Source organism: Oncorhynchus tshawytscha, linkage group LG01 (genome assembly GCF_018296145.1).
Source record: "Oncorhynchus tshawytscha isolate Ot180627B linkage group LG01, Otsh_v2.0, whole genome shotgun sequence".
NCBI lineage: Eukaryota > Metazoa > Chordata > Actinopteri > Salmoniformes > Salmonidae > Oncorhynchus > Oncorhynchus tshawytscha.
The window spans coordinates 81328606-81400694 of record NC_056429.1 but is presented as its reverse complement, the minus strand read 5'-3'; the positions used below and the strand labels follow the sequence as shown (position 1 = coordinate 81400694).

At 42.0% G+C, this 72089-nt stretch overlaps 2 protein-coding genes across 5 annotated transcripts in view; one reads left to right on the top strand and one right to left on the bottom strand.

Moving 5' to 3' along the window:
• vclb (vinculin b) overlaps positions 1-22825 on the bottom strand; it is a 71845-nt gene extending 49020 nt beyond the window's left edge. For both annotated transcript variants that reach the window (XM_024431937.2, XM_024431943.2), the window contains exon 1: positions 22429-22825. In XM_024431937.2, the coding sequence (XP_024287705.1) occupies positions 22429-22596 (168 nt within the window). In that variant the 5' untranslated portion in view covers positions 22597-22825. The remainder of the gene's footprint in view (positions 1-22428) is intronic.
• Positions 22826-35102: 12277 nt separating this feature from the next.
• On the top strand, positions 35103-65883 carry LOC112257948 (protein HID1). Of its 3 annotated transcripts, none has more exons than XM_024431906.2 (20): positions 35103-35194; positions 37591-37740; positions 38544-38705; positions 50497-50613; positions 54213-54319; positions 54893-55009; positions 55095-55332; positions 55681-55737; positions 55875-56015; positions 57219-57309; positions 60945-61096; positions 61331-61409; positions 61535-61699; positions 62076-62167; positions 62343-62478; positions 62796-63022; positions 63216-63311; positions 63462-63553; positions 63873-64031; positions 64567-65883. In XM_024431906.2, the coding sequence occupies exons 1-20, from the start codon at positions 35129-35131 to the stop codon at positions 64628-64630; spliced, it is 2508 nt and encodes an 835-aa protein (XP_024287674.1). In that variant the 5' UTR covers positions 35103-35128; the 3' UTR covers positions 64631-65883. The 3 variants fall into 3 exon arrangements, with proteins under 3 accessions (XP_024287674.1, XP_024287684.1, XP_024287694.1); XM_024431916.2 differs by having other exon boundaries at positions 50500-50613; positions 64567-65882; XM_024431926.2 differs by lacking the exon at positions 64567-65883 and having other exon boundaries at positions 63421-63553; positions 63873-64002.
• The last annotated feature ends 6206 nt before the right edge of the window (positions 65884-72089 follow it).

The window sequence follows — 72089 nt, the reverse complement described above, 5'->3', positions numbered from 1 at the left end:
AAATCGCTTGTTCACAGCCTGTGTCCTCAGTTTTGTTGAGCAGGCGTTTCAATTACATGACAGAGGGTATCACGTCTGCTGCAGGCGCAGTTGATGAGCTCATTTCTCGAGTCTGTTCTTCGATTGGAGATAGCTAGTGTGACCATGTTTCCACGTTTCAAATGTGTTCTCTAATGCCATTGAAATGGCAGCAGCGGTATGACAACGAGCGCATACATGTGCATGACTTTCCTCAGTACGAAATCCTTGACAACCCACTGTGCTGTCAGACTCAGCATGCTTATGGGGCTGGTCCAAATGTCAGTTGTGAAGCTAATAGCAGTGACGCTATTACTGTGTAACTCGGGTAGAGCAAAATCCGAAAAATAGCTCACTTGGTAGTGTGTACTGGCGCTCGACCAGTCGGTGTAAGCCAACATAACCCACGACAGAGAACGGTTGATTGTCAAGGGCAATGAATTCTATTATCTTGCCGTTAATGGATTTCACCTTTGAGTTGTCTCGCAGAAATGTTCTTACTCTTTCAAATGACTGGTCGACTTGTTGACTGCTCGATCCACACAGCAGACATTGTGGGCTAGCTTAGGAATGCTTTGTTACACGTGTAGTGCTAAATTTAACGTGGCGTCATTACGTCATGTACCTACGTTATGTACAGTTGAAGTCGGAAGTTTACATACACCTTAGACAAATTCATTAAAACTCTGTTTTTCACAATTCCTGACATTTAATCCTAGTAAAAATTCCCTGTTTTAGGTCAGTTAGGATCACCACTTTATTTTAAGAATGTGAAATGTCAGAATAATATTAGAGAGAATGATTTATTTCAGCTTTAAATTCTTTCATCACATTCCCAGTCGGTCAGAAGTTTACATACACTCAATTAGTATTTGGTAGCATTGCCTTTAAATGGTTTAACTTGGTTAAAACGTTTCGGGTAGCCTTCCACAAGCTTCCTACAATAAGTTGGATGAATTTTGGCCCATTCCTCCTGACAGAGCTGGTGTAACTGAGTCAGGTTTGCAGGCGTCCTTGCTCGCACACGCTTTTTCAGTTCTGCCCACAAATATTCTTTTGGATTGAGGTCAGGGCTTTGTGATGGCCACTCCAATACCTTGACTTTGTTGTCCTTAAGCCATTTTGCCACAACTTTGGAAGTATGCTTGGGGTCATTGTCCATTTGGAAGACCCATTTGCGACCAAGCTTTAACTTCCTGACTGATTGATGTCTTGAGATGTTGCTTCAATATATCCACATAATTTTCTTCCCTCATGATACCATCTATTTTGTGAAGTGCACCAGTCCCTCCTGCAGCAAAGCACCCCCACAACATGATGCTGCCACCCATGTGCTTCACGGTTGGGATGGTGTTCTTCGGCTTGAAAGCCTCCCCCTTTTTCCTCCAAACATAACGATGGTCATTATGGCCAAACCGTTCTGTTTTTGTTACATCAGACCAGAGGACAATTCTCCAAAAAGTTCGATCTTTGTCCCCATTTGCAGTTGCAAACCGTAGTCTGGCTTTTTTATGGTGGTTTTGGAGCTGTGGCTTCTTCCTTCCTGAGCAGCCTAACAAGTTATGTCGATATTGGACTCGTTTTACTGTAGATATATATACTTTTGTACCTGTTTCCTCCAGCATCTTCACAAGGTCCTTGTTCTGGGATTGATTTGCACCAAAGTACGTTCATCTCTAGGCGACAGAACGCGTCTCCTTCCTGAGCGGTATGAAGGCTGTGTGGTCTCATGGTGTTTATACTTGTGTACTGTTGTTTGTACAGATGAACATGGTACCTTCAGGTGTTTGGAAATTGCTCCCAAGAATGAACCAGACCTGTGGAGGTCTTTGCTGATTTCTTTTGATTTTCCCATGATGTCAAGCAAAGAGGCACTGAGTTTGAAAATAGACCTTGAAATACATCCACATGTGCCCCTCCAATAGACTAAAATTATGTCAATTAGCCTATCAGAAGCTTCTAAAGCCGTGACATAATTTTCTGGAATTTTCCAAGCTGTTTAAAGGCACAGTCAACTTAGCGTATGTAAATTTATGCCCACTGGAATTGTGATACAGTGAATTATAAGTGAAATAATCTGTCTGTAAACAATTGTTGGAAAAATGACTTATTTAACCAGGTAGGCTAGTTGAGAACAAGTTCTCATTGACAACTGTGACCTGGCCAAGATAAAGCAAAGCAGTGTGACACAGACAACAACACAAAGTTACACATGGAATAACATGGAATAAACAATATGTAAGCCAATTACACAATAAACAAGTCAATGACACAGCAGAAAAAAAGAAAGTCTATATACAGTGTGTGCAAAAGGCATGAGGAAGTAGGCAATAAATAGGCTATAGTAGCGAAGAATTACAATTTAGCAGATTAACACTTGAGTGATAAATGAGCAGATGATGATGAGCAAGTAGAGATACCGGTGTGCAAAAGAGCAGAAAAGTAAATAAAAACAGTATGGAGATGAGGTAGGTAGATTGGGTGGGCTATTTACAGATGGATTATGTACGGCTGTGTCATGCACAAAGTAGATGCCCAACCGACTTGCCAAAACTACAGTTAACAAGACATTTGTGGAGTGGTTGAAAAACAAGTTTTAATGACTCCAATGTAAACTTCCGACTTCAACTTTACAGTGAGGGAAAAAAGTATTTGATCCCCTGCTGATTTTGTACGTTTGCCCACGGACAAAGAAATGATCAGGCTATAATTTTAATGGTAGGTTTATTTGAACAGTGAGAGATAGAATAACAACAAAATCCAGAAAAACGCATGTCAAAAATGTTATAAATTGATTTGCATTTTAATGAGGGAAATAAGTATTTGACCCCTCTGCAAAACATGACTTAGTACTTGGTGGCAAAACCCTTGTTGGCAATCACAGAGGTCAGACGTTTCTTGTAGTTGGCCACCAGGTTTGCACACATGGATTTTGTCCCACTCCTCTTTGCAGATCTTCTCCAAGTCATTAAGGGTTTGAGGCTGACGTTTGGCAACTCGAACCTTCAGCTCCCTCCACAGATTTTCTATGGGATTAAGGTCTGGAGACTGGCTAGGCCACTCCAGGATCTTAATGTGCTTCTTCTTGAGCCACTCCTTTGTCGCCTTGGCCCGTGTGTTTTGACTCATTGTCATGTTGGGATACCCATCCACGACCCATTTTCAATGCACTGGCTGAGGGAAGGAGGTTCTCACCCAAGATTTGACGGTACATGGCCCCGTCCATCGTCCCTTTGATGCGGTAAAGTTGTCCTGTCCCCTTAGCAGAAAAACACCCCCAAAGCATAATGTCTCCACCTCCATGTTTGACGGTGGGAATGGTGTTCTTGGGGTCATATGCAGCATGCCTCCTCCTCCAAACACGGCGAGTTGAGTTGATTCCAAAGAGCTCCATTTTGGTCTCATCTGACCACAACACTTTCACCCAGTTGTCCTCTGAATCATTCAGATGTTCATTGGCAAACGTTAGGCGGGCATGTATGTGCTTTCTTGAGCAGGAGGACCTTGCGGGCGCTGCAGGATTTCAGTCCTTCACAGCGTAGTGTGTTACCAATTGTTTTCTTGGCGACTATGGTCCCAGCTGCCTTGAGATCATTGACAAGATCCTCCCGTGTAGTTCTGGGCTGATTCCTCACCGTTCTCATCATCATTGCAACTCCACGAGGTGAGATCTTGCATGGACCCCCAGGCCGAGGGAGATTGACAGTTCTTTTGTGTTTCTTCCATTTGTTTCTTCCAACTGTTATCACCTTCTCACCAAGCTGCTTGGCGATGGTCTTGTAGCCCATTCCAGCCGTGTGTAGGTCTACAATCTTGTCCCTGACATCCTTGGAGAGCTCTTTGGTCTTGGCCATGGTGGAGAGTTTGGAATCTGATTGATTGATTGCTTCTGTGGACAGGTGTCTGTTATACATGTAACAAACTGAGATTAGGAGCACTCCCTTTAAGAGTGTGCTCCTAATCTCAGTTCATTACCTGCATAAAAGACACCTGGTAACCAGAAATCTTTCTGATTGAGAGGGAGTCAAATACTTATTTCCCTCATTAAAATGCAAATCAATTTCTAACATTTTTGACATGCGTTTTTCTGGATTTTTGTTGTTGTTATTCTGTCTCTCACGGTTCAAATAAACCTACCATTAAAATTATAGACGGATCATTTCTTTGTCAGTGGGCAAATGTACAAAACCAGTAGGGTATCAAATACTTTCCCCCCTCACTGTAGATACGCACGTCAGCTTTGACATTGGTGTTAAACTAGACATCGGGCCGATGCCGATGTTGGCATTTTTAGCTAATATCGGACGATTCTGATATGTTTACCGATATATTGTGCATCCCTACTCCAATCACCCAGAAAAGACTACTGTCCTTGATGTTATTCTTACAAATCATCCTGATAGGTATCAGTATTGTGTTTTCTATAATGACCTTAGTGATCATTGTTTTACAGGCCTGTGTTCGTAACAGCTGCTCAGTGAAACAACTGTTTTAGTATGTTGGATGAAGCAATAAGGACAGACACCAATGTCAAGTTCAATAGCCTTGTTCTTGCATTGTACAAATCCCTACACGCGGAGTCCGGGGAACAGTCCGGCTAGTCGATTACCTGTCAACTAGACTCCGTAACAACAACCTGTCCTGACTTGTCATAGACGCTTGCAAAAACACTTTAATGAGCAAGCGTTCCTTCCTTATCTGGCCTCTGTAAATTGGTATAGAATCAGCTTGATCCCCCTCTGTTGAAAACGCTTGGACCTTCTTTTTAAAATATTTTTAGTAGTATCGTTAACAGATAAAGAAAGAAAATGAGAATTAAAAAACAGGTTCAGACCTTGGTTCGACCGTGATCTGGCAGAGTTACTCCACCTCAAGAATTCCATTTGGCAAATCGCTTGGCACACGCACACTCAGGCTGACTGGCTCTTGTTCAGGCAAATTAGAAATACGTGCACTCAGGCTATCCGGAAGACCAAAGTTAGTTACTTTGATTTTTTAAGGCTAGGGGGCAGTATTCGGAAGTTTGGATGACTGAGGTGCCCAAAGTAAACTGCCTGTTACTCAGGCCCAGAAGCTAGCATATGTATATGCATAGTAGTATTGGATAGAAAACACTAAAACGTTTCTGAAACTGTTACAATAATGTCTGTGAGTATAACAGAGGTCATTGGACTTTTCAATGTTTTTCTATGGGAAAATCTAATAATTAGGACCCAGATTGCAGTTCCTATGGCTTCCACAAGATGTCAACAGTCTTTAGAAATTGTTTCACGCTTGTTTTTGAAAAATGAAGAAGTATTCGTATTCTTTTGAAGTATCCCTCAGAAGGACTCTAGTCTTTTGGCGCGCATAAATGAGTGTACACTCCTTGTTCTTTTTCTCCGGTATTGAACACAGTTTACTCCATCTTAAATGTTTTCAATTATTTACATATTAGGATACCTGAGGTTGGATTAGAAACATTGTTTGAACAGTTTGGACGAAGTTTACAGGTAACGATTTAGATTCCTTTGTAAGCATGTTGGGCGAGTTGGAGCGTGTATTTCTGAATCAAACGCGCCAAATAAACTGACATTTTTGGGATATAAAGAAGAACTTTATCGAACAAAACAACCATTCCTTGTGTAACTGGGACCCTTTGGATTGCAAAAAGATGAATATCTTCTAAGGTAAGTGATTTATTTTTTCGCTATTTCTGACTTTCGTTATGCCTCTGCTTGGTTGGAAAATGTTTGTGGCATGCTCCGGTGAGGGCACGCACTTTGTTATTTATCTCCGGGAATGAACAGACTATTTCCATCTTACATTTGATCATTTATTTACATATTAGGGTACCTGAGGATTGATTAGGAATGTTGTTTGACTTGTTTGGATGAAGTATATTGGTAATGTTTGGGATTCATTTTGTATGCATTTTCAACGAGGGGAAACTGGTGGATTATTGAATGAAGCGAGCCAACTAAACTGACCTTTTGGGGATATAAAGAAGGACTTTATCGAACAAAACTTTATCAAACAAAACGACCATTCATTGTGTAACTGGGACCCTCTGGATTGCAAAAAGATGAAGATCTTCAAAGGTAATGGATTTATTTTATCGCTATTTTTGAGTTTTGTGACACCTGTGCAGGTTATGAATTCATGGTATGTTAATGCAGGTAGTGGGTGAGGCGCTGTCCTCAGACGATCAAATGTTATGCTTTCGCCGTAAAGCCTATTGTAAATCAGACAAAGTGGTTCAATTACCAAGATTCTAAGCTAAAGAACAGTGTATAACACTTGTATTTTTATGAATGTTTATTATTACTACTTTTATTTTTTGAATTTCACGCTCTACAATTTTCACTGGATGTTGTTGAGGTGGGACACTAGCGTCCCAAAGATCCGAAATAAGTTAAGGAGCAGTTCTTTCTCTGTGGGTTCTGTAAAACAGTTAAAGACCTGCCCATGTCCCTTAATGTTGATGTGGTTGTTTCTGACAATGAGCACGACTGAGGTCTTTAATCATCACTTCATTAAGTCAGGACTCCTATTGGACTCTGCCATGCATGCTTGCCCGTCCAACATTTCCTCATTTCCCACCCCTTCTAATGTGACTATTCCCAATGCTCCTCCCTCTTTTTCCACTGAGTCCAAGGTGCTAAAGGAGCTCCTTAAACTTGACCCCCCTCAAAATGAGGTTGTTGCCCCTATCATCGCCAAGCCGGTCTCTCCTCTCTGGGGAGGTTCCCATTGTTTGGAAGGCAGCCAAGGTGCATCCTTTATTTAAAAGGGAGAGATCAACATGATCCTAACTGTTATAGGCCAAATTATATGTTGGCCTGTTTATCAAAAGTGTTGGAAAAACTTGTCAATAATCAACTGACTGGCTTTCTTGATGTCCATAGTATTCTCTCTGGTATGCAATCTGCTTTCCACTCAGGTTATGGATGTGTCACTGCATCCTTAAAGGTCCTCAATGGCCTCCTGAGTGGCACAGTGGTCTAGCTGTGCCACTAGAGATCTTGGTTCAAGTCCAGGCTCTGTTGCAGCCGGCCGCAACTGGCAGACACAAGGTGAGGCACACAATTGGCCCAGCATCGTTCGGGTTAGGGGATGGTTTGGCCGGCCGGAATGTGCTTGTCCCATCGCGCTCTAGCGACTCCTGTGGCGGGCCAGGCACCTCCGACATATTGGTGCAGCTGGCTTCTGGGTTAAGCAGGCATTGTGAAAAGAGCAGTGTGGTTTAGCTGGGTCGTGTTTCGGAGGATGCACTGCTCTTGATCTTCGCCTCTCCCGTGTCTGGGAGTTGTAGCGATGGGACAAGACTAACTCCCAATTGGATAACACAAAATTGGGGAGAAAAAAAATATTTGGTAAAAAAATACAATTAAAACACTAAAAGAAATAGGTCCTCAATGATGTCACCATTGCCCTTGATTCTAAGCAATGTTCTGCTGTTTTTTTTTAGTTCCTTGCTCAGAATATGAGAACATATGAAAGCTGGTGGTTCCTTTTAACATGAGTCTTCAATATTCCCAGGTAAGAAGTTTTAGGTTGTAGTTAATATAGGAATTATAGGACTATTTCTCTCTTTCGCTCGTCATCAAGCTCGAGACCCTGGGTCTCGACCCCGCCCTGTGCAACTGGGTACTGGACTTCCTGACGGGCCGTCCCCAGGTAGTGAGGGTAGGCAACAACATCTCCACCCCGCTGATCCTCAACACTGGGGCCCCACAAGGGTGCGTTCTGAGCCCTCTCCTGTACTCCCTGTTCACCCACGACTGCGTGGCCACGCACGCCTCCAACTCAATCATCAAGTTTGCGGACGACACAACAGTGGTAGGCTTGATTACCAACAACGACGAGACGGCCTACAGGGAGGAGGTGAGGGCCCTCGGAGTGTGGTGTCAGGAAAATAACCTCACACTCAACGTCAACAAAACTAAGGAGATGATTGTGGACTTCAGGAAACAGCAGAGGGAACACCCCCCTATCCACATCGATGGAACAGTAGTGGAGAGGGTAGCAAGTTTTAAGTTCCTCGGCATACACATCACAGACAAACTGAATTGGTCCACTCACACAGACAGCATCGTGAAGAAGGTGCAGCAGCGCCTCTTCAACCTCAGGAGGCTGAAGAAATTTGGCTTGTCACCAAAAGCACTCACAAACTTCTACAGATGCACAATCGAGAGCATCCTGGCGGGCTGTATCACCGCCTGGTACGGCAACTGCTCCGCCCACAACCGTAAGGCTCTCCAGAGGGTAGTGAGGTCTGCACAACGCATCACCGGAGGCAAACTACCTGCCCTCCAGGACACCTACACCACCCGATGTTACAGGAAGGCCATAAAGATCATCAAGGACATCAACCACCCGAGCCACTGCCTGTTCACCCCACTATCATCCAGAAGGCGAGGTCAGTACAGGTGCATCAAAGCTGGGACCGAGAGACTGAAAAACAGCTTCTATCTCAAGGCCATCAGACTGTTAAACAGCCACCACTAACATTGAGTGGCTGCTGCCAACACACTGACTCAACTCCAGCCACTTTAATAATGGGAATTGATGGGAAATGTAAATATATCACTAGCCACTTTAAACAATGCTACCTTATATAATGTTACTTACCCTACATTATTCATCTCATATGCATACGTATATACTGTACTCTATATCATCAACTGCATCCTTATGTAATACATGTATCACTAGCCACTTTAACTATGCCACTTTGTTTACATACTCATCTCATATGGATATACTGTACTCGATACCATCTACTGTATCTTGCCTATGCTCCTCTGTACCATCACTCATTCATATATCCTTATGTACATATTCTTTATCCCCTTACACTGTGTATAAGACAGTAGTATTGGAATTGTTAGTTAGATTACTTGTTGGTTATTACTGCATTGTCGGAACTAGAAGCACAAGCATTTCGCTATACTCGCATTAACATCTGCTAACCATGTGTATGTGACAAATAAAATTTGATTTGATTTGATTTATACCATTTGTATTTCATTAACCTTTGACTATTGGATGTTCTTATAGGCACTTTAGTATTGCCAGTGTAACAGTATAGCTTCCGTCCCTCTCCTCGCTCCTACCTGGGCTCAAACCAGGAACACATCGTCAACAGCCACCCTCGAAGCAGCGTTACCCATCGCTACACAAAAGCCGCAGCCCATACAGAGCAAGGGGAACAACCACTCCAAGTCTCAGAGCGAGTGACGTTTGAAACGCTATTAGCACACACCCCGCCAACTAGCTAGCCATTTCACATCGGTTACACGAGCCTAATATCGGGAGTTGATAGGTTTGAAGTCATAAACAGCTGCTGGCAAACACACAAAAGTGTTGTTTGACTGAATGCTTATGAGCCTGCTGGTGCCTATCATCGCTCAGTCAGACTGCTCTATCAAATCATAGACTTAGTTATAACATGATAACACACAGAACTATGAGCCTTAGGTCATTAATGTGGTCGAAACCGGAAACTATCAGCTCGAAAACAAGACGTTTATTCTTTCAGTGAAATACGGAACCGGTCCGTATTTTATCTAATGGGTGGCATCCAGAAGTCGAAATATTCCTGTTACATTGCACAACCTTCAATGTTATGTCATAATGACGTAAAATTCTGGCAAATTAGGTGGCCCAAACTGTTGCATATACACTGACTCTGCGTGCAATGAACGCAAGAGAAGTGACACAATTTCACCTGGTTAATATTGCCTGCTAACCTGGATTTCCTTTAGCTAAATATGCAGGTTTAAAAATATATACTTCTGTGGATTGATTTTAAGAAAAGGCATTGATGTTTATGGTTAGGTACACATTGGAGCAACGATACGCACCGCATCGATTACATGCAACGCAGGACACGCTAGATAATCTAGTAATATCGTCAACCATGTGTAGTTAACTAGTGATTATGATTGATTGTTTTTATACAAGATAAGTTTAATGCTAGCTAGCAACTCACCTTGGCTTACTGCATTCGCGTAACAGGCAGTCTCCTCGTGGAGTGCAATGAGAGGCAGGTGGTTAGAGCGTTGGACTTGTTAACTGTAAGGTTGCAAGATTGAATCCCCCGAGCTGACAAGGTAAAAATCTGTCGTTCTGCCTCTGAACGAGGCAGTTAACCCACCGTTCCTAGGCCGTCATTGAAAATAAGAATGTATTTTTAACTGACTTGCCTAGCTAAATAAAGATTAAATAAAGGTTAAAAAAATATATATATATTCCGATTGTTATGAAAACTTGAAATCGGCCCTAATTAAATCGGCCATTCCGATTAATCGGTCGACCTCTAGTTGTCATGTTGTGCTGCTACCATGCTGTGTTTTCATGTGTTGCTGCCATGCTATGTTGTGGCCTTAGGTCTCTATATAGTGTTGTCTCTCTTGTCGTGATGTGTGTTTTGTCCAATATTTGTATTTTATTTTTAATCCCAGCCCCTGTCCCCACAGGAGGCCTTTTGCCTTCTGGTAGGCTGTCATTATAATAAGAATTGCTTCCATTCAGCCACAAGAGCATTGTTGAGGTCGGGCAATGAGGCCTGGCCCCACCAAACTTTACAGTTGTTTTGGGGCAGGTAGCGTTCTCCTGGCATCCGCCAAGCGCAGATTCATCGGTCGGACTGCCAGATGGTGAAGTGTGATTCAGCACTCCAGAGAACGAGTTTCCACTGCTCCAGTCCAATGACGGCGAGCCTTACACCACTCCAGCAGACGAATAGTTATTGTGCTGACGTTGCTTCCAGAGGCAGTTTGAAACATGGTTGTGAGTGTTGCAACCGAGGACAGACAATTTTCACATGCGACGCGCTTCAGCATTCCTGTTCTGTGAGGTTTGAGTTTATTTTTACAGGGACAGTGCACATTGATCAACGTTTGAGTAAAAACGTGGCCTACCACTTCACGGCTGAGTTGTTGTTGCTCCTAGACATTTCCACTTTACAATAACAGCACTTACAGTTGACTGGGGTAGCTCTAGCGGGAAGAAATTTGACTAACTGACTTGTTGGAAAGGTGGCATCCTATGACGGTGTCACGTTGAAAGTCACTGAGCTCTTCTGTAACGCCATCCTACTGCCAAAATGTGTCTATGAAGATTGCATGGCTGTGTGCTCGATTTTATACACCTGTCAGCAACGGGTGTGGCTGAAATAGCCGAATCCACACATTTGAAAGGGTTGTCCACACACCTTTTTATATATAGTGTAGGTTTATCCCGCAACTGTCTAGTCACGTCAAGCAGGGGTTATTAATATAGTTCAGGAAGTGCACAGAGTGTAGCCAAGGTGGTGACAGACACAAATCAAATGCCTCACTAGGCCTGTGCGCCAAAAGAAACCATACAGCAAGGAAGCATGCATCAGACACACTTCTTGGCCATCTTTCATGATACAGAGTAATAGTCTATCATGAGTCTTTCTCATGACAATATTCCTATTCATAAGCTTTCACAAGATGCATTGAGCAGATATTTTTGGTCCTAATTCATTGAGAACAACTTCCGGCCAACATAAGCATACTATTTCTAACATGAATTTACCATCCGAGTCTTAAGAGTAATCTTTTCAATCTTTTTCTTTTCAAACAGCTGAGGTGACACTGACAGCCACAACGTACACCACGTTTGTGTCCCAAATGGCGACCTATTCCCTACAGAGAGCACTACCTTTGAGCAGAGCCCTATGGGCCCTGGTCAAAAGTAGTACACAACAGTGCATTCAGAAAGTATTGAGACCCCGTCCCTTTTTCCACATTTTGTTACGTTAAAATCCTTAACAATCGACACACAATACCTCATAATGACAAAGCAAAAACAGGTTTAGATATTTTTGCTAATTTATAAAAATAAACAAATTTAAACTTAATTACATAAGTATTCAGACACTTTGCTATGAGACTCAAAATTATGCTAAGGTGCATCCTGTTTCCATTAATCATCCTTGAGATGTTTCTACAACCTGATTAGAATCCACCTGTGGTAAATTCAATTGATTGGACATGATTTTGAAAAGGCACACACCTGTCTATATAAGGTCCCACTGTTGACAGTGCATGTCAGAGCAGAAACCAAGTCATGAGGTCGAAGGAATTGTCCGTAGAGCTCCGAGACAGGAGCTCAAAGAGCAGATCCGGTGAAGAGTAACAACAAATATCTGCAGCATTGAAGGCCCCCACGAACACAGTGTCCTCCATCATTCTTAAATGGAAGAAGGTTGGAATCACCAAGACTCTTCCTAGAGCTGGCCACCTGGCCAAACTGAGCAATCGGGGGAGAAGGGCCTTGGTCAAGGAAGTGACCAAGAACCCAATGGTCACTCTGGCAGAGCTCAAGAGTTCCTCTATGGAGATGGGAGAACTTTTCAGAAGGACAAACATCTCTGCAGCACTCCACTAGTCAGGCATTTATGGTAGCGTGACAAGACGGAAGCCAATCATCAGTATAATCTACATGACAGCCCGCTTGGAGTTAGCCAAAAGGCACCAAAAGGACTCTCAGACCACGTGAAACAAGATTTTCTGGTCTGATGAAACCAAGATTGAACTCTATGGCCTGAATGACAAGTGACCCGTCTGGAGGAAACCTGACACCATCCCTACGATGAAGCATGGTGGTGGCAGCATCATGCTGTGGGGATGTTTTTCAGAGGTAGGGACTAGGAGACTAGTCAGGAACGAGGAACGGAGCAAAGTACAGAGAGGACCTTGATGAAAACCTGCTCCAGAGTGCTCAGGGCCTCAGACTGGGATGAAGGTTCACCTTCCAACAGGACAACGAACCTAAGCACAAAGCCAAGACAATGCAGGAGTGGCTTCAGGACGAGTATCTGAATGTCCTTGAGTGGCCCAGCCAGAGCCCGGACTTGAATCCGATCAAACATCTCTGGATAGACCTTAAAATAGCTGTGCAGTGACGCTCCCCATCTAACCTGACAAAACTTGAGAGGATCTGCAGAGAAGAATGGGAGAAACTCCCCAAATACAGGTGTGCCAAGCTTGCAGTGTCATACCCTAGAAGACTCGGCTGTAATCACTGCCAACTGTGCTTCAACAAAAGTACTGAGTTTAGGGTCTGAATACTTATGTAAATGTGATATTTCAGTTAATTCTTAATGAATTATGGGGTATTGTGTATATTGATGAGGATTTTTTTTTAAATACATTTTAGAATAAGGCTGTAACGTAACAAAATGTGGAAAATGTCAAGGGGTCTGAAAACTTTCCGAATGCACCGTATATAGGATAACGGGTGCCATTTGAGATGCAGCTTACACCACACAACCACAGCAGCTGAGGTGGCTCGATGGAACACAAAACCTCTGGTGGTTCCCTGACACATCTGACTACACACTATTTCCCCATGGCTGTTGTGGTCTTTAGGGCCAGCAATGTATCATCGCTGGGGGGAGGGAAGGGGGGGAGGATAGTGCCCAGCAGAGTTGAAGTTGATTTATTTCCCTCCCTTCCTATGTTGTACTAAACAGCTGTTGTTGCAGCACTGGACTACTACTGCTGGTGGATTCAGATCCACAGCCTTTATCCAAGGCTTCCTGACTTGACTAACTGCACTTGCATTCTCGCTATACCTCACCCTGCCTCCCATCTCACCTTTCCTTCGACCTATTCTCAAAATCCCATCTTCATGTGATCGATGAGAAAAACAGAGGCCAAAATGGCACCCTATTCCCTATTCCCAATAGGGCTCAGGTCAAGACTAGTGCACTATATAAGGAATAGGGTTCTATTTGGGAAGCGGTGGTTCCTCTGAATCAATTAGTTAGATGGCAAAAAAGGCTAAATCCATATCTTAACATAAAATACTTTATTATGTAGTTATTTGTTGAGTAAAGATGTGTAGCTACGCATCAAAGCTGTGTCATAATGCAAATCCCAAAAGAGCAAAGTAGCAGCAGTGCTCCCTTCCCTTAGCCCAGGACTTCGCAAGGCCAATCAAAGTACAGTTAAGCACCATCTACACCACAGTGCTGAAGGTTTGTTTAATTGTGCATGAAGTCTCCAGTCTTCAGACCTTGCCTTGGAGAGACTTGGCTGTAGAAGCAGGCCGACAAACATTCAGTTCCCAGTCTGTGCCAAGACCCTGTGACTGAGTAGAACGTCAATGGCACTTCTTAAAAGACCATAAAAAGGAACTGCAGAAATGATTAAGTACAGCAGGCCTCTTTGAAAATCACCCTTTTAGTCATCTCAAAACTATGCCTGCTGACTAGTATGCCTGCCTAAATAACACTTGCTATAGTGGGAAATGAGTCATCCCGGCACGCACAAGCCAAAGCTCAAATGCCAGGCTACTTACTCTTATTTATAGTGGGACGTGTCTTTCTTTAGGGATTCATTCAGGCCATCATGGCTGATTTCTTCTACACAACCACCCAAGGAATATGGTCAAAATTGTGCTTAAAATTCAACATTTCTGTTTCTGACAAACAAAGAAGATCATGGAATAAAGAGCTAAGAAGATAGAGCACTCAAAAAACAAGGTGAAGAGGTGACTCCGGGATGCTGGCCTTCTAGGCATGGTTCCTCTATCCATTGTCTGTGTTCTTTTGCCCATCTTAATCTTTTATTTTTATTGGCCAGTCTGAGATATGGCTTTTTCTTGCAACTCTGCCTAGAAGGCCAGCATCCCGGAGTCTCCTCTTCACTGTTGACATTGAGACTGGTGTTTTGCGGGTACTATTTAATGAAACTGCCAAACTGCCACTTGTGAGGCATCTGTTTCTCAAACTAGATACTCTAATATACTGTCCTCTTGCTCAGTTGTGCACCGGGGCTTCCCACTCCTCTTTCTATTCTGGTTAGGGCCAGTTTGCTCTGTTTTGTGAAGGGAGTAGTACACAGCATTGTACAAGACCTTCAGTTTCTTGGCAATTTCCTGCATGGAATAGCCTTCTTTTCTCAGAACAAGAATTGACTGACGAGTTTCAGAAGAGTTATTTGTTTCTGGCCATTTTGAGCCTGTAATTGAACCCACAAATGCTGATGCTCCAGATACTCACCTCGTCTAAAGGCCAGTTTTCTTGCTTCTTTAATCAGAACAACACTTTTCAGCTGTGCTAACATAATTGCAAAAGGGTTTTCTAATGACCAATTAGCCTTTTAAAATGATAAACTTGGGTTAGCTAACACAACATCCATTGGAACACAGGAGTGATGGTTGCTGATAGTGGGCCTCTGTACACCTTTGTAGATATTCCTTTTTTTTTTTTAATCTGCTGCTTCCAGCTACAATAGTTATTTACAATTTTAACAATGTCTACACTGTATTTCTGATCAATTTGTTGTTATTTTAATAGACACATTTTTTTTCTTCTTTTCTTTCAAAAACAAGGACATTCTAAGTGACACCAAACTTTTGAAATGTAGTGTATATACTGTATAGAGGTCGACCGATTATGATTTTTTTAACGCCGATACCGATTATTGGAGGACCAAAAACAGCCGATACCAATTAATCGGACAATTTTTTTTAAAAATATATATATATATATATATATATATATATATATAGTTGCATTAATGACAATTACAACAATACTGAATGAACAATGAACACTTTTATTTTAACTTAATATAATACATCAATAAAATCCATTTAGTCTCAAATAAATAATGAAACATGTTCAATTTGGTTTAAATAATGCAAAAACAAAGTGTTGGAAAAGAAAGTAAAAGCGCAATATGTTCCATGTAAAAAAGCTAACGTTTCAGTTCCTTGCTCAGAACATGAGAACATATGAAAGCTGGCGGTTCCTTTCAACATGAGTCTTCAATATTCCCAGTGTCACAACTTTCGCCGAAGTCAGCTCCTCTCCTTGTTCGGGTGGCGTTCGGCGGGCGACGTCACCAGCTTTCTAGCCATCGCCGCTCCATTTTTCATTCATCCATTTGTATTGTCTTGTTTTGCACACCTGGTTTACATTCCCCAAGTACACTGAATGTATTTATTCCTCTGTTCCCCCTCATGTCTTTGTGTGATATTGTTTGTGTGTTACGTGTTTTTGTAACGCTCCAGGCTAGCGGTTGTTATTTCCGTGTTATTTCACGAAGCTTGTTTGAATTGTTAAACATTCATGTTTTGTGACTGTTTTTGCACGCTTTACACTTTACCTTGTTGGCTGGAGGTTTTTGACACAGCTGCGTCTGTCTGTAATCTTTCTCCTGCCAAAATAAAGTGTGCGCCTGTTCACAATTCTCTGCTCTCCTGCACCTGAATTCACCACAAGTACGCACACGCGTACCCAGGTAAGAAGTTTTAGGTTGTAGTTATTATAGGACTATTTCTCTCTATGCCATTTGTATTTCATATACCTTTGACTATTGGATGTTCTAAAAGGTACTTTAATATTGCCAGCCTAATCTTGGGAGTTGATAGGCTTGAAGTCATAAACAGCGCAATGCTTGAAGCACAGCGAAGAGCTGCTGGCAAAAGCAGTAAAGTGCTGTTTGTGTCACGTTCTGACCTTAGTTCTTTTGTTAGTTCTTTGTTTTAGTATGGTCAGGGCGTGAGTTGGGTGAGTTGTCTATGTTCCTTTTTCTATGTGGTGTTTTTGTGTTTGGCCTGGTATGGTTCTCAATCAGAGGCAGGTGTCGTTAGTTGTCTCTGATTGAGAATCATACTTAGGTAGCCTTTTCCTACCTGTGTGGTGGGGGGTGATTGTTTTCTTTTGAATGTTTACATCTGCACCAGACAGAACTGTTTCGTTCATTCACTTTGTTGTTTTTGTTCAGTGTTCTATTACGTTATTAAAAATATGGACACTTACCACTCTGCGCATTGGTCCTCACCTTCTTCCACCACCAACGACCGTTACAGTTTGAATTAATGCTTACGAGCCTGCTGCTGCCTACCACTGCTCAGTCAGACTGCTCTATCAAATCATAGACGTAATTATAATCTAATAACACACAGATATGAGCCTTAGGTCATTAATATGGTTAAATCCGGAAACTATCATTTCGAAAACAAAATGTTTATACTTTCAGTGAAATACGGAACTTGTCACGCCCTGACCATAGAGAGCCATTGTTTATCTATGGTGTAGTAGGTCAGGGCGTGACTAGGGGTATTCTAGTTTATTATTTCTATGTTGTGTTCTAGTTTAATTTTCTATGTAGGTGTTTCGTATGATTCCCAATTAGATGCAGCTGGTAATCGTTGTCTCTAATTAGGGATCATATTTAAGTAGCTATTTATCTCATTTAAGTAGCTATTTTTCCACCTGTGTTTGTGGGATATTATTTTGTGTTTGTGCATGTGCACCACGTAGTCACGTTCCGTTGTTCGTGTATTTGATTTATTTGTTTTTGGCTTAAGTTTCACTTTGGAATAAATATGTAGAAATCAATATCCGCTGCTCCTTGGTCCCGTTCTTACGACAACCATGACAGAACCGTTCCATATTTTATCTAACGGGTGGCATCCATAAGTCTAAATATTCCTGTTACATTGCACAACCTTCAATGTTATGTCATAATTCTGGCAAATCAGTTCGCAACGAGCCAGGCGGCCCAAACTGTTGCATATACCCTGACTCTGCATGCAATGAACGCAAGAGAAGTGACAATTTCCCTAGTTTAATAGCTACTAACCAAATATGCAGGTTTAAAAAAATATACTACTGTGTATTGATTTTAAGAAAGGCATTGATTTATGGTTAGGTACATTCGTGCAACGATTGTGCTTTTTTCGCAAATGTGCTTTTGTTAAATCATCCCCCGTTTGGCGAAGTTGGCAGTCTTTGTTAGGAAGAAATAGTCTTCAAACAGTTCGCAATGAGCCAGGCAGCCCAAACTGCTGCATATACCCTGACTCTGTTGCACAGAACGCAAGAGAAGTGACACAATTTCCCTAGTTAATAGAAATTCATGTTAGCAGGCAATATTTACTAAATATGCAGGTTTAAAAATGTATACTTGAGTATTGATTTTAAGAAAGGAGTTTGTTTATGGTTAGGTACACATTGGTGCAACGACAGTGCTTTTTTTGCGAATGCGCTTGTTAAATCATCCGTTTGGCGAAGTAGGCTATGATTCAATGATAAATTAACAGGCACCGCATCGATTATATGCAACGCAGGACAAGCTAGATAAACTATCAACCATGTGTAGTTAACTAGTGATTATGTTAAGATTTATTGTTTTTTATAAGATACAGTGCCTTGCGAAAGTATTCGGCCCCCTTGAACTTTGCGACCTTTTGCCACATTTCAGGCTTCAAACATAAAGATATAAAACTGTATTTTTTTGTGAAGAATCAACAACAAGTGGGACACAATCATGAAGTGGAACGACATTTATTAGATATTTCAAACTTTTTTAACAAATCAAAAACTGAAAAATTGGGCGTGCAAAATTATTCAGCCCCCTTAAGTTAATACTTTGTAACGCCACCTTTTGCTGCGATTACAGCTGTAAGTCGCTTGGGGTATGTCTCTATCAGTTTTGCACATCGAGAGACTGACATTTTTTCCCATTCCTCCTTGCAAAACAGCTCGAGCTCAGTGAGGTTGGATGGAGAGCATTTGTGAACAGCAGTTTTCAGTTCTTTCCACAGATTCTCGATTGGATTCAGGTCTGGACTTTGACTTGGCCATTCTAACACCTGGATATGTTTATTTTTGAACCATTCCATTGTAGATTTTACTTTATGTTTTGTATCATTGTCTTGTTGGAAGACAAATCTCCGTCCCAGTCTCAGGTCTTTTGCAGACTCCATCAGGTTTTCTTCCAGAATGGTCCTGTATTTGGCTCCATCCATCTTCCCATCAATTTTAACCATCTTCCCTGTCCCTGCTGAAGAAAAGCAGGCCCAAACCATGATGCTGCCACCACCATGTTTGACAGTGGGGATGGTAGGTTCAGGGTGATGAGCTGTGTTGCTTTTAGGCCAAACATAACGTTTTGCATTGTTGCCAAAAAGTTCAATTTTGGTTTCATCTGACCAGAGCACCTTCTTCCACATGTTTGGTGTGTCTCCCAGGTGGCTTGTGGCAAACTTTAAACAACACTTTTTATGGATATCTTTAAGAAATGGCTTTCTTCTTGCCACTCTTCCATAAAGGCCAGATTTGTGCAATATACGACTGATTGTTGTCCTATGGACAGAGTCTCCCACCTCAGCTGTAGATCTCTGCAGTTCATCCAGAGTGATCATGGGCCTCTTGGTTGCATCTCTGATCAGTCTTCTCCTTGTATAAGCTGAAAGTTTAGAGGGACGGCCAGGTCTTGGTAGATTTGCAGTGGTCTGATACTCCTTCCATTTCAATATTATCGCTTGCACAGTGCTCCTTGGGATGTTTAAAGCTTGGGAAATCTTGTTGTATCCAAATCCGGCTTTAAACTTCTTCACAACAGTATCTCGGACCTGCCTGGTGTGTTCCTTGTTCTTCATGATGCTCTCTGCGCTTTTAACGGACCTCTGAGACTATCACAGTGCAGGTGCATTTATACGGAGACTTGATTACACACAGGTGGATTGTATTTATCATCATTACTCATTTAGGTCAACATTGGATCATTCAGAGATCCTCACTGAACTTCTGGAGAGAGTTTGCTGCACTGAAAGTAAAGGGGCTGAATAATTTTGCACGCCCAATTTTTCAGTTTTTGATTTGTTAAAAAAGTTTGAAATATCCAATAAATGTCGTTCCACTTCATGATTGTGTCTCACTTGTTGTTGATTCTTCACAAAAAAATACAGTTTTATATCTTTATGTTTGAAGCCTGAAATGTGGCAAAAGGTCGCAAAGTTCAAGGGGGCCGAATACTTTCGCAAGGCACTGTATGTTTAATGCTAGCTAGCACCTTACCGTGGCTCCTTGCTGCACTCGCATAACAGGTAGTTAGCCTGCCACGCAGTCTCCTCGTGGAGTGCAATGTAATTGGCCATGATCGGTATCCAAAAATGACGATTACCGATTGTTATGAAAACTTGAAATCGGCCCTAATTAATCAGCCATTCCAATTAATCGGTCGTCCTCTAATACTGTATCTTGCCTATGCAGCTCGGCCATCGCTCATCCATATATTTGTATGTACATATTCTTATTCATTCCTTTAGATTTGTGTGTATAAGGTAGTTTTTGGGGAATTGTTAGATTACTTGTTTCGATATTACAGCACTGTCAGAACTAGAAGCACAAGCATTTCACTACACTCGCATTAACATCTGCTAACCATGTGTATGTGATCAATCAAATTTGATTTGATCAAATAAATGTTTTGTCGTCCAGCTCTTCTTGGAAAGAGGAATTAGAAACAGCCATTGTAGCTAATTATTTAGCAATATCAGCTGGACAGTGCATGGCAACATGGCTTCCATGAACCTGTAAACCAGTCTGAACAAGGAAGTAGGGATCCCGTCAGACTGTAATTTTTTACAAAGCCAGGGACAAGTTGTCAACCTGAATATCCTGCAATGTCCTGGCAGATAGCAACATCATAGAGACAAGTCCAATGGCTCTAACTGAACAATGGCAACCATATCTACTTGCTGCTAGCATGACTACGCAAACCCAAAGGACACAATCATTGCTACAAAACATGACTCCATTTATTTTTTAGATTAGACAGCAGGCTCAAATCAAGCAATGATATCATTGGTTGAGCTCTCCCAGTGCAAAAAAAAAATACATAAAAAAATACAGCTATAGTGAATAATTATGTCTGAAATACCCTCTCAGCACTCATGATTATGTAGGGAGACTGGAAAAACATCCCAAATAATGTTGAGCGGTGAAGTTTCCCTTTAACTGCCAGCCTGGCCTGGCCAGTCCAGGGTGAGTCCTACAAGTAAACAACACTCTACCTCCAATACTCCTACACTGAGTATCACTTTGCTGGGAGGAGAGGCTAGGAGATGCCAGTCTAATTGTCCAAATGTATACTCCAGACAACTGCCAAGGACTCCTAGCTTCACAGAGTGATGCAGAAATAGGCCTAACTTACAGTAAATGTCATATAGCCTAGTATTAGTGTGAGAAATGTATTGTGAAATGTACTTATGTTTTACAACTTCTGGTTGTTTAGCAATCTGATAATAAAGACTGACTCTAATACTGAAATTGAATACAGCGTGCCTGGATCATCCTGCTTATATGAGCACGTTTGAGTAGCTAAGATGCTACAGTACTTGGATGAAATATTAATTTATTCCCTTTTTTTGGAAACCACCATTTCTGTGAGGACACTGATAATTACACCTTTTTCTTTTTTGTTAGCTTCCTCACTTAGAAAGTGATAATCTCAGATATGCTCTTGTAAATAAGAGGAAATGCCATTATGGGTAATTTGCCCATTGGTCATGTCCTGTGTAATATGGTCATGTTTAGACTGCAGAAGACAACTACTTCTTAATATCGGTATTAGGGAGGAAACCATTGGATTGCTATTGTATTCTGTACTAAACTGCCATTTAACAAATAAGGACATAGACTGTGGGCCTAGCTTGCTTGCTGGCTGCCATGGAGTTCAGTCAGTCATCCACTGTATGAAGTTGTTGTGTGGAGCACAACTTCCACTCCCACTCGGGTTTTAACTGCTTTTGATTCGATTTACACTTGTCCAACTAAGTCACAGCTCAGACTGTAGTTAATTACATTCAAAACTGTTAAGAACACTTATACTGTGTGAAATTTTTTGGCTATTCTTACAACCGTATGCCGTGTCTGATAGTAAAATGCAAACGAACAGTATACATAGGCTATATTCAGAGCCAAACGTGAAGAAGATTTAACTAACAGATTTGTCTGTAATTAGCAGATCATATGGTGAAGAAATGCTTATTACTCTGTCATACAATGGGGTTGCCCTTACCAGTCAAATAGCTTACACTATAACGGCATCACTTCCATTAATTCTCATAAAAAACATCTACTGGCACAAAGTTGAGTAGGAAACAATGTGGTTCCATGCAATTAAATGTTGGCATTTACAAAAGGCTACAATACAAATACTGCTGAATATATCAATAACTGTTTAGAGAACACTTGAGTTGATGACAATTAACAATAGTTTTTCAATTGAAATACTCTGGCATAAGAATAGCGTATACATCAACGGGGGGACTTATACATAGCTCCGGGGGACAGGCCCAGAGCATATTCTCAAGGGGAAAAGGGCGTCACTGCCCTACGACCCAAGTGAAAGGGAACTTCAACTAAATGTAATATATACATTGTAGCTACAACTCTCGAGTTCTAAAAGCATTACGTTGCCAACTGATATAGCGATGAAAAAAAACAAAGTAACCACAGCCGTAACTTCTCACATAAAATGACAATTGACTGGAATCGCGGCGGGCTGGCACCATGTAGCACTACACAGACAGCAAGCAACAGGTAAACAACCCTACGCCAGCGTATTGTGTGGACTGTTCACTTACCCGGACCAGGTTGCTGACAGCCGCCTGCACTGCAGCCACGGGTCCGGTGAGATCCGGGATAGCTTTCCCGTCCACTTCACCTTCTTCGTGCATTATCACCAGGTGGGATATCTGCTGAGCCACCGGCTCTAGGATACTTTCTATCGTCTTTGTGTGAAAAACCGGCATGATGAAAACTTAAGTCCGCTCTCCTGTCCAAGAGAAAAAGGCAGACCCGTTCTGTGTTTCAAAACTTCCCTCTCTTGTTTGCGCCTTTATGAAATCTAATTTGGTTACTCCAACACTTTCCTTCCCTAGAACAGTTTCACTCTCTAGGAACACGAACTACTCCCCTTGCAACCATCAACGTGAGAATCCCCAACTGCACCTCGCGAAAAGTAATTGCAACTTTACCATAATGAACGTAATGTCCACCCTCCGACCAATAAGATAAATAGCATAATGTTACCGCCAACGCGATTGGAGCAAGTGGATGCCAATCTTTCCCGATTTGCCCCCACCTATTCCACACATTCGCGTTTGCTCGAGTTCTCCCAAAATTACGTAATACATTATCATGCCCTAAAAAGGGAAACGTGCGTCTTCTGTTGAGAGGAGAAAATTCCAACCAGTAAGGACATAGACAGTGTAAATTCTAGTGACAAATTGCTGGCAGAAGGGACTGAAATATAGTCTAGTTGCTTTGGGATGTAGGCTATACTTGCTCTGTGCAGTTTCTATATAAAGGTAGACTGAACAATTGTAAAGTATAAATTAATTTTAGCATAGAATAGAAAGTTAGAATATCCCAAATAAAAATTAGGTTTGATTAGGTGAATACAATTCCCAGATATTGATTTGATAAATATTCCATTAGCCTTCTGCATAGTTATCATAACACATTAGCTTAAAGACTACAGTGATTAAGTAATTCAAATCATATTTAAGCATACCGGTAACCTACAACTAATTTGAATCCTTATAGGTAACATGTTTGTCTAACAGAACAGTCATAAGACCTAAACTGAATAGGCTAAATCCATCCCAAGGTTTGATTTTATGAGCCCAAATTCAAGTATGGGTCCTATCCACTGCCAGCAACAATTGACCATAGTTTATTCAGAGCTTTTCTTCCTACATCCACATAATCACAGTTGATCCTATGAGTCTTTCAAGTTCTGTATCTTGTGAAATTGGGATCACCCTCCAACAAGTTCATCACATTGTTTCCACTTTCAGACTTTAGCAGGCAACACACTTGAACCATCAAGAGGAAAAAGGTGGCAGGTAGCCTAGCGGTTATGACCGTTTGGCCAGTAACCGAAAGGTTGCCAGTTTGTTCACCTAGTTGGCTCAGGGATCCAATCTGTTGGTTGGCCAACGCACTTAATCCTAATTGCTCTGGATAAGGGTATCTGCTAAATTATGTAAATGTAGGAAAACAATTTCCCTACTGAAGTATAGTGTCAACCATGTGCACTTTTGTATAAGCTTCAAACTCAGGTCAAAATTATTTATTCTCATTCTGGCAAGTGTAGCATAACACATTTTTCAAATTCCATCTCCCCTTTACAACATTAAATAACAATATTGGAGGGTTGAAAATCAACTGCCAGCCAAACCAGCAAAGGAATGCACACAGATTCCCAAGAGGAGGCTGCAAGCCAGCAGCCTACTTCCTAAAAAGGAAGAGTCTTAAAAATAAAGAATCAAGGAAGTTGCTCTGTTTGAGACATCATGTAAACATTCAAGGGATTGATGAACCTGCAGCTGCTGCTCTCATGCTCTGGTTCTGTTTCTATCTTGCAGTGTTTTGGTGCCTATCAGTGGTGGAAAAAGTACCCAATTGTCATACTTGAGTAAAAGTACAGATACCTTAATAGAAAATGACTCAAGTAAAAGTGAAAGTCACCCAGTAAAATATTACTTGAGTGAAAGTCTACAAGTATTTGGTTTTAAATATACTTAAATATCAAAAGTAAATGTAATTGCTAAAATATACTTAAGTGTCAAAAGTAAAAGTATAAACCATTTCAAATTCCTGATATTAAGCAAACCAAAAGGCAGCATTTTATATATATATTTTTTTTTTACTTTATTTAAGGATAGCCAGGGACATACTCCAACACTCAGGCATCATTTACATTTGTGTTTAGTGAGTCCATCAGATCAGTGGCAGTAGAGATGGCCAGGGATGTTCTCTTGATAAGTGCATGAACTGGACCATTTTCCTGTCCTTCTAAGCATTCAAAATATATCTAGTTCTTTTGGGTGTCAGGGAAAATGTATGGAATAAAAAGTACATTATTTTCTTTAGGAATATAGCGAAGTAAAAGTATAAGTTGTCAAAAATATAAACAGTAAAGTAAAGTAAAGATACCCCTAAAAAGTAATTAAGGAGTGCATTAAAGTATTTTAACTTAAGTACTTTACACCACTGGTGCCTATACCAAGGATGGGTAACTCCGATTTTTGGGCCTTCGGGCTCAATTGGAATGACAATGTCTCAGAGATTTTCTTGAACACTATGTCACTAAAGTTGGAAAATGTGTGGTAGCAGTGCAGCAATGGTAGCTTTCTCTGTGTCATCACTCTTTCGTTCATCCCTCCGTCCCATACATTTTTCCCATAGGGATTTTACACTGACAAATAATGTTAGTATACAACAAGTTGTAGCTCACTTATACCCTTTAATCATATAACAATGGAAAGCTTAGATTCACAGCTATCCATCAGACACTTTCCAAACCCCCTGACTCACACTCCTTATGAGCAAAACATTTTAGCAGCCCCCCCCTCTTCACAGCGGAGAGAGACAATATTTTAGAGTTCATTTTCCTGCGATACTACACATTTTTCCATGGGGCATAGAGAAAATGTTGCAATTTTATAACTAATTTCATACAATTCTACTCATTTTGCCAGGGGAGAGAGAAAGATGTGTAGAATTACAGAACATTTGCTGTAAAACTGCTCATTTTGTCATGGGTGGAGACAAATGTTTGCCATTTTAATATGATAAATATCATATTACGGGGGCCCTCAGTTGGTCATTTTACCATGATTTCTACAAGTTTAGATAGCTAGCCATTATATTAACATATACATTTACATGGGCTAATTGAGTGACTGACATAAGAGAAAAACTGCTAATGGACAACAAACATTTGAAAATGCACCTTGTTTATTCTACTATTCTAACTCTCAAACATAAGTTGAGACCCAAACTGAGTTCCAAAAACCTAACCTTGGCCTATTCCAAAGATGATTAAATATAAGATCCTGAAATATACAAGGTTTAATATAATCGTCTTCAAGGCTTTTTAATCTCTCATTTAGGCTTGGATGCCTGACACATCTTTGAAGTACACACTCAGTTCCATGTAGTGTAAATACATGGGGTTAAAGAGTGCACTGCATCCCTAGTAGCACACCACACTAACACCACATAATCACTACTCACTCCAGGGTTACTGCCATATAGCTCAATGCAGTCCATTTCAGATGCTCTTACCTCATAATCACCTATTCCTAGTTTCACCGACCCAAATTAGTATTTTTTTTAAGGAAGCAGAGTGGTGTTTGTAAATACTGAAAAGCACATTCAGGCTCTGTAGCCTAGGCCTATTTCCCTTATTTTAGAATGCCTGAAAATCTGATATAGTTCTGTTGTTTAGTCTTATACTATTTGAGTTGCAAGCAACTCTGCAGTTCACAATTTTTGCAGTATCTTTCCATAATACCACTCTTACTTAGATGGATCCATAATAACGTGATAACCCAAAATGGCCAAGGAGATGCTATAGAATAATGCCATAGAATAGGCCTCAATGACAGCACACAGGAAGGCCCCTCCCTCTCTCTAAAAATCCATGCCTTCAGAGGATAACCAAACAGAAGAGTCCGTTCTAGATATAGAAATCAAAGGGAATGCAGCAGGCTGTAGTTCTCTGAAGTCTCGGGTTGCTCCCAGGGCCCTCCCCTGTGTACAGTCTGGAATGCACGTGGGGCTGCCTGCCGGTCAAGATGGGTGGTCTGGGATGTGTTCCAAATGGCACCCTTTTCCCTATGTAGTGCACTACTTTTGCCCAGGGATTGTGGGATTGTAAGGAATAGGTTGCAATTTGAGACACAGCCCCTGGTCGCCTTCTTACGCTCTATGTCTGATAGAATAATTTAATGACACTGTCTGTCCACACAAAACTGAAATAGAATTGTTGGTAGTTTGTATTTAGTTCTTCCTCAGTGTAATGATGGCACACTTAATAAGGATCCAACACTGATCCCATAGAGGTTAAGTGTTAGCACATTCCATTGTTATAACTATTGTGAAGTAAACAAATCCATAATGTGCTCCTATGATGCCATGCTATCATGTTATGTAGTAGGAATTGTTCTGATATTGCTGAAAGTATTCTTTAGATCCTTTGAGGGAAAATACTATTTTGAACCCTCGGTTCATGCATCAACAGCACTACTCTGTACAAAGGCCCTGCGATGCTATAGATAGTTAACACCTGACACCCTCTAGTGGTGAAATGTAGTAAATACAACAGGTTCAAATAGAGGAAATTAGATACTCAATTATCATTATCATGCCCAATTATAAACTATACCACATTGTTATACTGGAAAATGACTACAGGACTTTCAAATGCTGTTTTATATGAAATGTAAATCTTAAGAGCTTCATAAATGAAACCAATGTGTCATTTGACCTCAACTATCCAACCTACCTTAACTAAAATCACCTTTGTATACTTGGCACTGTACAGAGTTGGCATGATATATCTCTGTATGTATCACACATGCAAGACTCGCACACACAGTACAGATGTAGGATGTTAATTTGAGACAGTTTTATACCGCAGGAAAATAATCATGCAGCAACAGGAAATGTTAATTACATGGCTTATACATTTTTTCATCAAGGCAAAATACAGACTTCTAACTTCAGCATTTTCTGCTGTGTAGAACATTTGCAGCAACAAAAGAGTGATCAAATTAAGATCCTACATCTGTACACAGCACACACACACACACATTTGATCCCATACTCCTAGCACACAATGACTACATCATGCTTGTGACTACCAAATAATTGGATGCATTTAAAGTTTTGGGTTACGTTTGCCCAATAGGAACTTAAATGGTGAACGATGACTGGATTAATTTTCTTTCTAAGCGAGTAGATAAGATGTTTATGAACACATCTAAAAAAATATGTTTATTTTATTTAAGCAGGTAGTCACCATTGAGACCAGGGTCTTTTTCACAAGGGAGACCTGCATATATACATACACACTGTCAAAATAAAATACAACAAATATTCAAGAAAACAATTACATTCTTCAATACAAAGGTCCCCAATCAATATTTGTAATTGCCCGTGCTGCACCAGAACATCCAACTGAAATGCATTTTGTAGTTGGTTCCAGCAATGAGGTGCTTTAAAACTAAAAGAGGATTTACCTAGTTCGGTGGAGACCTGATAATACCAAGATTAAGAAAAATCATGAATGGTGATGATTGAGAAAGTAACAGAGGCAACAACAAAACACGCTATGTGCAAGGAATATGGGACAAAATACTAAACTTTTGAGTACTTTAAGTCACCAAGTACATTTGTAATAATGTACAACAGATGACATTCTGTACTGTCTCCTCACATGAAACATTTGAACTCAAATCCAAAATGCTGGAGTATAGAAACATTTTATATTCACTGTCCAAATACATGAGGGAAGTGTACATATACATGCAGTGAGTGAGTTGTGGACATATATCACACATTTGTAATAAAGTTATTAGGTGTCACGAACGTTGTATTGAATGGACCAAGGCACAGTGTGCGTAGCGTTCCACTTGTTTTATTTAAAAAACGTGCCGCTATGCAGTGCTCACAAGCAAAACATAAACAAGATCCCACAAAAGCCCAGTGGGAAAAGGCTGCCTAAATATGATCCCCAATCAGAGACAACGATAGACAGCTGCCTCTGATTGGGATCCATACCAGGCCAACATAGAAATGAAAAAACTAGACTACCCACCCTAGTCACACCCTGACCTAACCAAAATAGAGAATTAAAAGGATCTAAGGTCAGGGCGTGACATTAAGTTCATAACCTAAAACTGTTGTATTGTTAATGTTTCTATGGGGCTTGTAATTAATGGTGTGAACAAGGGTGACAAAGATGAAGATTCAGTCACAGATAATATTTCTTGTCAATAGAGAAGGAATGTATCTTTCAACAGCTGCAATTCAACACTGTCTCCTTTTATGGACAGAATGGAATGAGTTGTTGAAAAACTCAAGACTCTCAGGCACTAAAAACAACCTCGTCCATGGGCTAATTGCTACCACATAAGTATGGGATCAACAGAAAGAGAGTCGACTGGTGGACACGACTATCAACTGACTGACTCCTACAAACCCACATTAATCATCAGTCGCCAACAGGCCTGCCAGTGTAATTGGAGGTATGAAGTATTCCATTCAGCCAGATTACTAATTTGAAAGGCAAGTCTAACCTTAATTACGTTTACATGACCATTGGGTAAAAGATCTGAAGCCTTGTGGTTTAAGGTTGAGCCCTGACCAAGAGGGATTCCAGAAGCATGACTAGGTCGAGGCTCCTGGGTGGTGTGGTTGTGTGGGCGGTGAGGGTTGCATAGGGGGGATAACCATAAAACAAGAGGTCACTGGTGAATCACTGGAAGGAGATCTTCAGATTTCCTACAGTATATTTTCAAGGTTGGACCATTTTGGAAAAACCTTGGATTGTGAGTAATATAAAAATGCTTTGTCACCCTGTTTGCAAAAACTTAGAATAAATTAAATATGTTTAAACATCAGGAGTTAAAATACTTACATTCCTATATGTACAATTATACAACAATTTCTGTGGGTACATGGACCCTGGTGCAAGGGAGGATAGGACTATTCTCTATCCACTTGTTGTACTTGGTCACTGTTGTGTACAGGTCTGGTCGTAATGCACCCCTCGCCCCAACTGACGATTCCAAAGAGGAACATCCAATTGTCCACACTGTTACGAATCCCTTTTGGCCCGACAGTCTAGGGGGGGGATGGTAATGAGACCCGTAACAACTCATGCAATTTATAATAGTGACAAAGTGTGAACGAAATAACCACAACAACTGAAAGCTACCATCAAACTCAGGGTTTATTAATAAACACAGTAATGGGGGGAGCAGGAAAAGGGGCTGAGCTGGACCCAAGGAAAGAAACAAGTATTCAAAAACACCCCGAAGCTAGACTAGCCTATTTCAACAACAGCTAACTAACTAACCAAAAATACAGTGGGTGGTCCGCCCAGTTCTAACTAGGGTATTTTAACAAAGTTTACCTACGGGTAGTGTATGCCCATGGGCGACTTGTCTCGGTTCCCCCTTTTCCCACCAGCAAACAAACACCATAACCAATACTCACAGGTGATGACAAAGTGCTATGGCGGTACTCAAACAAAAGAGAGGTCAGAGAGATTGAGCTCTAGTGCAAACAACTGACAGGGTTTTTAAACCAAGGGAATGGGACTGTGATTGGGTAGGATACAGGAGAAGGTGTGGCTTCTGATTGATGATTGATTGGTGACTGATTGGGGAGTGATGATTTTCACCTGTGAGGGGAGATGGAGATAAAAGAAATACACACACAGGATACTTGTATCCGTAACACACACCATGGGCCCTCTGGAATCACCCTGTGGAGAAAAGAAGAATACTATAGTAATATACAGAATATTTCTCATGGAGAAAGACTATGCTGATATTGTCTTTACATGTCTGTGTTTTCAATAACTTTGAATGCCGTTATTTTCCAAATACATATTAACTGCTGAATAAAAATGGTCATCTCAAGTCACTCCTGCGTATCATTCCTTGCACGCATCTTGACTCCAGTCCGGTTTTCCAGCACATAACATGTTTTCTGTGCTCATGTTTCCTTAGTAGTCATGGGCCAAAACATTCACCTTTGCCTACTGGTACTGTGAATTGTACCATAAACCTTAATGAAGAGAGGACACACATGCTGTATAACAAAGCACTCAACAGGTAAGGAAAAATATAAATATTGCATTGGCATGAAAACTAGTGCATTTATCATTGGAAGGGAATGGGAATAGATATCAAGTGATTGTTTGATACATTTAATTAAGAGGTCTGGGTCGTATTTAAAAAGTGTCTCAGACTCAGTTGCCTTTTAGATTATAATAAATGGACAGGAAGGACCTGATCGTAGATCAACACCTATTCTGGTGTGGCAGGTAGCTGAGAAGTTAGAGAAGCAGGCCATGCAACTGGAGAATGGCTGGTTGCCAGTTCAAATCCCAACTCAGATGGGAAAATCTTGTGCCATTGTGTGCCCTTGTGCATGGCACTTAACCACCTTCAAGTGCTGCACTGTGGCTGACCCATTGCTTCTAGCCCATTGGGTTGTGAGCACAAAGACACATTTCTGTTCTCTGTAAGATAATGGACAATAAGGCATATAGCCCCTGAATCCTAGATCAGCACTCCTCTCTGAGATACTTTATGAATACCTTGCCCTGGTTCTGTATGTTGTAGACGATCCTTCTCTTTGCTGTAAACAGCTATCTCACAGCAGGATCTCGTGTCAATGGCCTGGCGTGCCTGGGGTAGACAGACAGTCCTCACAGAGCTGCTCTCCTCTGCACACTGACCATCTATAGCCTTTAGCTTCAGTAGGGTTGTATAGAAAACATAAATTAACCACTCTGATCCACATTATTATGATTAGAGTCTCAAATCCCATGACACATGCACTAACGTTTTACTCTTGACCTTCACACAGCATACAAACAAAAAAATCAATACCAGTGAGATTAGAATTTAATAGCCTGGTGGGTCCCTCCAATGACCAGAGGAGTTGGCAAGACAGCACAAACCAATTTGGAACCAGGCTAGGAATGTTTTATTGCCTGGCTGAAGCGACAGACTGGCTGACTCCAGAGTCTGGAAATCCGCTTTGATGTTATCGCCACGATGCGTCGTTAATGAAGGGGGCTGTGCTTTTACGAGTTCGTTGTCCTCTGTGTCTCTTTCAATCTCTCAGCATTACAAGGACAACCGTCTTCATACTGTAGGGGAGAGTGAGATAAGTTGTGCCAAAGGGTTAGTTGAGCCCCCCCTTGTTTCTAGTAAACCATACACAAAATGAATCATGTAACCAAATATTTAGGAAGAGGTCATCACAAAGTCAAATGAATTTATTGTGTTATAGGTTTCATGATGCTTGAAACCAAAGTAGACCATTTTAAGATGGTTTTGTACATCTCTATAAACTACAATACGAGGTCCTAAACCTAGCATGAAAGTGCATCCTCATAGCTGCGTGGGCTAATATAGTTAAAATGGTTGCTTTGGGTAAATTGTGCCATTTGGCTAATCAATATACCCCATACGATGATTATATTTAGTCAGTTTTATGCATAATATGCATAGTATTTTGAAGACACCTTGTATATGTGTGATTAGTCAATTTCAAATTATGAAAAATGCCTTCATCAGGTGGGTTCGCCCCCATCTAGGCCACAATTGAAGCGTTTCTTCCCAGGCGTAATGCAAGGCATTATCGCTGGGATTTGAGGTTACACCAGGGCCTGAGAACTGGCGTACCGGAAACCCCTGCAGCCCCTGCAAGGCTTGGGGGCCCATGCGCCTGTCATCAATGTCTATTTTCTTTAATTTAATAAATCATTTTGACAGTAAACCTCCAAAATGTCATTCATATGAACCTTTTTCATTTACATATGTTCTAGGAAGCTAAGTGTTTATTTCCTGGGCTTCAGGAATGAGAAAGGGATATAGGTGAACAAATGCTGTGGTCAAGGCTACGACGGCACCAGCACGAAGAGTGGAGCTTACTAAGGTGTTCAAAAGCGCATATCAGACCGAGAGACTAATGCTTCTTAGGTAGTTCTTTATGAGTTTTAGTTTAGGAAGTGAAGGTTATTTATAATAAGGGTTACAAAATCGGACCTCTCTGAAAGGAAAATGGATGGCCCTCCCTTCAGGAAAATATATTTTGCCTAAACCTTCCCTTGAATGCTTGAAATAAAAGTGACCCTCCCCTATACCCAACATAATAATTAAAACATAAGGTGGATAGCAGTGAACATTTCTACCATTTACTCTCACTTCTTGGACAGACCAGAGCCCTAGATCTGTAGTTTTAGAACTGATCTTTATCCTGTAAGCATTCTCACAGGAATTTTTATAGCACACAGGACTGCGGGTGAGAAGGTTGTGGGTTCACAGACCACCGTGGACAAGAGTAGGGGTCAAAATATTTACTTAATGCACCTGAGCTCAATTTCGAGTCTCATAACAAAGGGTCTGAATATTTGTGTAAATAAGGTATTTATGTTTTTGACTTGTAATATATTTGCAAGAAATTCTAAAAACCTATTTTCGCTGTGTCTTTATGGGGTATTGCGTGTAGATGAGTATATATTTTTTTCATCCATTTTAGAATAAGGCTCTAACGTAACAAAATTTGGAAAACGTCAAGGGGTCTGAATACTTTCTGAATGCACTGCATAGAAAGGTTTGGAAAACACACATACTGTACACCTACACATTAACACACAAACAGTACAACCTCCATATAATTCATAACGTGGACTGTGAAAAGACACAAAGGTACAGACAGACACATGCATACGCATACATTGTGACATTGTTGTATGGTGATATTAAAAATGTTGTACTGTAGATATGTAGTGGTGTAATAAGGTTATGTGATGTACTTTTTTATATTTTGTTGTATATGTAATGTAAGTGCTTTAATATGTTTGGACCCTAGGAATGGGGATCCCTAATAAATACAAATACAAATATCATAGGCCTAATAGTACTATAGAGTTCTTTTTACTTACACACAACATAGCTGGGTCACCACATCCTGCATCTAGGGATCCATGGCCCTGTAACGCCCCAACCCAACACACCCAACTCAGCTTTAGGATCTTAGTGAAACATTCATTGTTTTCAGGTGTGTTAGCCCAAGGCCAGAGTGACCACAGTACACCGGACCCACACGGCCAGGACTGAGCAGCCAAGTAGCAAGCAATTGCCTAAACAGGTGTCTCCTCTGACGCATGCATGTTTTCAATTCAGACTCCCTTTGTCGTACAGTATTCCATATAAGGCATCCAGCCAGACCTTTTGAAAGTTGCACAGTATACCCTTAATCTTAAAACAAATCTAGTGATACTGTACATAACTTGACATTTCTTCCAAACAGTGTGGGAGGATAACCAACCTTGCAATGAATGGCAATGCATTTATTTGCCACTATAAATGCTAGGTTACACAGTTTCTTCTGATAACAGTCTCCAGTATCAACATTTTCAAGCAAACAAAATTTTAACATATCTGGATCCATTCAGCATTATCAATAAAGTCTCCCAGGTCTTTCTCACACATTGGGAAAAGCCTCTATCAACCCTTGATACAGTTTGGAAATCATCTTTGGAGGTTTGTCAGACTGCCTTAAAATAACATCTGGCTTGTCCAGTGTTTGCTGGACTGAGAGAATAAAGTGTTGTATCTGCAAAACTTCACCTCACCTCACCTGTCACAGACTGGTCTTCCCTGGCTGCCTGACCCTGTTGAGGCCCCTGTCACCAGCGAATCCGCCTAAATTGAGGCATGACAAAGAATGACCTTGGTGTACATTTATACATTATATAGGTGGTTCAGGTGCTTATATACCTGCATTGCTTGCTGTTTGGGGTTTTAGGCTGGGTTTCTGTACAGCACTTTGAAATATCAGCTGATGTAAGAAGGGCTATATAAATACATTTGATTTGATTATGCAATAATATAAGCAATGGTTCAATAACTGAAATTACCATTATTCCCAGATCCCAGACTGTAGCTTTAAGTTTAAACTGCGGTACTGTTGGTCTACTCATCACTTCAGGATTAAACCCTGTATCCTTCATTGAATACACTGCAAAATTCACCTGAGCTCCATAGACTGGTCTTACCTGGCTGTCTGGCCCTGCTGGGACCCCTGTCACCATCTGATCCTGCTAAAACATGATGAGCATAGTGGGATGTCTGCGGGACCTACGATCCTGACAGAGATCATTGCGGACAAAAATTGCCTCCCCTCCGTCCCTCTTTACTGTCCCCAGTGAAAGTTGCGCCCCTGAATTTAGATAGTTCCTTACCTAACTCACAGTATTTGCCACCATAATCATCTGCGCATAGGCAGAATATGGGTTCTAACAGACAGTGAGGGGACAGAGGTGTCACAGGGAAAGCAGAAGTCACCTAGAAACAGTAACGAATGAAAAGCAAGAGAGTGATAAGCTCTGAGTGCATGTGATGAAGATATACTGTTTTTGTTGCATTTTCGGTGGCAAAGAGCTTGATTGAGCTTGATGTACCTGATCTTCTTTGATAGGGAAAATCAAACCCCCCACCCATGGACAGCACCCTTGCCACAAAATAATTTCCCGCAGCCATAGGGCAGGGTTGATATTTCTCTGAATAAATGGGCACCTCATGCATTTTACAATTGTACCCGTGGATGCCACTGAGAGTCCCTGTTGTACTACTAATAAGCAAAGCCATTATGAGAAGGAAGATGACGCAAGAGCGACCGACGGACGGATCAGTATTCAGGCGCTTCAGGCGAAGCAAACAGGTGGCTGCCTAGTACAACATGGGTAACGCTGACTCCAAACTCAACTTCAGGAAAGCTGTGATACGACTAACAACCAAAACACAGGTTTGTTAACATAATTACGCTCTTTTGTATAGGCCAATGCAGCATTTAAATATGTATGAACAGTTCTGTTATTCAAGATAAAAATAGCAATTCAAGTGGGCCAGATGGTAGTCTGCCTACAAGTTGTATTTGACACACATGGATGAGTGGGTGCTAGAGAAATACAGTAATAGTTACCATCAGTCCAAAAGCAGAGTTTACTGGTTAAATATAAACTTTTAATTGAAATGTAGGACTAGGATATTTATATTTTGTTATTGGCTATAAACTGACAATTCGATTAATTGTAGGGTACTGTTATAAATACTGCGAATTTGTGTCATCAAATAGTGGACTCATAATATCGGCAACAATGTATCTATGTTGTAATCAAATGTAACATTGTAGTCATACTTCTGTAGTTATAATAAACACAACCAAGAGCCTCATATCAGGTGCAGACAGTCGTTCTAAGGTGTATCCTATTCACAGAGCTATGATGAGATGTAAATATGAATACTGTACATTCGGGGCTGTATTTGAATCAATCATTTTCCTGCTTTATTCTTCCTTGATTTAAAAAAAAAATAGAATAAAGGTAGCCTAGAAACCATTTCCAGCTACATTTATGATGACATGGTTGTTGAATGAATCATAACACTCAGACAATGTGGCTGATTTAAGGTGGGATGAAAGACATTCAAGTTAGTTAAATAAGCATTAGTCTAAAGTGCACTGTTTGGGTGACATTTACTCTGTCATCAAGGCAAAACAAGTAGCTGAATATATTGTCTGTACAACAAAACAAAAGTAAATTTCATCATATGTGTTCTTCATTGGGGCGGCAGGTAGTCTAGTGGTTAGAGCATTGGACTAGTAGCCGAAAGGTTGCAAGATCAAATCCCCGAGCTGACAAGTTAAAAATCTGTTGTTCTGACCCTGAACAAGGCAGTTAACCCACTGTTCCTAGGCTGTCATTGAAAATAAGAATTTGTTCTTCACTGACTTGCCTAGTTAAATAAAGGTAAAATAAAAAATTGGATGGTTTCCTGGGCACAGATCTTAGTCCTGGACTAAAAAGCAATGCTCAATGAAGAATCTCCATCAAAAGTGATTTTTAGTCCATGACTAAGTTTATTATGTCTGTATTTATCTGCCCTGCTCCTGAAGGCCAAGCAGGTCTCTGAATGAATAATGTATGAGTTAATAGAGAAGGGAAATGGCAGCATCCCAACCGTCTGTGTTCATCAATGAGAGCACACTCACATGATGTAGAGTGGAGTGACGTCTGGGACTGGGTTTAGATGGGGCCTGGCTCTGTGTGTCTGAGAGTGGAGTGACGTCTGGGACTGGGTTTAGATGGGGCCTGGCTCTGTGTGTCTGAGAGTGGAGTGACGTCTGGGACTGGGTTTAGATGGGGCCTGGCTCTGTGTGTCTGAGAGTGGAGTGACGTCTGGTTCTATCTGTGCGATGGTGTGCAGAATGGAGATCGTTTCCTCTGACTCACTGTTCTGGTCAGAGCGTCAGACTGCCACAGTGCATTGCTAGCTACTGGCCATCATGGGGAATATAAAGGATACGAAGACCTGAATTTGTGGTCGCAACGCTGTCACCATTACCACCACATGGGAGCATAGACTGCAGTGTGCAGACTGAGGAGGCTCTTTTTACCATGCTCACATGGTGGTAAATGTCTACAGAATTCAATGTACGTATCTCAGAGCATCGTAGCACCACTAGGTGCAAAAACTCGACTTGCCCAGTTGCGGCCCACTTTTTGGAAGGAAACCACTCAATTTAATCTCTGCGTTATATTGGCATCGAACATATCATCCTCCCTAGGAGAGGGGGTGACCTTGATAATTTATTGTTAAAACGAGAGGCTGCCTGAATCTTTAATTTAAAGACCCTTGCTCCCTTCGGTCTCAACGTAGACTTTGAGCTGAAGCCATTCTTGTGATTATTGTGACTTTGCCATTGTAATTGTGTATAAGCTTAAGTAGTCTAAAATGAATCTATGATCGTATGCTATCTATTTGTTTTTTGTATGCCATTTGAATATTTGAGAATTAACCAATGATATTAGGCCACACTTGGCCATGATCACAGACACCTGTGTGCCTTTTGACACTATAAAAACGAGTCATCCCGCAGTGTTTGTGATTATACCCTGATGAAGACAGCTTGGCTGTCAACGTTGGTAATTAGGTTTTTTGCATCTGAGCTCCTAGAGTGTGCGGCTCTCCTTTTATTTTCAAGGGAAATGTCTATAGAACAGAATAAAGAAAAAGTTGCACTCATTTATTTTTCTTGCTGTGGATTTATTTGACTAATATTTTGGCTACAGAGCCTTCATCAGATAGGGTTTTGGGATGGGGAATATATCTGATCCCTGTTTGTTGCCTCATCTCCCCCAGCCTGTGGAGACTACAGACGATGCTTTCTGGGACCAGTTCTGGGCAGATACTGCCATGTCCGTCCAGGATGTGTTCGCTCTGGTGCCGGCAGCGGAGATACGAGCTGTCAGGGAGGAATCTCCCTCCAATCTAGCAACCCTCTGCTACAAGGTAATGTAGGGTAAGATACAGTACATCCTCTGTGTGTGTATGTGTGTTTAACCTTTTATTTTTCTACCTTGGATACAATTGGTGTAATAGGAATGCAAGACGGTGTACAGTAACAGGTAGGGCTGGGATGATATTAGTATCGCAAAAAAATCAGAACACGAACCAGACCACTCTTTGGTCATTTAAAAACCTGCTGTATGTAAAATATAGTGTGGAAGATAAATAAATGGGACTCAGGATGACAACATAATGATTTTTGTTTCCAACATTAGGGCCGTTTTCCTAAATAAGTTCAATCCGCCTCGTGTTTTGTTTCCTTGCCACGATACTAATGAGTATTGCAATACTTGCATTGTCCCGGCCCTAGTAACAGGTGTATTCTGAGTGTGTTAAGTAGTGCTGTAATGTAGTAACAGGCGTATGCTGAGTGTGTTAAGTGGTTCTGTAATGTAGTAACAGGTGTGTTCTGAGTGTGTTAAGTGCTGCTGTACTGCAGTATCGGGCAGGTGTTCCACCTGGGTTTGCTTCCAATATGTCTCTAGTTGTTTTTAAGTGGTGTGTTTCATCCGTTTCTGTATTTAAGCAGATTCTATTGGGTACCTTGGATACAGATGGGGTTAAAGGAATGATAGTGTTTGTTGCAGCAAACACCATTGTAAATGGAATTGTATGCCTGTGTTGAGCCTCAAGGGTCTACTGTATAAGCCCTCAAATGGAAATGCTTGCATAAGCAAGAAATGAAGCAGTGTGTGAGAGGGTGTGTTGTATTTGACTACCTGTACATGTTCATGTGTTCATTCCAGGCGGTGGAGAAGCTAGTCCAGGCGGCTGAATCTGGTTGTCCCTCAGAGAAGGAGAGACAGATAGTCCTGAACTGCACCCGTCTGCTCACACGTATCCTACCATACATCTTTGAGGATGCAGACTGGAGAGGGTTCTTCTGGTCTACCGTGCCTGGAGCTCAGGTGAGAATACTGTACTACTCATCAACGGCACCATCCAATATAGATAAAAAATGCTGTGTCCCAGAAGTGTTCTGTGCTATCCTAGCCCATTGGACATGTAACCCTTTGAAGTTGTGATTTCATTATATATGCAATTTGCATATCAGTGTATCAGTGGTCAGGGTCATTTTAATTAGGTGAGACTCTCTTCTGTGTTCCTTTATTATTTGGGAATTAAGAGGGATGCATTCTCTATCGCATGCTGCCAAGGATGCCAGTCTCGCTCTCCACTTGTCTTTAGCACCTCAGACTCAGTGACCACTTGCAGGGAGAAGCTGTGTGGCGGGGCAAGGGAGAAAGAGGAAGGAGCATCGGGGCTAGTTGCATTGGAAGGGCTGGGAGATGAGGAAGTGTTGGACGGGCAAGGAGGCATGGCTGAGTCAAATTAATGAAGTGGCTCAGCCATACGCTCCTTGTCAGTAACAACCTCATCATCAGCATTAAGGGACATGGGCAGCTGTGAGGAGGAGGGTTTATTCTCCAGGTATTTCATTGTTTTCCAGAACTTCTTGGGGTTCGACCCACAGAGAGAACTCCTTAACTTCTCGAGTGTAGGGGGCAGTATTTTGATGTTTGGATGAAAATCATACCCAAATGAAACTGCCTATTTCTCAGGCCCAGAATCTAGAATATGCATATAATTGTCAGATTAGGATAGAAAACACTCAAGTTTCCAAAACTGTCAAAATATTGTCTGTGAGTATAACAGAACTGGTATTGCAGGTGAGAACCTGAGGAAAATCCAACCAGGAAGTGCTGTTTTTCCTGAAACCTCTCTGTTCCATTGCATGCCTTCCCTCCATTTAAAGGGATATCAACCAGATTCCTTTTCCTATAGCTTCCACATGATGTGAAGAGTCTTTAGACATAGTTTCAGGATTTTATTCTGAAAAATGAGCGAGAAAGATCACATCGCGTCATTGGATGGCTGGGTGCCAGCAGAGTTTTGCATGCGTGAGCAGCTTGGAGCTGACATTTTCTCTCACTCCTATTGAAAAATCTACGGTACAGTTGAAATATTATTTATTGTAAAAACAACCTGAGGATTGATTATAAAAAACGTTTGACATGGTTCTACGAACTTTACGGATACTATTTGGAATTTTCGTCTGCCCCGTCGTGACCGCTCGCGCCTGTGGATTTCTGAACATAACACGCCAACCAAATGGAGGTTTTTGGATTTAAAAAGAGTCTTTATGGAACAAAAGGAACATTTATTGTGTAACTGGGAGTCTCGTGAGTGCAAACATCCAAAGATCATCAAAGGTAAGCAATTCATTTTATTGCTTTTCTGACTTTCGTGACAATCTACTTTGCTGCTAGCTGTTTGTAATGTTTTGTCTACCGAGAGCTATCCTCACATAAATGCTTGCATAGCTTTCGCCGAAAAGCTTTTTTGAAATCTGACATGCCAGGTGGATTAACAACAAGCTAAGCTGTGTTTTGCTATGTTGCACTTGTGATTTCATGAAAATGTGATTTCATGAAAATTTGAATTTGGCGCTCTGCAATTCAGCGGATGTTGGCTAATGGGATGGGTGCATCAAGAAATTGAGGTATCTACTGTAACTTTGGTTTTCTAGAGTGCACTTATTTCTGAGTACACTTATTTCTCCTGAACAACAGCCAGTTAGCCTGGGTATGCGTGTGCCGAGCCTTTCGCCAAATGGTGTTCTTGAGGTGGAGTAACTCTGAAAGATCACAAGAACTTCAAGGGGTGCTAGACCCCTGCTTGTTTTATGTTGGAATACAAGAGGCTTAATTATGTCTGCTCTGTAACAATACAAATCTTGAGTTCATATGCATGACATATTATGCATACAGACTTATTTGTGCCCCTTTTTCTCCCCATTTCGTGATCTCCAATTGGTAGTTACAGTCTTGTCCCATCGCTGCAACTCCCCTACAGACTTGGGAGAGGGCCATGTGTATGGTTTCCTAGAAACAACTAACCATTTGGCTCAACTTACCCCACTCTCCCCTACTTGTTACAGATCATTGGATAGAATAGGTTTGTCTTATGGTGAAAAGGATGCTGGTGATTTAGCACGAAACATGCACTGTGGGCTTGGAGAATAGACAGACAGAGGAAGAAAATACTTCCCAAGACTCTGGTTTAATTTTTCTACTCCCTTTTCAGTTTTCTAAGGAACATAGTTTCTTCTTGAATTTGTGAGTGAGCGCCCCACACTCATACTGACTGTCCCCCACTACTGCAGCCGCTGCTGTGCTGTCTGGTGGAAACTGCATGTTTTCAAAGCTCTGACCAGCCAGCATTGTAGGATGAGCCCAAGCTGGGTTGTGTTCATTTGGACACACTGTAGCAAAATGTTTAACGTCTTTGTGTAACTCAAAATAAAATGTGCATTTCTTATTAGACAAGATCAGGTAGTACCTAGGGCTGTTGCGATGACCATATTACCATCACACCGGCGGTCATTAAGGCTGTCAAATTCCACATGACCGTTTAGTCATAGTAATTAGGCTTCTCCAAGCTCTGATGCTGCTTGCTAACTTGCTGGTACTCAGCACTCTATTGTCCCTATATTCACTCGGCCATCAATGCAAATGTATCGAAACACTTCATGAGAGCCCATGAGCTCATGTTGCGCAACATTTCTATATGCTATGCAATTGCAGGAGAAAACAGAGTGATGGTCTCTATTAAAAGAACAGGATCCCATCAGCTTTCTATAGGCTAGGCCTACTATATTTATGTCTCAACTTCCCTAATATTTAGCACATTGGTTATATTTACAACAGGATTATAGCCTACCTGGCTGGCATGAAAATAAACCATGGGGAAAAGCATTCTCCATTCGCTATTTAAGTGCATAGATTACATGTGTTTTTCCCGCTGCCCCTGTTTCGATACAGGTGCATGATAATGGTCCATTCTAAATCAAAACAAATGTCACACATATACTAAATAATATATGTAAAGATAAGATTAAATCAAGAATAGTCTGATGGGTGACAATATTGGCCTATCAAGTATGAATTATATATTATCACTTGTGAATCATGCCCAGCATAAGAAATAATGCCTTTTTTGCGACTTTTTCAAATCATGGTCGCACACCCCATGTAGCCTAGCCTATACAATGTTTGTTTTTTTACACGTTAATTTCATATAAAGCAATAGTCATATGTGCTCAGTTTTAGGGCGATTTTAAGCAGAATACGAAATACAAAAACAATTAGAAACATCTAAAGTGCTCAATTCTGTTTATTTTCCTGAACAAACAGCTCTGTCATAATTCACTCACATTCACTCTCACACACCTCTCCATCAGGCTTGGGGCTTGCTATCAACACGAGATGCACCTCCCATTCCTACTCTCTCTCTCTCTCCATCTCTTAAAAAACACAAATAGATTAAAAGCTGATCAATCACTTTCAATTTGAGGATTGATATTTCTTTCTAATAAGTTGTCTTCAAAATTCTTGATATTGTGATTTTTTTTTTTCTGAAAAGGGTCGTAAGGGAGATAAAGAACAGAATACGTAAAAAATAGAGTTGTGGTTGATTATTATTCCATTTGAAAAAAATCCAGAAAAATTGTGCTTTTGTGATCCATATTTTAGAGTTTTAGAGTTTAACACGGCAATGCTGACAAATTGCACTCAGTGCTTTGAGCAGCGCTCTCCATAGACAGACTGGGAAGAGCAGTGTTGAGCACCCTATTAAATCCAAGGTTAGCAGAGTCAGTTGAGTAAAACGCCACTCACCTTGACACTTTCAGTGCTTGCCACAGTCTTCCCTAACTTCCCTAACTTCAGTCAATGTGATCTACCTCTGCTTTGGGAACTGTTCTGACATTCTCATATGCTTTGCGGATTCCAAGTGACTGTTAATTGTTTTGCACGGTCGTTAGCTGTTATTTTTGTTGGCAAATTAGATTGATTTCTGTTCATTGTACTGCCTGTCAGCCATCAACAATCACCCATCTACGCATGTGAATAAGCTGACAGGCCAGGGGGGAAAAAAACGTTGTTGACTTGTGGTTTGATTGGGCCATTTTCCACGGTAACAGTGCAGTAATTGGTCAAAATTACTAACCTGCTTTGATTGGACCCTTTTATGCTCTAAAAGTGCAGGAATTGGTCAAAATGGCCAGGTCTTGCATAATATGCGCTGATTGGTTGATTTTGCATTGAATAATGCGATCGCGGAATCCTGGAGGGACTGCTATATGTTTTAAAAAGGTTTGTATCACAACTAAAGTGGCCAAATAATTAATCTGCTTTGCAAGGGGTGTAGAGCCTAACCTGCATACATAATCAGCGCATGAGTTTCAAGTTTGGGGAAGATAATTTTCACCATAAAAATGCACCTTTTTTAATAAAAATATTACATGTATAATTGCATTTGCGGTCACTTTTGATATTGGTGTTTTCCGCTAATGGAACATTTGCGCTTATAGCCTACTACGCTTATAATGTGAAGAAATGGCCTAATAGTTTATCAACGTTTTAAACTAAACGTTCTGTTCTAATGCGTCAGCCACATTGCGTAAAAAAGTTTTTGTTGTTGCTAGTGCTTGTATTAATTTGGGATCTTTTGCATCCCACAACTGTCCCAGACTATGTTTGGAATATTTATTTCTTGCAGAGAATACAATAGGTCGACTTTCGTACTATGGAGGATCGTAGATGTATTTTTGCTATTCGTTAAGCCTACTCATCTTGTTGGCTGACGACAAGTAAATGTGGACAGATCTTCCAATATCTTCAATATGCACCTCAGAATTGGATAAGGTCGCACGCAGTTGCGTCCCCGATGTGGCTCTCTTCACTTGTAGCCTGTGAGACCCAATCACATGATGGATAGCCATGTGAGTGAGAAGGGATTCGGCTCGCTCAACACTCAGGGAGAAGGGCACAAAGGCCACTGGCCACAAAAGGCATGGATTTATTTTAGGGTGCATTACAGCCAAACAAAGGGGATGCCTCCTTGAAATTCTAGGCATTATCTAGTGCTTGTCAAATTGTAAATGACTGATGTAGTGTGTACAGCGTGTGCAAAAAAACAAAGCAGAGCTCATGCCTTTTTCAATAAACTTTTTTAAAATCATCATTTGTCGCATCATACAACCTTACAATGTATTACAAATCAAAACATATAACCCAATGTTTGTAGAACTAAAGTTACGTTAATAACTCAAAATTAAGCATATAGGAATACATATTTCTTAACCGCTCAATACATAATAGCCTCATGTTGCGCCCTCATCGTTTGTTCAATTGTTTTCTTCATACTATACAATAATGCCACAGTTTTCTAAGCAAATCTTGTCTGCTAAAGGAACTAGTGTAGCCCACAGCCATTTGGCATAGCCAGATCAGGACCTAACAAAGTCAAATCAGAGTATGCTATTCTGATCTTCTGAAATAAAATCAAATCAAATTTTATTTGTCACATACACATGGTTAGCAGATGTTAATGCGAGTGTAGCGAAATGCTTGTGCTTCTAGTTCTGACAATGCAGTAATATCGAACAAGTAATCTAACTAACAATTCCAAAAAACTACTGTCTTATACACACAAGTGTAAAGGGATAAAGAATATGTACATAAGGATATATGAGTGATAGTATAGAGCAGCATAGGCAAGATACAGTAGATGATATCGAGTACAGTATATACATATGAGATAAGTATGTAAACCAAGTGGCATAGTTAAAGTGGCTAGTGATACATGTATTACATAAGGATGCAGTCGATGATATAGAGTACAGTATATACGTATGCATATGAGATGAATAATGTAGGCTAAGTAACATTATATAAGGTAGCATTGTTTAAAGTGGCTAGTGATATATTTACATTTCCCATCAATTCCCATTATTAAAGTGGCTGGAGTTGAGTCAGTGTCATTGACAGTGTGTTGGCAGCAGCCACTCAATGTTAGTGGTGGCTGTTTAACAGTCTGATGGCCTTGAGATAGAAGCTGTTTTTCAGTCTCTCGGTCCCAGCTTTGATGCACCTGGATGACAGCGGGGTGAACAGGCAGTGGCTCGGGTGGTTGATGTCCTTGATGATCTTTATGGCCTTCCTGTAGCATCGGGTGGTGTAGGTGTCCTGGAGGGCAGGTAGTTTGCCCCCGGTGATGCGTTGTGCAGACCTCACTACCCTCTGGAGAGCCTTACGGTTGAGGGCGGTGCAGTTGCCATACCAGGCGGTGATGCTCTCGATTGTGCATCTGTAGAAGTTTGTGTGCTTTTGGTGACAAGCCGAATTTCTTCAGCCTCCTGAGGTTGAAGAGGCGCTGCTGCGCCTTCTTCACGATGCTGTCTGTGTGAGTGGACCAATTCCGTTTGTCTGTGATGTGTATGCCGAGGAACTTAAAACCTGCTACCCTCTCCACTACTGTTCCATCGATGTGGATGGGGGTGTTCCCTCTGCTGTTTCCTGAAGTCCACAATCATCTCCTTAGTTTTGTTGACGTTGAGTGTGAGGTTATTTTCCTGACACCACACTCCGAGGGCCCTCACCTCCTCCCTGTAGGCCGTCTCGTCGTTGTTGGTAATCAAGCCTACCACTGTTGTGTCGTCCGCAAACTTGATGATTGAGTTGGAGGCGTGCGTGGCCACGCAGTCGTGGGTGAACAGGGAGTACAGGAGAGGGCTCAGAACGCACCCTTGTGGGGCCCCAGTGTTGAGGATCAGCGGGGAGGAGATGTTGTTGCCTACCCTCACCACCTGGGGGCGGCCCGTCAAGAAGTCCAGTACCCAGTTGCACAGGGCGGGGTCGAGACCCAGGGTCTCGAGCTTGATGACGAGCTTGGAGGGTACTATGGTATTGAATGCCGAGCTGTAGTCGATGAACAGCATTCTCACATAGGTATTCCTCTTGTCCAGATGGGTTAGGGCAGTGTGCAGTGTGGTTGAGATTGCATCGTCTGTGGACCTATTTGGGCGGTAAGCAAATTGGAGTGGGTCTAGGGTGTCAGGTAGGGTGGAGGTGATATGGTCCTTGACTAGTCTCTCAAAGCACTTCATGATGACGGATGTGAGTGCTACGGGGCGGTAGTCGTTTAGCTCAGTTACCTTAGCTTTCTTGGGAACAGGAACAATGGTGTCCCTCTTGAAGCATGTGGGAACAGCAGACTGGTATAGGGATTGATTGAATATGTCCGTAAACACACCGGCCAGCTGGTCTGCGCATGCTCTGAGGGCGCGGCTGGGGATGCCGTCTGGGCCTGCAGCCTTGCGAGGGTTAACACGTTTAAATGTCTTACTCACCTCGGCTGCAGTGAAGGAGAGACCGCATGTTTTCGTTGCAGGCCGTGTCAGTGGCACTGTATTGTCCTCAAAGCGGGCAAAAAGTTATTTAGTCTGCCTGGGAGCAAGACATCCTGGTCCGTGACTGGGCTGGATTTCTTCCTGTAGTCCGTGATTGACTGTAGACCCTGCCACATGCCTCTTGTGTCTGAGCTGTTGAATTGAGATTCTACTTTGTCTCTGTACTGGCGCTTAGCTTGTTTGATAGCCTTGCGGAGGGAATAGCTGCACTGTTTGTATTCAGTCATGTTACCAGACACCTTGCCCTGATTAAAAGCAGTGGTTCGCGCTTTCAGTTTCACACGAATGCTGCCATCAATCCACGGTTTCTGGTTAGGGAATGTTTTAATTGTTGCTATGGGAACGGCATCTTCAACGCACGTTCTAATGAACTCGCACACCGAATCAGCGTATTCGTTAATATTGTTTTCTGACTGCAGGGATCAACAAAACATCTCCCAGTCCACGTGATGGAAGCAGTCTTGGAGTGTGGAGTCAGCTTGTTAAAATCCCCAGCTCGGACCAGCGTTGGACAGACCTTAGCGCGGGGGGAGCTTCTTGTTTTAGTTTCTGTCTGTAGGCAGGGATCAACAAAATGGAGTCGTGGTCAGCTTTTCCGAAAGGGGGCGGGGCAGGGCCTTATATGCGTCGCGGAAGTTAGAGTAACAATGATCCAGGGTCTTTCCACCCCTGGTTGCGCAATCGATATGCTGATAAAATTTAGGGAGTCTTGTTTTCAGATTAGCCTTGTTAAAATCCCCAGCTACAATGAATGCAGCCTTCGGATAAATCGTTTCCAGTTTGCAGAGTTAAATAAAGTTCGTTCAGAGCCATCGATGTGTCTGCTTGGGGGGATATATACGGCTGTGATTATAATCGAAGAGAAGCTTGTCTTCTAACAATGGCATAGTTAAAGTGGCTAGTTAAAGAATATGTTAATAATGAATGATGCAGTCGATGATATAGAGTACAGTATCTACGTATGCATATGAGATGAATAATGTAGGGGTAAGTAACATTATATAAGGTAGCATTGTTTAAAGTGGCTCTTGGTAGATAATGCGGTCTACATTTGATTGTGAGGAATTCTAAATCAGGTGAACAGAAGGATTTGAGTTCCTGTATGTTTCTTTCATCACACCATGTCACGTTGGCCATAAGGCATACGCCCCCGCCCCTCTTCTTACCAGAAAGATGTTTGTTTCTGTCGGCGCGATGCGTGGAGAAACCCGCTGGCTGCACCGCTTCGGATAGCGTCTCTCCAGTGAGCCATGTTAGACTATTTTCTTCATATCATGCTCCTTTAAACCTGTTTAAAATAAATAATGGATTTATTGTGAAGGTGTAGGCTATATTACATGGATTTATTATACTTTATTTTTTTTAAAGTAGATGTTCCAAAGATCTGCATTAGTGGCTTATAGGCTACCTGTGGAAGCCAGGAGATGCTAAATGTGTTTATTTCCATTACCGTGAGACCGACAGTTATTTGCTTGACTCTCACCAGCTGACGGAATGTCGTGACCGCTATAGCCCTAGTAGAACCTCCCCGTTACAGTCCATCTTCTTCCAGGGTTTTTTGCCTTATGAACACGGACCTGGTGTTGAGTCAGGTCACTGTCCCAGGCAGAGAACTCTTTTGAGGTGAGGTGGCTTCTCCCTCCATGTCTGCTAATTGTTGGACCAGCTGGGTCTCCTGTAACCTGGCCTGTAGAGCATCTCAGCCTGCCTGAACACTGTTCCTATTGTGTCGCCCTCCCCCATCCCTCCCTCCTGGCCAGTGGTTGAATTGGGTAGGTATTGGATAGCCTTTAATTAAAATGAGAGGCTGGATGGGTGAATGCCAAACTATTATGGGAGTCTGTGTGAATGCGGAACGGTTGTAGCAATCGGTGAGGCATTCTCTACTACAGACTGAACTGGTTGGGGTACTATGTTTTTCCCGATAGCTTCAAGGACCCAGGCAGTCACACACAGTCAGGCAGTTAAGGTGAAAGTGGCCTGAAGACCTGCTAAGTATTTGGAAAGGGTAGTACTATGGTCTCGAAACACAATTGAGTTTGATATGTTTTTGTCATGCTCGTTATTGATAATCCTTAACCCATTTTATACTACAATGTCAGATACAGTACCAGTCAAAAGTTTGGACACCTACGCATTCAAAGGGTTTTCTTTTGTTTTTACTATTTTCTACATGGTAAAATAATAGTAAAGAAAGTCAAACTTAGAAATAACACATGGAATCATGTAGTAGCCAAAAGTGTTAAACAAATCAAAATATATTTTTATATTTGAGATTTTTCAAAGTAACCCTCTTTGCCTTGATGGCAGCTTTGCACACTCTTGGCATTCTCTCAACCAGCTTCACCTGGAATGCTTTTCCAGCAGTCTTGAAGGAATTCCCACATGTGCTAAGCACTTGTTGATTGCTTTTCCTTCACTCTGCAGTTCAACTCATCTCAAACCATCGCAATTGGGTTGAGGTCAGGTGATTGTGGAGGCCAGGTCATCTGATGCAGCACTCCATCACTCTCCTTCTTGGTCAAATAGCCCTTACATAGTCTGGAGGTGTGTTGAGTCATTGTCCTGTAGAAAAACAAATGATATTCCCACTAAGCGCAAACCAGATGGGATGGGGTATCGCTGCAGAATGCTGTAGTAGCCATACTGGTTAAGTGTACCTTGCATTCCACCTACTCTGCATCTCACAAAGCCATGACGGTTGGAACCCAAAATCTAAAATTTGGAATCATCTGACCAAAGGACAGATTTTCACCGGTCTGTTGTCCATTTCTCATGTTTCTTGGTCCAAGCAAGTCTCTTCTTATTATTGGTGACCTTTAGTTGTGGTTTCTTTGCAGCAGTTCGACCATGAAGGCCTGATTTACGCAGTCTCCTCTGAACAGTTGATGTTGAGATGTGTCTTACTTGAACTCTGTGAAGCATTTATTTGGGATAATGAACTTATCCTCTGCAGCAGAGGTAAGTTTGGGTCATCCTTTCCTGTGGCGGTTCTCACGAGAGCCAGTTTCATCATAGCACTTGATGGTTTTTGTGACTGCACTTGAAGAAACTTTCAAAGTTCTTGACATTTTCCCCATTGACTGACCTCATGTCTTAAAGTAATGATGGAATGTCATTTCTCTTTGCTTATTTCAGCTGTTCTTGCTATAATATGGACTTGGTCTTTTACCAGATAGCCCTATCTTCTGTCGTCCACCCCTACCTTGTCACAACACAACTGATTGGCTCAAAAGCATTAATTCCACAAATGAACTTTTTCTCCCCAATTTCGTGGTATCCAATTGTTAGTAGTTACTGTCTTGTCTCATCGCTACAACTCATGAAGCTTGTTGAGAGAATGCCAAGAGTGTGCAAAGCTGTCATCAAGGCAAAGGGTGGCTAAGGTTATATTCTTCCTGTTTGGCCCTGTCCGGGGTGTCCTCGGATGGGGCCACAGTTTCTCCTGACCCCTCCTGTCTCAGCCTCCAGTATTTATGCTGCAGTAGTTTGTGTCGGGGGGCTAGGGTCAGTTTGTTATATCTGGAGTACTTCTCCTGTCCTATTCAGTGTCCTGTGTGAATTTAAGTGTGCTCTCTAATTCTCTCTTTCTCTCTCTCTCGGAGGACCTGAGCCCTAGGACCATGCCTCAGGACTACCTGACATGATGACTCCTTGCTGTCCCCAGTCCACCTGGCCGTGCTGCTGCTCCAGTTTCAACTATTCTGCCTTATTATTATTGGACCATGCTGGTCATTTATGAACATTTGAACATCTTGGCCATGTTCTGTTATAATCTCCACCCGGCACAGCCAGAAGAGGACTGGCCACCCCACATAGCCTGGTTCCTCTCTAGGTTTCTTCCTAGGTTTTGGCCTTTCTAGGGAGTTTTTCCTAGCCACCGTGCTTCTACACCTGCATTGCTTGCTGTTTGGGGTTTTAGGCTGGGTTTCTGTACAGCACTTTGAGATATCAGCTGAAGTACGAAGGGCTATATAAATAAATTAGATTTGATTTTGATTTGATTTACTTTGAAGAATCTCAAATGAAAAATATGTTAATTTGTTTAACACTTTTTTGTTACTACATGATTCCATGTGTTATTTCATAGTTTTGATGTCTTCACTATTATTCTACAATGTAGAAAATAGTAAAAATTAAGAAAAAACCCTGGAATGAGTAGGTGTGTCCAAACTTTTGACTGGTACTGTATACATGCACTATTAGTATCTAAAATACGCGTTCTTTCCTGTGGCCGAACTCTTTGTCTGTTTCCTAGCAAGATAAAAGTTATGAGGAGGAGGATTGTGTCCTAGGTTGAGCATGATGATGATGATGTCTGTCTCTCAGCAGGATGGTGATTATTATTATTTTGTCCTAGCAGGATGATTGTCTGTCTCCTAGCAGGATGAAGGCAAGGAGGAGGATTGTGTCCTAGGATGAGCATGATGATGTCTGTCTCCTAGCAGGATGAAGATAATGATGATGGAGCGAGGCCCCTGGCTGAGTCTCTCCTCCTGGCTGTATCTGACCTGCTCTTCTGTCCAGACTTCACCGTTCAGAGCCACAAGAGAGCCGGCCCGGTGAGTAACCTCATACAGAAACGCTATGAGAGGGGGCCTCCTGAGTGGCGCAATGGTCTAAGGCACTGCCTCGCTGTGCCACTAGAGATTCTGGGTTCGAGTCCAGCCTCTGTCGCAGCTGTGGGGCGGGGCACAATTTGGCCCAGCGTCATCCGGGTTAGGGGAGGGTTTTGCCTTTCCATTGAATTTTGTCTGCATTGTTCAATCCAAAATGGCTTTTTAAAGCTGTCATTGAAAATGTTTTATTTCCTATTACCAAGTCATTTACAGTTTCTATGCCTTTAGTTTTCCATGTAGACCAATTTATCAGTGAATTCTGATAAGCTATCCAAGGATTGTTCCATAATGTTGTGTTTTTAGGGAGTGATATTGGTTCTTGTTGAATACATTTCATTTTCTTCCGTATTGTTATAAACTATGAAGTTATTCTGGGGATGAGCATTCACATCTTCAATTGTACCCATTTGTTCTTCTAGTGCATTTAACTATATTTATTAAGAAAAAGCCTTGCGTAGCTAGTTCATACAATCCCACGTCTGGAAGGTTAAAACCACCCTCAGACGTAGAAAGATATAAAACGTTCCTTTTTTATTCAATACATTTTTAATTGGCCAAATAAAGTCTGTTATGACCGAGTATATATTTTTTAAAGAATGTCTTCGGTTAGGTAATTGGCCATGCCCTTCTGAATAGGCTTATTTAATTCAATCTGCTTTCATATTGTTGAGTAATGGAATAAAGTTATCTTTAAATATTTGTTGTTTGTTGTCACTTAGTAAGCATCCTAAGTATTTAAAGGATTGCTGCAGATCTTGAATTATTATTTTTATTTTCCTATTGCCATATTTTTTTCCCCACGTTAATTTTATATCTTGATTGTAGTATATTGGTCAGGTATCACAGGAGGTTATCTGCGAATAAGTTTAGTTTATATTCATGTTTACCATTACTGATACCCGTTATGTTTGGGTCTGGTTCAATTGCCAGTGCAAACAGGAGGGGGAGAGGGGACATCTCTGTCTTGTGACCCTGACCCTTTCTAAAGAAATTGAATCAGATAATGTACAGTATTATTTGTGTATATTATAGCTTTTTTTACAAGAGTCTTTTCCATATCAACAGCCATTATTGATAAACCTATAGCTTGTTTTTTGAGTATTGTATTAAACTGGAACATTTTATTGTATTTGTTTGTCAGTGTCAAATTTGAATAAATACCATTTGATATGTATCACATTTGGTAAGACTTTTGCCATTCTATTGCTTATAAGCTTTGTTATTATTTTGTTGACACAATTTAATAAACTTAAACTTGGGTCTATAATCAGTAAGAGACTCCAGATTTTCCTGGTTTTAATATAACTGAAATAACGGTTTGATACATGGAACTAGGAAGTACTGAATTGTGTGACGTGTGCTGTCATTTGTGTAAATAGAGGCGCTACTTTGTCCTAAAATGTTGAATAGAATTCTATGGGAATGCCATCCATTCCTTGTCATTTTCTCTGCATGAATATTTCTTCTTGGGTGATCTGCTTTTAGTGATTTATTTTTTTGTCTGCTGATAATTGCTTCAGAGTTGTTGAGTCTAAGAAGGCTATAGGGTCCGTCCAACTGTTTAATTTAAAGTTTGTATTTAATTTTGCGGGGGAAAATTGTAACTCAAGATCTGCTCACAAAAACGAGATTATGCAGACGTTCGCATTACTCTCAAATTAAGATTGGTTCCAAAGTGAACAGAATGTCCCATTAGACCCCTGTTGTGCTTCCATGCTGTGTGTAATGCACCTGTTAGCTCCCCTGTGCAGACTAGGCTCCAGGATTAATGAGTGACTCAAGTCCTGAGTGTGAGGTGAGGTGTGACCCTGGGCCATGTTTGTCAACTGGGCTGAGGAGGAGGAGGGTGGTGGACACTCCTTATCCACTGTGCAAACACCTATGCTGTTGTTTCCGGCCACACAGGGCCCAATGGTGTTTGACAGGGCCGTGAAAATAAAATGGTCACCCTCCACCCTCCCTATCCTCCAGTTGACCACTCACTCACAGCTACTCAACATACACACGTGCATGCACACGGAAATGTCACACTCAGTGGAGCACTTGATGGTGTGAGGAAAAAAATGGACAGCAGAGTTGTGTGGAGCAGAGTGGAGATGGAGAATAGCCAGGGGCTGTGTGTATTCTGTGTATCCCTATCGATTCAAGGATCCAGGCAGTCACACACAGGCAGTTAAGGCTGAATGACTGCTAACTATTTGGAAAGGCTAATTTGCTTGCCTGAGGAACATGCACAGACACACACACACACACCTATCACTACCAAGGTTAGAGTCTAACTATTGATTAGAGTGAATAATATCATGACAGAGTTCCTACACAACTGAATTTACTATAGTAATCTATGAAGATTAAAAATGGGGCTGCTGCTGACACTCCTAGGCAGTTAAAATCTCTCTCTGCAGAGGTGTTGAACAATAGGTGGGCAAAGTCAGATGAGTGCTCAGCTCAGGCCACTTGTAAAATCACAAGGTGGACAGAAGTGTGAACAAAGGCTGTGTCCCAAATGACACCCCATTCCCTATATAGTGCACTACTTTTGACGAAAGCCCTATAGGCCCTGGTCAGGAATAGTGATCTATATAAAGTAGGGATGGGCAACTTTGATGGGGATGGGAGCCATCAAAAATTGGAACTCAACATGAGCGGCAGGTCTGCGTACCCAGATCTGTACCCAGACATGTAGTCAGAGCCAGCCCTATCCTTTTGGGGGGGCCATAAGCAACATTTTGTTGGGCCCCAAACCCCCCCACCTTGCAAGCAAAACATTTCAGCGGCCCCCCGCTCTTGGCAGTGGAGAGAAGTTTTAGAGTTTATTTCCTGCAATTCTACATTTTGTTGTTGGGTATTGAGAAAATGTCCAGTTTTAAAGCAAGTTTGCTGAAATTCAACACATTTTGCCATTGGGTGGAGAGAAATATTTGCAGTTTTTACTATGATATCTGAATGAGAGTGGATTAAAAAAAATCAGTTGTGGCCCCCGGACGGTTATTCAACTATGATTATTACAAGTAATCGACAGGTAGCCTAGTGGTTAGCGCATTGGACCAGTAACCGAAAGGTTGCAAGATTGAATCCCTGAGTTGACAAGGTAAAAATCTGTCGTTCTGACCCTGAACAAGGCAGTTAACCCACTGTTCCTAGGCGGTCATTTAAAATAAGAATTTGTTATTATTGCCTAGTTAAATAAAGGTCCATTTAAAAAAAAAGTTTAGATAGCTGGCCGCTAGAGTAACTTTACAGTTTTCAAACTGACATTGGCTAATTGAGTGACAGTCAGTGACTGACATAACAAGAGAGAAACTGCTGATGCACAACCATATTTTGAAATAGCTCCTTTTGTATTATAATGCTCAACAGTAATTTGAGACCCTGACTAAGTCAGCCCGTCCATGTTTTATAGTAAACCAAACAATCATTGTTCTACATTAGTGTAACAACATTTTATTTGAATTTTGTAGGATTTCATGGAGAAAAAAAAAGAAAAAAAAACCCTGTTTGATTAGGTTTGAAGGTCACATCAGTGTTCTCTTGTTTCAAAGGACACAGAGGAGGACATGCAGTCGATAGACAGTTGTGAGTACATCTGGGAGGCAGGGGTGGGGTTCGCTCAGTCACCCCCTCTCGACTACATCCATGACCTCAACAGGTGAGATCACAGCACCAGGGGGGATGGAGAGAGGGCATCTCTGAATTCCTAGATCTACTTGTGTAGATATTAGAGGATTGGATAGATATAATTAGTACGGTGACAATTCCACTTGGCTTATCAGGGGGCAAGATGGAACTCCCACTACAATGCTTACACATATCCAACCCTCTCAGATCTACACAAGTGACTAGAGTAGTTGGGTTTCAGTTGGTGGTCAAAAATAATGTAAAATGACCAGGAATAATAATAACAATAATAATACAAATTTATTCAGAAATTCTGTTCCCAAGTATTCCCACAAATAGAAATTCACATGATCATGTCTCAATGTAATCAAGGTACAGTATGTATTTGAACTATCATTTCAATCTCCTTTTGTGCTTACTTGTGGTAAATTTGCGATGTACAAATTATTATAATTATTTTCTGAAACCTGACCGTTTGCTGGGATAAACTAAATCAACCCCGTGGTTAAATCTAGGTGCCTACCTCTGGCGTAGAGGGTAGGGGCAAGGGGTTGATTTGGAATTTACAAGATGTGTCCATCTTCCTCTCCACTGTCCTGGTCAGGACGGAGCTGCTGAAGCTGCTTCTGACCTGTTTCTCTGACGCCATGTACCTGCCCCCTTCTGCTGAGAACAACATCCTCAACCGCTGGGTTACCTTCTTCAGCTCTACAGATAACAGGTAACACACACACACTTTATGACTGATTTGGTTTGAAGTGTGTGTGTGTGTTACACTCATCCTAACTTCTTCTTCCCCCTCCCAGACATGCCCTGCCTCTCTTCACATCTCTCCTAAACGTGGTGTGCGCCTATGACCCAGTGGGGTACGGTATCCCCTACAACTACTTGATGTTCTCTGACTACCGAGAGGTGCTGGTGGAGCATGCTGTCCAGATCCTCATAGTGACTCTGGAGCACGAGGCCGGGGCAGCTGCAGCCACAGCTCAACACAAACTGGACCACTTACACTCCCTCTCCGCCTCTGCGATGGAAGACAAGGAGGTAAGAGAACCTGAATAGCTTCCCCAACAGACATCAAACTCCTTCCACAGAGGGCTGAGTGTCTGTGGGTTTTCACTCCTCCCTTGTACACGATTGATGAATTAAAGTCACTAATTAGTAAGGAACTCCCCTCATCTAGTTTTCTAGGTCTTAATTGAAAGGAAAAAAATAAAACCAGCAGTGACTAGGCCCTCTATGGTATGAGTTTGACACCCCTGCTTTACATCTCAGCTACTTGTGGAGAACTGGATAGGAATAAGCAACATGGTGGTAGCTCCAGCTTGCCTCTGGCCACGTGGAATTGTTAGTTGTTGTATCTGATAACATTTCTCTTCCTTGTGTTCTCAGCTTGTGGGACCAGACAACCTGTTTGTTAACTACCTGTCCAGGATCCATAGGGAGGAGGTAGGAGACTAATGTACACTGTTCAAACGGTCAAACCAGAGCCATATGACTCAATGGGTCAATCAGAGGTTCTTTTTTTAACCCTTCAAGTCACTGTAATTGATAGATTGTTGTTTTTCCTTCCTGTCTTTCCCCAGGACTTCAGCTTCATCCTGAAGGGCCTGGCCAGACTGATGACCAACCCTCTGATCCAAACCTACCTGCCCAACTCTACCAAGAAGATCCAGTTCCACCAGGAACTCCTGGTGCTCTTCTGGAAGCTCTGTGACTTCAACAAGGTTTGGACTGGAGCCCTAGCACCGGCATCCCCTCATTCCTATATTGAAGGATACAACAGTGCTGTAGTAGCCTTAATACTGTCCGAGATGGACTAGTAGTCTCACCCCATCACTTCTAGCCTGGTCCCAGATCTGTTTGGGACTTCAACAAGGTTTCGGAGCACACAGAGTTCTTCTGCCCTAAGACCATCCTAGGTCATATGGTTCTCAGTTTCTGTTCTAGCCTCACTCTTCACAGCTGTTTCCCCTTCTAGCCTCACTCTACACAGCTGTTTCCCCTTCTAGCCTCACTCTACACAGCTGTTTCCCCTTCTAGCCTCACTCTACACAGCTGTTTCCCCTTCTAGCCTCACTCTTCACAGCTGTTCCCCCTTCTAGCCTCACTCTATACAGCTGTTCCCCCATCTAGCCTCACTCTACACAGCTGTTCCCCCATTTAGCCTCACTCTATACAGCTGTTCCCTCTTCTAGCCTCACTCTATACAGCTGTTCCCCCATCTAGCCTCACTCTTCACAGGTGTTCCCCCATCTAGCCTCACTCTTCACAGCTGTTTCCAACATTAGTGGTCCTTAGTCATATATTTACAGTTCATTGAATAATAATAATTTTGCATCTCTCATTTCAGTTCATTAAGAACACTGAGGGGTGTCTAGAGAGTAGGGTAAAGTGGCACATCTGTGTTTGTTAGGTGCCACGTTCTTTGGAGCTCTGTGCTGCACACTGCCTCTCACATCCATTCACTTCTCAACACTTTCTGCATCCTGTTCCTCTACCGTTCTTCCCTCAACACTGTGCTACCTGGTACATGCCTCATTGCGTCGCACGTTGATTACATGTTTACATACTCCTCGCTCTCTCATCGGGTATGCACTGAGGAGATGAGGTGCCTTTTTAAAGTGTTTACCTAAATAAATGTAAACTTAAGTTTGCAGCTTCTCTAGAGGGCAAGGTCTTAACGATTCTGATAATAATTTAGTTTTAACTTTGACAAGTCTTGTCTAAAGTGTTTGTGTCTAACCTCTGAGTTTCTGTCTGTGACATTTTTAAGTACAGTACTGCTGTTCCTGTACGGTGTTGCACATGGTGTTGCACACCGTACAGGGGAGACTATTCATATACTATTGAAGCTCAACCTCTTACCCCCTTTGTGGGCTAAAAGGGATCCAAATTTTAAAAACATTTTTATTTTTTGTGTGTTTCAGAAGTTTCTGTTCTTCGTGTTAAAGAGCAGTGATGTTCTGGATGTCCTGGTGCCTATCCTGTTCTACCTGAATGATGCACGAGCTGACCAGTGTGAGTCACATAGAACTGTCTGAGTAGGTGGCACTGAGAGATATGGCAGCTCTGCTGTGGAACTTTGCAGTTACAAGCATTTCGCTACACCCGGAATAACATCTGCTAAATATAAATCAAATCAAATCAAATTTTATTTGTCACATACACATGGTTAGCAGATGTTAATGTGAGTGTAGCGAAATGCTTGTGCTTCTAGTTCCGACAATGCAGTAATAACCAACAAGTAATCTAGCTAACAATTCCAAAACTACTACCTTATAGACACAAGTGTAAGGGGATAAAGAATATGTACATAAATATATATGAATGAGTGATGGTACAGAGCGGCATAGGCAAGATACAGTAGATGGTATTGAGTACAGTATATACATATGAGATGAGTATGTAAACAAATTGGCATAGTTAAAGTGGCTAGTGATACATGTATTACATAAAGATGCAGTAGATGATATAGAGTACAGTATATACATATGAGATAAATAATGTAGGGTATGTAAACATTATATTAGGTAGCATTGTTTAAAGTGGCTAGTCATATATTTTACATAATTTCCCATCAATTCCCATTATTATAGTGGCTGGAGTTGAGTTGAGTCAGTGTGTTGGCAGCAGCCACTCAATGTTAGTGGTGGCTGTTTAACAGTCTGATGGCCTTGAGATAGAAGCTGTTTTTCAGTCTCTCGGTCCCAGCTTTGATGCACCTGTACTGACCTCGCCTTCTGGATGATAGCGGGGTGAACAGGCAGTGGCTCGGGTGGTTGTTGTCCTTGATGATCTTTATGGCCTTCCTGTGACATCGGGTGGTGTAGGTGTCCTGGAGGGCAGGTAGTTTGCCCCCGGTGATGCGTTGTGCAGACCTCACTACCCTCTGGAGAGCCTTACGGTTGTGGGCGGAGCAGTTGCCGTACCAGGGGGTGATACAGCCCGACAGGATGCTCTCGATTGTGCATCTGTAGATGTTTGTGTGCTTTTGGTGACAAGCCGAATTTCTTCAGCCTCCTGAGGTTGAAGAGGCGCTGCTGCGCCTTCTTCACGATGCTGTCTGTGTGGGTGGACCAATTCAGTTTGTCTGTGATGTGTACGCCGAGGAACTTAAAACTTACTACCCTCTCCACTACTGTTCCATCGATGTGGATAGGGGGGTGTTCCCTCTGCTGTTTCCTGAAGTCCACAATCATCTCCTTAGTTTTGTTGACGTTGAGTGTGAGGTTATTTTCCTGACACCACACTCCGAGGGCCCTCACCTCCTCCCTGTAGGCCGTCTCGTCGTTGTTGGTAATCAAGCCTACCACTGTTGTCATCTGCAAACTTGATGATTGAGTTGGAGGCGTGCGTGGCCACGCAGTCGTGGGTGAACAGGGAGTACAGGAGAGGGCTCAGAACACACCCTTGTGGGGCCCCAGTGTTGAGGATCAGCGGGGTGGAGATGTTGTTGCCTACCCTCACCACCTGGGGGCGGCCCGTCAGGAAGTCCAGTACCCAGTTGCACAGGGCGGGGTCGAGCTTGATGACGAGCTTGGAGGGCACTATGGTGTTAAATGCCGAGCTGTAGTCGATGAACAGCATTCTCACATAGGTATTCCTCTTGTCCAGGTGGGTTAGGGCAGTGTGCAGTGTGGTTGAGATTGCATCGTCTGTGGACCTATTTGGGTGGTAAGCAAATTGGAGTGGGTCTAGGGTGTCAGGTAGGGTGGAGGTGATATGGTCCTTGACTAGTCTCTCAAAGCACTTCATGATGACGGAAGTGAGTGCTACGGTGCGGTAGTCGTTTAGCTCAGTTACCTTAGCTTTCTTGGGAACAGGAACAATGGTGGCCTTCTTGAAGCATGTGGGAACAACAGACTGGGATAGGGATTGATTGAATATGTCCGTAAACACACCAGCCAGCTGGTCTGCGCATGCTCTGAGGGCGCGGCTTGGGATGCCGTCTGGGCCTGCAGCCTTGCGAGGGTTGACACGTTTAAATGTTTTCCTCACGTCGGCTGCAGTGAAGGAGAGTCCGCATGTTTTAGTTGCGGGCCGTGTCAGTGGCACTGTATTGTCCTCAAAGCGGGCAAAAAGTAATTTAGTCTGCCTGGGAGCAAGACATCCTGGTCCGTGACGGGGCTGGTTTTCTTTTTGTAATCCGTGATTGACTGTAGACCCTGCCACATACCTCTTGTGTCTGAGCCGTTGAATTGAGATTCTACTTTGTCTCTATACTGACGCTTAGCTTGTTTGATTGCCTTGCGGAGGGAATAGTTACACTGTTTGTATTCGGTCATGTTTCCGGTCACCTTGCCCTGATTTAAAAGCAGTGGTTCGCGCTTTCAGTTTCACGCAAATGCTGCCATCAATCCACGGTTTCTGGTTTGGGAATGTTTTAATCGTTGCTATGGGAACGACATCTTCAACGCACGTTCTAATGAACTCGCTCACCGAATCAGCGTATTCGTCAATGTTGTCTGACGCAATACGAAACATATCCCAGTCCACGTGATGGAAGCAGTCTTGGAGTGTGGAATCAGATTGGTGGGACCAGCGTTGAACAGACCTCAGCGCGGGAGCTTCTTGTTTTAGTTTCTGTCTGTAGGCAGGGATCAACAAAATGGAGTCGTGGTCAGCTTTTTCGAAAGGAGACTGGGGCAGGGCTTTATATGCGTTGCGGAAGTTGGAATAGCAATGATCCAAGGTTTTTCCAGCCCTGGTTGCGCAATCGATATGCTGATAAAATTTAGGGAGTCTTGTTTTCAGATTAGCCTTGTTAAAATCCCCAGCTACAATGAATGCAGCCTCCAGATATATGGATTCCAGTTTGCAAAGAGTCAAATAAAGTTCGTTCAGAGCCATCGATGTGTCTGCTTGGGGGGGAATATATACGGCTGTGATTATAATCGAAGAGAATTCCCTTGGTAGATAATGCGGTCGACATTTGATTGTGAGGAATTCTAAATCAGGTGAACAGAAGGACTTGAGTTCCTGTATGTTGTTGTGGCCACACCACGTCACGTTAACCATGAAGCATACGCCCCCGCCCCTCTTCTTACCAGAAAGATGTTTGTTTCTGTCTGCGCGATGCGTGGAGAAACCAGCTGGCTGCACCGACCAACCTTGTTGTCAAGAGACTGGACATTGATGAGGAGAATGCTAGGGAGTGGTGCACGATGTGCCCGTCTCTGAAATCTGACCAGAAGACTGCTTCGTTTCCCCCTTTTACGAAGTTGTTTTTTTGGGTCGCCGGCTGGGATCCATTCCGTTGTCCTGGGTGAAGGGCAGAACATAGGATCCGCTTCGCGAAAGTCATATTCTTGGTCGTACTGATAGTGAGTTGACGCTGCTCTCATGTTCAGTAGTTCTTCTCGACTGTATGTAATGAAACCTAAGATGACCTGGGGTACCAATGTAAGAAATAACACGTAAAAAAACAAAAAACTGCATAGTTTCCTAGGAACGCGAGGCGAGGCCATCTCTGTCGGCGCCGGAAAGTATACATATGTAGGTGACCAATAAAATGTGATTTGTGTGCATGTTCCGAATGCAGTCTGTGTATGTTTTGGGATTGTTGGGTACTAGGTGTACATGCACTCTGTCTTAGTTTATAGTGTGTGTTTGTGTGACATGCACTGTGTGTGTGTGTGTGTGTGTGTCTGCAGCTTGTGTGGGCCTGATACACATTGGTGTCTTCATCCTGCTGCTGCTGAGTGGAGAGAGGAACTTTGGTGTGCGTCTGAATAAAACCTACTCGGTACGGATCCCCATGGACATCCCTGTGTTCACTGGAACACATGCTGATCTGCTCATCATGGTGAGTAGTGCTACTGGTGCTGTCTGGATGGGAGATTTCTCAGTGCTTCCCTGGATGGGAGTGGGGTGAGGGAATTATATATTTTACATGCTCTGATGAAAGTCTTTGTTGACCGAAAAGCTTGGCACATAAACTGAAACTACCACTGATTCAAGTGTGTGGAGACTATTCATAGTACACTATTAAGGTAACTGTGCACAGTTGCCTTATGTTAGTTCATTTGTGATTGTCTAGATTTTCCACAAAATCATCACAGGTGGACACCAGCACCTGAAGCCTCTCTTTGACTGCCTGCTTACCATCATAGTGAATGGTGAGCGCTCCTATTCTATTTAAATCTGTGGGTGAGTGTCTGACTGTCAGTGAAATGGTCACCACCTGTTGGCAGCATCTGGGTATTACAGTTTCTTGACACCAGTACTCCACCATCCTCCACAGTGTCTCCCTACCTGAAGAGTCTGTCCATGGTAGCAGCCAACAAGCTGCTCCACCTCCTGGAAGCTTTCTCCACCAACTGGTTCCTGTTCTCTGCCTCCCAGAACCATCATCTGATCTTCTTCCTGCTCGAGGTCTTCAACAACCTCATACAGTATCAGTTTGATGGTAAGGCCTGGCTGTAGCTAGCTCGGGTCCCATATCTGATTGTGCTATCTTGCCAAACATGGCAATGAGTGACAAGGAGTTGGCAAGACAGCACAAAGTGATCTGGGACCCAGGCTCTATAGTCTCACATTGTCAGTCGTCACAAAGTAGTAGAGCAAACCTGGGGTCATGAGGCTAGGTTGGCTCACTCCTCCAAAGATTTTACCAAGCACTGACTGGGCAGTATGGGAACTACACCATCTCTTGGTGGATATTGGAATTGTTTCAACATGGTTGACTTTAAATGACCAGAACATAAACTGCCACACTGACACTATTTAAGAGCACTTTTCTTTACATTATAAACCTGCCCACTGTTTGTTCCTCCCCCCTCCAGGTAACTGTAACCTGGTGTACACCCTCATCCGCAAGCGCAACATCTTCCATCAGCTGGCCAATCTGACCTCTGACCCGGTCACTATCCACAAGGTAAAGAGAGAGAGAATGTGCTCTCTAATGTAAAAGTCTAAACCATACAACTTTGTCCATGTTACAACAAACAGTGGATCTTAAAATGAAAAAGGGGCCAGCACTCACTTGACACAGTTGCAGTTGAATCATTGAAGCTTTTATTGATCATTTTCTTCTCCATCCACATAACAAGGCCCTAGAGATGAAGAAGACGACATTGGCTCATATCTCCCGTACCAACTCCCAGGAGACCATCCCCATGGATGGGTCCCGACCGGCCGTCCCAGCTGAGCCAGGGACCCTCAAAGCCAGCCTCGTGGCAATACCAGGTACCCCCTCTCCTCTTTGGAGCTCTCCATGCATGCATGTATTTTGCAAAGCACATTTCCCTATGGTATGCTACTGTTTTCTATTAACTTGGCTTTGCCAGTTGTCCACTAAGCTTCACTAACTTATAACCTATCACTCTACAACTCAGTTCATCACAGATATTGGAATTCTCTCAGCCCTTTTTATTAAAAAAAACAGCAGTTGATTTGGTTTAGTCATTTTCACCAAATATCATAGCAATCCCTTATTTGACATCAGTTTTGTTCCATTGTTAGAAACCATTGAACAATTCTCTAAGAATCTGCTGTCACTGTAGCTATTGACAAGCTGACAAAGAAGGCTCAGGTCTCTGAGGATGGCACCATGGTCTGTCTCCAGCACAACACACACTCTCCACAGATGACCGCTGACCAGCATACACACAGCCTGCAGCCTCAAACGGCTGATGACCAGCACAAACACTCTCCACAGTCCTCTGACACCAACACCAGTGGTATAGCAGGAGCCAGCAACACAGAGTCCAACTCAGGGAGAGACAATGAGGTAAGAGCTCTGATTGGGGAGACTCATGAACCCAGCTCACTGGAAATCAATCCATGGGGGAATGATTTAGTGAATTACGAACATGTATCAGGACAAAATATATACAGAATGCAACTTCTCAGTGACATGATTTTGTAAAGAAAATGCTGTTGAGCTTAGTGATGACCACAATGGTTATTCTTATTCCTGTCAGGAGGCTTTTCCACCAGTGTCAGACCCAGCCAGGGGTTGTTTGTCCAGAGTGTGTGTGTCAGCATCAGCTACATACTGGAACCCTACTCCAGACTGGGTAAGAGAACTCCCTCCCCTTTCCATCCAACCCTAAACATAGAGTACATTCACAGCTGGGGTGTTATGTACATCATTGGTAAGATCTTTCCTTCTCTCCCTCCCGATAGATGGTGACCTGCTCTCCTTTCTCTGTACTGTTCTCCGTCAGGTCCTCTCCTGGAAGAGTAAGCTTCCTCTCCAGACGATCATGAGGCTGCTACAAGTCCTGGTTCCTCAGGTGGAGAAGATCTGCATAGACAAGTAAGGGAGAAGGATCCTAATCTTTCCAACAATGTAAAATGGGCGGGGGGAGGGGGTTACTTTTCAATTCAAGAGAGTATGACAGAGCATTTGTAGGATCTTTTGATTGTGTAACCCATAACTGACCAGAACACAGAGTGATCAATATCATTCCCCAGAACTGGATTAGCATGGATGAGATATACCTATCCTTTTAATCTAACCTGCCCAGGAACTACAGTTAAAAATGAGCCATTTGGATGAAACAGGCACTTTGACAGTATTGTTGATTAATGTGCACTGTCCCTGTAAAACTAAAGTATATGTTTTTCTCTTCCAGGGGCTTGACAGATGAGTCAGAGATCCTGAAGTTCCTGCAGCATGGTACCCTGGTGGGCCTGCTGCCTGTGCCACACCCCATCCTCATCAGGAAGTACCAGGCTAACGCGGGCACTGCCATGTGGTTCCGCACATACACGTGGGGTGTCATTTACCTACGGTAAGCAACATGGGTCAAATGAAAAGTGAAAGATTAAAATATTTGATTGTAATGACAGTAAATACTTGTAGTATAAGACCCAATCCATGTACAGAATGAATGTGATTAAGTTAAGATCTACTTTGGAGTAATTACAAAAGAGCAGTGCAGGGTATTCCCGAATTGCCGAATCCCAAAAGCAGGATTATTAAATTGGCCAGCTAACTTTGATTAATAGCCACATAACTTGATTTTCTGGTTGATAAAGAAATCAACATTTGTATATTGGCTGTTGTCAAGTCAGTTAAACATTATCATTATATTTCTCAAGATGATTTCAAGCAATTTTGGTCATCTGGCTAACTATTTTTGATCCAGCTATCTTTACCAGCTCCCAGGTCTAGGAATAAAGTGTACCAGCTGGTGGTCAGCAGTGTGTTTGTCACATCTACTTGCCGAGTCAATTATTCCATGACTCACAGGTGATTGTGAGTGATTCTCTCAAATTGAATCTGATCTTTATTAACTCCTTTCCCCTGGGCTTTTGTTACCGTAGTAACGTGGATCCTCCAATCTGGTACGACACCGACGTCAGACTGTTTGAGATCCAGAGGATCTAACTGGAGGAGGAGAAGAGGTCTCTACGACTGCGTCTGAAATAGCACCCTGTCCCCTATATAGTGCATAGCTTTTGACAGGAGCCCTATGGACCCTTGTCAAAAGTAGTGCACTATATAAGGGGATAGGGTGCTATTTGGGAAGCACACTGTGTCTCTCTGGAACTGGGTTGTCTGGCTGGTTCCCCCTCAGAACCACAAACTCATAACCGTCTCCTACCCATCTTCAAACCTGAACAGAAGTCTGGATGAGGAAGAGGACAGATGAAGATTAAACGGACATACCTGCTCTAGAAAACAAGAATTGACAGTTTTTTTCCCTGCATTTTGTTTCTTGCCAAACCTGTAAATCATCATGTAATAAACCACTTTTCCTACAAGCTGTCTGCTACTACAACTGCCAAAAGATCTGCCATATCAAACCTCTACTGGTGTGTATTTTCTATGTCAGTATATTCCTTCACTTCTTCAACCTTGATGTAACTTTTTTTTCCAAACAAAAACCATGTATACACTACCGTATGTATACGTTAGGTAATCTGCCATTTAAGTTTTTAGATTATGTATTGCACTTATTTTCAGTATCTCCTTTTTCAGGGAGCTTCATTTTTCCCCTATTATCGCTGTAACATTTATTTTTTATTTTGGTGTGAAATAGACTTAGGTTAGCGTGAGCCTCACTAAAGGATGCAGCTTTAAGAAACCTGTCACGACTGAATTAAAAAGGCAGACTAGTGCTGAATCCCAAATCGCCCCTCCAATTCTGTGTTCACGTGCCCCATTCGCCATATGCACACATTGTGCTGGGGGTGTGAAAATAATGGCTGGCTAATTAGATCCCCCGATAGCCACTTTGACCGAGTCAGCTATGCTCTCCGCTTCAGAGTGATGTGGTATACCATAACTCACTGCATTATTTTTGAGTTTGCGTAATTTCTCACAAAATAAATGCGGTGTGGCTTGTTATGAGCCACCTGTATTTGTGTCTAATGTTGAGGCTTTACACATGTAACATGAAATACTTCCCACATTAAATGTTTGTTACCAATGTTTATATCTTGTAAAATGACAGGGATTTTTCTCATTTGAATTTAATGCGTGTTTTATTATTGAAACGTGGAACATGAATTGCATCATTCAAGTCACAAGTGTTCTGAAGTTGATGGGTTTCTTCGATTCCCCTCGCCACTCTTGAAGTCCCCCTCTGTTTCACCAGAAACACATGACAATGGATGGCCTTCCAGCGAGTTGGTAGGGGCGAGTGGCTGGTTTGCAGTTCACCATAGGTGCACTGACCAGGACATTTGTGAACTGACAGATGGAGTCAGGGAGGGATATCTTTATGGAATGCATTGGCTTTTGAACTGCAGGCAAATTACATTCTGTGTCTGATTTCATAATGTCAATATTTTCATAAAGTAACTTCTACAGGATATCATATGAAACAAATCATTATATAAATGAAGAATCAATGTACACATGTAATTGATGTCAAAACATAGTGGGTCAAGTATTTGTTCATGTAATTTCATAATTCCCATAAGTGTAACATTAATTGAATTCACTTAGTCTATTTTATGAGATTTTGTAAGATTATTATTTGCATAAAATAGACAGAGACCAGTCTTATCAAAATTAGATAATAGTATTTATTCTCGGAGCGCGCTGCCATGAAACCACGAACAACAGTTTATATACAAAATATGACGTCATAGGTTATAAAATGTCCTTCCTCCTATCGACCAGGACCCAACAGGTTCAAAAGGTTATTCCCACCCTCTCGCTCGCTCACTCCAGACACACAGTTAAATCAAGATTAAACTTCTGAAGTCTTCATCTATTACTATTCAACAGAGAGTTCCAGCTAATGGAAAACCTAGGAAAACACTCAATGCCTTATCTAAACATCCCAGAGCTAAGTTGAGTCGGTTCAACCATAGGTTAACTATCCTTTCTGCTTACTTAAAACCCACAATCCATTTCCTCCCCAACCTAGCTGGAATGGTATTTATTAATCAGATATAATAAAACAGAGTAGATTAGTTAATTAATTAGTTATAGTTCTATTTAAAATGTAGATATTGTTTAGTCATTATTCATAAAATTCCTAACAGTATTATAAACATTGACAGTTTTAAAATGTTCCCAGTTTTTTTTTTATCCATAAAGGAAATGTTTAGATCATCTTTACAGTTATTTGATATTTAGCTAGTCCCTAGTAGTCAGTCTGCACAACTTTTCACCAAGGACAAGGAAATGTGGAGGGATCTCATTGTGGCCGTATGTCCCAGAATAAATGTAAGTCAGTTTGTTCCAGCAGAAGAGAGAGAGGAGAGGAGAGGGGGAAAATGGCACTGTAGTCAGCCCTATCCATCATGCTGTGATGGGTAGCTCCATTTAGGGCTTCCACAGAGTGCATACTGTAGAAGAATCCAAGAGTCTGTCCCATGTTGACCAGGACAAACCAGGCTGAGAAGCCATGAGAACTGCTTCCCCAGGCAGTTCTCAAACTGGGTCTGGGCTCCAAACGCTGGGATCACCCACAGCTGAGGAGGGGAGAGAAAAGGTAAGGGGACAAATTTAAATTGAAAAAGGGATAGGGTGTAAATATGAGCCTGATCCCACATGTGTATGCACTTTCTTGCCAATTCCTATTTTATTTATTTTACTAGGCAAGTCAGTTAAGAACTAATTCTTATTTTCAATGACAGCCTAGGAACAGTGGGTTAACTGCCTGTTCAGGGGCAGAACAACAGATTTGTACCTTGTCAGCTCAGGGATTCAAACTTGCAACCTTTCGGTTACTAGTCCAACGCTCTAACCACTAGGCTACCTTGCCGTCCCAAAGAGAAAGCATGGGAGTTGGCAAGAAAGCACAAACAGATCTGGGATCAGGCTAGGTAAATATTGTGTAACATGACACTATAAGCCCAGAGACATAATAGCCTCAGCATTACTCATTACAATGATATTGGAGAGAATGAGGATGGCACAGATCTCCTGTGTGGCTCTCATGCTGCCTTTCCTCTCCAGTAGAGCTATACCTCCTGCTTAATCCATGTCTTTATTTTTCTCTATGGTCTTCGTCTTCTGCTTTGGGACAAGAGAAGGGTCATATTTTCAGTGTGTAACTATAAATACATGTGTAACTATAGTTTAGATAGTAATGATATATGAGTTATGATATGAGTATGCTGCTACCTGAGTGCACATTTTGAATAATGATGGCTCGATGAATACATGCTTGTTCATCTCTTTTATATTTTAAATAAGCAATTAGTTAGCTAATCTTGTCCAGGGGCAGTTGGAGTACTCAACATTACGTAAACCATGAAGAAGACAAAGAAGACTCGCCTTGAATTTGATGCTCCTCTCCTTTCTTCTTGGCGAGGGCCAGGCTGGGTATCGGTGGAGGCCCTCGGAGATGATGTTCTGCAGCAGGTGCTCCAACAGGCTGAGAAGGGAGTAGGAAAGATCCAGGCTTCCCAGAGTCCCGCTAGGCCCCACCGCCAGAGCAGCCACCAGAGAGAAATTGGACAGGGCCAGCTGACCCAGGGCTGTACCAACCAAGAGGGACACATCCAGGCTACATGTGGGATTATGTCCCCCCTCCTTTTACCTCCTATCCAGTTTATGGACCAACATGCCAGCCAGGGAGCAGAGGGACATGATTGGCATCACAGCTAGATGGTAGCCGTAGAACATCAGAAACACAGTGCCGGTGCTGGAGCTGGTTCACCCAGACTTGGTACAGGATGGTTCAGAATGAAGACAGCCTGCTTTCTCTGCTACCGCACGGCAAGTGGTAACGGAGCGCCAAGTCTAGGACCAAAAGGCTCCTTAACAGTTTCTACCCCCAAGCCATAAGACTGCTGAACAATTGATCAAATGGCCACCAGACTATTTACATTGACACCCTCCAATTAGTGTTGTACACTGATGCTACTCACTGTTTATTATCTATGCATAGTCACTTCACCCCTACATAATTGTACAAATTACTTTGACTAACCTGTACCCCTACACATTGACTCTGTACCGGTACCCCCTGTATATAGCCTCGTTATTGTTATCTTATTGTGTTACTTTTTATAATCTTTTACTTTAGTTTATTTCATAAATATTTTCCTAACTCTTTCTTGAACTGCAATGTTGGTTAATGTTTACCTTTACATTTAGTTCAGTATGTATATTAGTTAGTAATTCAGGTATAGCACCTCCTAAATCATCTGACTCAGGCCCAGCCCAGTGGAACTACGTTCCTTGTGATAATACAGTACATCAAAGAAAAAAGAAACCATGATGAAAGCCAAGAGGCCGACACATAAGCTTTAATATAATAAGTGATGTGAGCACGAGCAGTGTGCAGCTTTCTCTTTTTTGAAGTTATTGCTTTATTCCCATGCACCTGCAATGAGATAACTCAGATGTGCGAGTGCTTTTGGTGGATTTTTATAATAACTGGTCCAACACTGAATGTGTTTTAGTTGTGTAAGAATACACTATATACCTGTGTCAGAACTGTCCGAGCTGTTGGACAGATCCCCACTGAGAGTGACCATCAGCCTAGACCTAGCAGAACAACACCAACACACACAAACAATCACATTGTTTTTCCTTGTTTGCTTTGTAGGTCCCTATAGACAATGCAAATTCTGAAGACCTATAATACGATGATAAATGTGTTTCTTAAGTCAAATGAAATTGAGAGGCATGCACCTGGTGATGATCTTGTAAATGCAGTCTTTGGAGTGAGCCCACAGCAAATAGGTCTAGTGCTTCTACACCTGCATTGCTTGCTGTTTGGGGTTTTAGGCTGGGTTTCTGTAAAGCACTTTGTAACATCGGCTGATGTAAAAAGGGCTTCATAAATACATTTGATTGATTGAAAGAAAATACATTCATTTAAACAGTAATACAAGGACATTTCATGGAGACAAATTCAAAATAAAGGTCCCTATTAAAAATGCTATCACAAGGAGACTAGCCTGTTTAAATATATATTGAAACCTTTTGAAATTAATGAAACAATGAATTGAAACAAATCAGGAAAAATATAATTTAGTGGAAATAAAGGCCAATGATTGATGACTACCTGTAGCCCAAGAAAGGGAACCTCGACGATGTGGGCGAGAACATTAGCAGTCGGCTTACACTTCATCATCAAGGCATAGTAACCCATCCTGAAGATATGCAGCAGGAGACTGAAAACACCAAACAGAATCAGGACCACTGGCAGAGCAGGGAGACAGGGGGCAACCAAAAACAAGTTTTAGTTTAGATTGCGTCCCACATGGTATCAAATTCGCTTTAAAGTGCACTACTTTTGAATAGAGCCCTATTGAAACAGGGTGCCATTTGAGACATCTTTTGTTGAAGCATTTCAAATAATGGTTTGTGATCTGATAGTTATCCTAACTACACATTGTCACAATATAGAAGCTATCCTTATAGAACTAACTGATTGTCCCTATTGAATTACTGAGGCCCACCCTGCACTCAACCACTTTATAATACATTTGGGAATGGATGTTGGAAGTATAGCTATACATCAATGTGTTTGTATCCGTCCCTCTGTAGACATACAGCCTGGTAGAATCGTAGAATACAATAAGGGGGATCACATCTATACTGTATTCATGTTAAGGGAAATGTTAACTTTCGTCTGAGGCCAAAAAAGACGGGAAATTCTAAATCTAAATTGGACATATGGACTAACAAGGCTTTTCAGCATCAGCAGCTTGACTACTGCTTGAGTATTGTAGCTTTATTGAAATTGGACCTGTGCACTAACAAGGCTTTTCAGCATTAGCAGCTTGACTACTGCAGCTTTATTGAAATTGGAACTACCCACTAACAAGGCTTTTCGGCATGAGCAGCTTCACTACTGCTAGAGTACTGTAGCTTTATTGAAATTGGGTGTATGCACTAACAAGGCTTTTCAGCATCCGCAGCTTGACTAATGCTAGAGTACTGTGGCTTTATTGACATTGGACCTATGCACTAACAAGGCTTTTCAGCATACACAGCTTGACTACTGCTAGAGTACTGTAGTTTTATTGATCTACTGTACTTCAACAACAGATGTACTCACATTGGATGGGTTGATAAGAATTCAAACCTTCTCTCAAACAGCCTAATTCCCTAATACATATTCTTAGAGGAGGTATACCCCATTAATGTATACTGAATAAAAATATAAAACATGCACCAATTTTAAAGATTTTTCTGAGTTACAGTTCATATAAGGAAATTGGTCAATTTAATTATATTCATTAGGCCCTCGTATATGGATGTCATATGACTGGGAATACAGACATGCATCTGTTGGTCACAGATGCAAGTAGGGGTTGGATAAGAAAACCAGTCAGTATTTGCTGTGACCACCATTTATCTCATGCAGTGCAACACACATCTCCTTCGCATAGAGTTGATCAGGCTGTTGATTATGGCCAGTGGAATGTTGTCACACTCCTCTTCAATAGGCCCGAACATTAACATGCTGAAACATGAGGTGATGGAGGTGGATGAATGGTACGACAATGGGGCTCGGGATCTCGTCATGGTATCTCTGTGCATTCTAATTGCCATAGAGAAAATGCAATTGTGTTCGTTGTCTGTATTTTATGCCTGCCCATACCATAACCCCACCGCCACCATGGGGCACTCTGTTCACAATGTTGACATCAGCAAACCACTCGCCCACACAATGCCATACAAGTGGTCTGAAGTTCTGAGGCCGGCTGGACGTACTTCCAAATTCTCGAAAACAATGTTTCATAGAGAAATTAACATTAAATTCTCTGGCATTAAGCTTTGGTGGACATTCCTGCAGTCAGCATGGCAATTGCCTTGCTGTGGCATTATGTTGTGTGACCTTCTTCTTACCAAACCACATGACCTTTGTTTTGGAGGTGTTCAGAACAAGGTTAAGGGCAGAGAAAGCTTGTTGGACATTAAGAAAGCGTTTAAAACAAAATGCTGGCAGGGGGCAGTTGAGTATAAGACTGTATCATCTGCATATAAATGGATGAGAGAGCTTCCTACTGCCTGAGCTATGTTGTTGATGTAAATTGATAAGAGCGTGGGGCCTAGGATCGAGCCCTGGGGTACACCCTTGGTGACAGACAGTGGCTGAGACAGCAGATGTTCTGACTTTTTACACTGCACTCTTTGAGAGAGGTAGTTAGCAAACCAGGCCAAAGACCCCTCAGAGACATCAATACTCCTTAGCCGGCCCACAAGAATGGAATGGTCTACCATATCAAAAGCATTGGCCAAGAATAGCAGCACAACATTGCTTAGAATCAAGGGCAATGGTGACATTATTGAGGACCTTTAAGGTTGCAGTGGTACATCCATAACCTGAGTGGAACCCAGATTGCATACCAGAGAGAATACCATAGACATCAAGAAAGCCAGTCAGTTGATAATTGACACGTTTTTCCAGCACTTTTGACAA

Bases quoted from the DNA above. Each gene is read 5' to 3' on its own strand.
- LOC112257948 (XM_024431906.2), top strand. From the start codon at position 35,129: ATGGGTAACGCTGACTCCAAACTCAACTTCAGGAAAGCTGTGATACGA. The intron at 54,320-54,892 runs GTGAGATCACAG...TGTCCTGGTCAG, and splicing joins TACATCCATGACCTCAACAG to GACGGAGCTGCTGAAGCTGC. The intron at 55,333-55,680 runs GTAAGAGAACCT...TTGTGTTCTCAG, and splicing joins CTGCGATGGAAGACAAGGAG to CTTGTGGGACCAGACAACCT.